General features: G+C 46.1%; 3 protein-coding genes across 11 annotated transcripts; 2 read left to right on the top strand and 1 right to left on the bottom strand.

The window, feature by feature from the left end:
* The first annotated feature begins 16,373 nt into the window (after positions 1–16,373).
* On the top strand, positions 16,374–24,102 carry LOC311146374 (uncharacterized protein). Of its 8 annotated transcripts, none has more exons than XM_084182864.1 (7): positions 16,402–16,445; positions 16,897–17,059; positions 17,834–18,353; positions 18,478–18,553; positions 18,621–18,713; positions 19,324–19,564; positions 23,568–24,102. In XM_084182864.1, exons 3-7 carry the CDS (start codon positions 17,870–17,872, stop codon positions 23,778–23,780), a joined length of 1,107 nt encoding a protein of 368 aa, XP_084038990.1. In that variant the 5' UTR covers positions 16,402–16,445; positions 16,897–17,059; positions 17,834–17,869; the 3' UTR covers positions 23,781–24,102. The 8 variants fall into 8 exon arrangements, with proteins under 8 accessions (XP_084038988.1, XP_084038990.1, XP_084038986.1 ...); XM_084182860.1 differs by having other exon boundaries at positions 16,416–16,590; positions 16,897–16,954; XM_084182863.1 differs by having other exon boundaries at positions 16,416–16,590.
* Positions 24,103–32,072: 7,970 nt separating this feature from the next.
* On the bottom strand, positions 32,073–46,679 carry LOC311147108 (cilia- and flagella-associated protein 410-like). Its single transcript, XM_084183731.1, has 7 exons — positions 46,277–46,679; positions 46,150–46,168; positions 44,907–44,953; positions 41,092–41,321; positions 40,753–40,933; positions 40,583–40,673; positions 32,073–34,622 (listed from the first exon to the last, which is right to left on the bottom strand). Exons 1-7 carry the CDS (start codon positions 46,351–46,353, stop codon positions 34,368–34,370), a joined length of 900 nt encoding a protein of 299 aa, XP_084039857.1. The 5' UTR covers positions 46,354–46,679; the 3' UTR covers positions 32,073–34,367.
* A 10,484-nt stretch (positions 46,680–57,163) lies between these two features.
* Positions 57,164–61,506, top strand: LOC311147135 (large ribosomal subunit protein eL43). Of its 2 annotated transcripts, none has more exons than XM_084183760.1 (4): positions 57,164–57,230; positions 57,993–58,121; positions 58,236–58,318; positions 61,337–61,506. In XM_084183760.1, exons 1-4 carry the CDS (start codon positions 57,228–57,230, stop codon positions 61,398–61,400), a joined length of 279 nt encoding a protein of 92 aa, XP_084039886.1. In that variant the 5' UTR covers positions 57,164–57,227; the 3' UTR covers positions 61,401–61,506. The 2 variants fall into 2 exon arrangements, with proteins under 2 accessions (XP_084039886.1, XP_084039887.1); XM_084183761.1 differs by having other exon boundaries at positions 57,199–57,291.
* Positions 61,507–70,205: the final 8,699 nt, after the last annotated feature.

The raw sequence follows: 70,205 nt of genomic DNA, 5'->3' as shown, positions 1-70,205 counted from the left end.
GCAGTCAGCTAGGTGGTGAGCAGCAGGCAGCTAGGTGGCGAGCAGCAGTCAGCTAGGTGGCGAGCAGCAGTCAGCTAGGTGGCGAGCAGCAGTCAGCTGAGTCAGCTAGGTGGGGAGCAGCAGTCAGCTAGGTGGGGAGCAGCAGTCAGCTAGGTGGGGAGCAGCAGTCAGCTAGGTGGTGAGCAGCAGTGAGCTAGGTGGGGAGCAGCAGTCAGCTAGGTGGTGAGCAGCAGTCAGCTAGGTGGTGAGCAGCAGTCAGCTGAGTCAGCTAGGTGGTGAGAAGCAGCCAGCTAGGTGGTGAGCAGCAGGCAGCTAGGTGGTGAGCAGCAGTCAGCTAGGTGGTGAGCAGCAGTCAGCTAGGTGGTGAGCAGCAGGCAGCTAGGTGGGGAGCAGCAGTCAGCTAGGTGGTGAGCAGCAGTCAGCTAGGTGGTGAGCAGCAGGCAGCTAGGTGGCGAGCAGCAGTCAGCTAGGTGGCGAGCAGCAGTCAGCTAGGTGGCGAGCAGCAGTCAGCTGAGTCAGCTAGGTGGGGAGCAGCAGTCAGCTAGGTGGGGAGCAGCAGTCAGCTAGGTGGGGAGCAGCAGTCAGCTAGGTGGTGAGCAGCAGTGAGCTAGGTGGGGAGCAGCAGTCCGCTAGGTGGTGAGCAGCAGTCCGCTAGGTGGTGAGCAGCAGTCAGCTAGGTGGGGAGCAGCAGTCAGCTAGGTGGGGAGCAGCAGTCAGCTAGGTGGTGAGCAGCAGTCAGCTAGGTGGGGAGCAGCAGTCCGCTAGGTGGTGAGCAGCAGTCCGCTAGTTGGTGAGCAGCAGTCAGCTAGGTGGGGAGCAGCAGTCCGCTAGGTGGTGAGCAGCAGTCCGCTAGGTGGTGAGCAGCAGTCAGCTAGGTGGTGAGCAGCAGTCAGCTAGGTGGCGAGCAGCAGTCAGCTAGGTGGTGAGCAGCAGGCAGCTAGGTGGCGAGCAGCAGTCAGCTAGGTGCTGAGCAGCAGGCAGCTAGGTGGCGAGCAGCAGTCAGCTAGGTGGTGAGCAGCAGGCAGCTAGGTGGCGAGCAGCAGTCAGCTAGGTGGTGAGCAGCAGGCAGCTAGGTGGCGAGCAGCAGTCAGCTAGGTGGTGAGCAGCAGGCAGCTAGGTGATGAGCAGCAGTCAGCTAGGTGGGGAGCAGCAGTCAGCTAGGTGGTGAGCAGCAGTCAGCTAGGTGGTGAGCAGCAGTCAGCTAGGTGTTGAGCAGCAGGCAGCTAGGTGGGGAGCAGCAGTCAGCTAGGTGGTGAGCAGCAGTCAGCTAGGTGGTGAGCAGCAGGCAGCTAGGTGGCGAGCAGCAGTCAGCTAGGTGGCGAGCAGCAGTCAGCTGAGTCAGCTAGGTGGTGAGCAGCAGTCAGCTAGGTGGTGAGCAGCAGGCAACTAGGTGGTGAGCAGCAGTCAGCTAGGTGGTGAGCAGCAGTCAGCTAGGTGGTGAGCAGCAGTCAGCTAGGTGGTGAGCAGCAGTCAGCTGAGTCAGCTAGGTGGTGAGCAGCAGTCAGCTAGGTGGTGAGCAGCAGGCAGCTAGGTGGTGAGCAGCAGTCAGCTAGGTGGTGAGCAGCAGTCAGCTAGGTGGTGAGCAGCAGTCAGCTAGGTGGCGAGCAGCAGTCAGCTAGGTGGCGAGCAGCAGTCAGCTGAGTCAGCTAGGTGGGGAGCAGCAGTCAGCTAGGTGGGGAGCAGCAGTCAGCTAGGTGGTGAGCAGCAGTCAGCTAGGTGGGGAGCAGCAGTCCGCTAGGTGGTGATCAGCAGTCCGCTAGGTGGTGAGCACCAGTCAGCTAGGTGGTGAGCAGCAGTCAGCTAGGTGGTGAGCAGCAGTCAGCTAGGTGGTGAGCAGCAGGCAGCTAGGTGGTGAGCAGCAGTCAGCTAGGTGGTGAGCAGCAGGCAGCTAGGTGGCGAGCAGCAGTCAGCTAGGTGGTGAGCAGCAGGCAGCTAGGTGGTGAGCAGCAGTCAGCTAGGTGGTGAGCAGCAGGCAGCTAGGTGGCGAGCAGCAGTCAGCTAGGTTGTGAGCAGCAGGCAGCTAGGTGATGAGCAACAGTCAGCTAGGTGGGGAGCAGCAGTCAGCTAGGTGGTGAGCAGCAGTCAGCTAGGTGGTGAGCAGCAGTCAGCTAGGTGGTGAGCAGCAGGCAGCTAGGTGGGGAGCAGCAGTCAGCTAGGTGGTGAGCAGCAGTCAGCTAGGTGGTGAGCAGCAGCCAGCTAGGTGGCGAGCAGCAGTCAGCTAGGTGGCGAGCAGCAGTCAGCTGAGTCAGCTAGGTGGTGAGCAGCAGTCAGCTAGGTGGTGAGCAGCAGGCAGCTAGGTGGTGAGCAGCAGTCAGCTAGGTGGTGAGCAGCAGTCAGCTAGGTGGTGAGCAGCAGTCAGCTGAGTCAGCTAGGTGGTTAGCAGCAGTCAGCTGAGTCAGCTAGGTGGTGAGCAGCAGGCAGCTAGGTGGTGAGCAGCAGGCAGCTAGGTGGTGAGCAGCAGGCAGCTAGGTGGCGAGCAGCAGTCAGCTGAGTCAGCTAGGTAGTTAGCAGCAGTCAGCTGAGTCAGCTAGGTGGTGAGCAGCAGGCAGCTAGGTGGTGAGCAGCAGGCAGCTAGGTGGTGAGCAGCAGGCAGCTAGGTGGTGAGCAGCAGTCAGCTAGGTGGTGAGCAGCAGTCAGCTAGGTGGGGAGCAGCAGGCAGCTAGGTGGTGAGCAGCAGTCAGCTGAGTCAGCTAGGTGGGGAGCAGCAGTCAGCTAGGTGGGGAGCAGCAGTCAGCTAGGTGGTGAGCAGCAGTCAGCTAGGTGGTGAGCAGCAGTCAGCTAGGTGGTGAGCAGCAGGCAGCTAGGTGGCGAGCAGCAGTCAGCTAGGTGGTGAGCAGCAGGCAGCTAGGTGGCGAGCAGCAGTCAGCTAGGTGGCGAGCAGCAGTCAGCTAGGTGGCGAGCAGCAGTCAGCTAGGTGGTGAGCAGCAGGCAGCTAGGTGGCGAGCAGCAGTCAGCTAGGTGGTGAGCAGCAGGCAGCTAGGTGATGAGCAGCAGTCAGCTAGTTGGGGAGCAGCAGTCAGCTAGGTGGTGAGCAGCAGTCAGCTAGGTGGTGAGCAGCAGTCAGCTAGGTGGTGAGCAGCAGGCAGCTAGGTGGGGAGCAGCAGTCAGCTAGGTGGTGAGCAGCAGTCAGCTAGGTGGTGAGCAGCAGGCAGCTAGGTGGCGAGCAGCAGTCAGCTAGGTGGCGAGCAGCAGTCAGCTGAGTCAGCTAGGTGGTGAGCAGCAGTCAGCTAGGTGGTGAGCAGCAGACAGCTAGGTGGTGAGCAGCAGTCAGCTAGGTGGTGAGCAGCAGTCAGCTAGGTGGTGAGCAGCAGTCAGCTAGGTGGTGAGCAGCAGTCAGCTGAGTCAGCTAGGTGGTGAGCAGCAGTCAGCTAGGTGGTGAGCAGAAGACAGCTAGGTGGTGAGCAGCAGTCAGCTAGGTGGTGAGCAGCAGTCAGCTAGGTGGTGAGCAGCAGTCAGCTAGGTGGCGAGCAGCAGTCAGCTAGGTGGCGAGCAGCAGTCAGCTGAGTCAGCTAGGTGGGGAGCAGCAGTCAGCTAGGTGGGGAGCAGCAGTCAGCTAGGTGGGGAGCAGCAGTCAGCTAGGTGGTGAGCAGCAGTCAGCTAGGTGGGGAGCAGCAGTCCGCTAGGTGGTGAGCAGCAGTCCGCTAGGTGGTGAGCAGCAGTCAGCTAGGTGGGGAGCAGCAGTCAGCTAGTTGGGGAGCAGCAGTCAGCTAGGTGGTGAGCAGCAGTCAGCTAGGTGGGGAGCAGCAGTTCGCTAGGTGGTGAGCAGCAGTCCGCTAGGTGGTGAGCAGCAGTCAGCTAGGTGGGGAGCAGCAGTCCGCTAGGTGGTGAGCAGCAGTCCGCTAGGTGGTGAGCAGCAGTCAGCTAGGTGGTGAGCAGCAGTCAGCTATGTGGCGAGCAGCAGTCAGCTAGGTGGCGAGCAGCAGTCAGCTGAGTCAGCTAGGTGGGGAGCAGCAGTCAGCTAGGTGGGGAGCAGCAGTCAGCTAGGTGGTGAGCAGCAGTCAGCTAGGTGGGGAGCAGCAGTCAGCTAGGTGGCGAGCAGCAGTCAGCTAGGTGGGGAGCAGCAGGCAGCTAGGTGGGGAGCAGCAGGCAGCTAGGTGGTTAGCAGCAGTCAGCTGAGTCAGCTAGGTGGTGAGCAGCAGTCAGCTAGGTGGTGAGCAGCAGTCAGCTAGGTGGCGAGCAGCAGGATACCATATGTGAATTGATTGCCCCCCATTTATCCTCAGAGTTCGTACTGCTTGGTGACCTAAATTGGGATATGCTTAACACCCCGGCCATCCTACAATCCAAACTAGATGCCCCCAATCTCACACAAATTATCAAGGAACCTACCAGGTACAACCCTAAATCCATTAACATGGGCACCCTCATAGATATCATTCTGACTAACTTACCCTCTAAATACACCTCCGCTGTCTTCAACCAGGATCTCAGCGATCACTGCCTCATTGCCTGCGTCCGTAATGGGTCCGCGGTCAAACGACCACCCCTCATTACTGTCAAACGCTCCCTAAAACACTTCAGTGAGCAGGCCTTTCTAATTGACCTGGCCTAGGTATCCTGGATGGATATTATAATAATAATAATATAATATGCCATTTCGCAGACGCTTTTATCCAAAGCGACTTACAGTCATGTGTGCATAAATTTTTATGTATGGGTGGTCCCGGGGATCGAACCCACTACCCTGGCGTTACAAGCGCCATGCTCTACCAATTGAGCTACAGAGGACCACATATTGATCTCATTCCGTCAGTAGAGGATGCCTGGTTGTTCTTTAAAAGCGCTTTCCTCTCCATCTTAAATAAACATGCCCCATTCAAAAAATTCAGAACTAAGAACAGATATAGCCCCTGGTTCACCCCTGACTTGACTGCCCTTGACCAGCACAAAAACATCCTGTGGCGTACTGCATTAGCATCGAACAGCCCCCGCGATATGCAACTTTTCAGGGAAGTCAGGAACCAATATACACAATCAGTTAGGAAAGCGAAGGCTAACTTTTTCAAACAGAAATTTGCATCCTGTAGCACTAACTCCAAAATGTTTTGGGACACTTTAAAGTCCATGGAGAATAAGAGCACCTCCTCCCAACTGCCCACTGCACTGAGGCTAGGAAACACTGTCACTACTGATAAATCTACGATAATCGAACATTTCAACAAGCATTTTGCTACGGCTGGCCATGCTTTCCACCTGGCTATCCCTACCCCAGCCACCAGCTCTGCACCCTCCGCTGCAACTTGCCCATGCCCCCCCTCCCCACCCCCCGCTTCTCCTTCATCCAAATTTAGATAGCTGATGTTCTGAAAGAGCTGCAAAATCTGGACCCCTACAAATCAGCTGGGCTAGACAATTTGGACCCTTTCTTTCTAAAATTAGCCGCCGAAATTGTCACAACCCCTATCACCAGCCTGTTCAACCTCTCTTTCGTATCGTCTGAGATCCCCAGAGATTGGAAAGCTGCCGCGGTCATCCCCCTCTTCAAAGGGGGTGACACTCTAGATCCAAACTGTTACAGACCTATATCCATCCTGCCCTGCCTTTCGAAAGTATTTGAAAGACAAGTTAACAAGCAGATCACCGACCATTTCGAATCCCACCGTACCTTCTCCGCTATGCAATCTGGTTTCCGAGCTGGTCATGGGTGCACCTCAGCCACGATCAAGGTCCTAAACAATATAATAACCGCGATCGATAAAAGACAGTACTGTGCAGCCGTCTTCATCGACTTGGCCAAGGCTTTTGACTCTGTCAATCACCGCATTCTTATTGGCAGACTAAATAGCCTTGGTTTCTCAAATGACTGCCTTGCCTGGTTCACCAACTACTTCTCAGATAGAGTTCAATGTGTCAAATCGGAGGGCCTGTTGTCTGGACCTCTGGCAGTCTCTATGGGGGTGCCACAGGGTTCAATTCTCGGGCCGACTCTATTCTCTGTGTATATCAATGATGTCGCTCTTGCTGCTGGTGACTCTCAGATCCACCTCTACGCAGACGACAACATTTTGTATACATCTTGCCCTTCATTGGACACTGTGTTAACAAACCTCCAAACAAGCTTCAATGCCATACAACACTCCTTCAGTGGCCTCCAACCGCTCTTAAACGCTAGTAAAACAAAATGCATGCTCTTCAATCGAATGCTGCTGGCACCCGCCCACCCGACTAGAATCACCACTCTCGACGGGTCTGACCTAGAGTATGTGGACAACTACAAATACCTAGGTGTCTGGTTAGACTGTAAACTCTCCTTCCAGACTCACATTAAGAATCTTCAATCCAAAGTTAAATCTAGAATCGGCTTCCTATTTCGCAACAAAGCCTCCTTCACTCATGCTGCCAAACATGCCCTCGTAAAACTGACTATCCTACCGATCCTTGACTTCGGCGATGTCATTTACAAAATAGCTTCCAACACTCTACTCAGCAAATTGGATGTAGTCTATCACAGTGCCATCCGTTTTGTCACCAAAGCCCGATATACTACCCACCATTGTGACCTGTACGCTCTCGTTGGCTGGCCCTCACTACATATTTGTCGCCAAACCTACTGGCTCCAGGTCATCTATAAATCCCTTCTAGGCAAATCCCTGCCTTATCTTAGCTCATTGGTCACCATAGCAACACCCACCCGTAGTATGCGCTCCAGCAGGTATATCTCACTGGTCATCCCCAAAGCCAACACCTCCTTTGGCCGCCATTCCTTCCAGTTCTCTGCTGCAAATGACTGGAACGAACTGCAAAAATCTCTGAAGCTGGAGATACTTATCTCCCTCACTATCTTTAAGCATCAGTTGTCAGAGCAGCTTACCGATCACTGCACCTGTACACAGCCCATCTGTAATTAGCCCACCCAACTACCTCATCCCCATATTGTTATTTATTTTGCTCATTTGCACCCCAGTATCTCTATTTACACATCATCTTCTGCACATCTATCATTCCAGTGTTAATACTAAATTATAATTGTAATTATTTTGCACTATGGCCTATTTATTGCCTTACCTCCATAACTTACTACATTTGCACACACTGTACAGTGGGGGAAAAAAGTATTTAGTCAGCCACCAATTGTGCAAGTTCTCCCACTTAAAAAGATGAGAGAGGCCTGTAATTTTCATCATAGGTACACGTCAACTATGACAGACAAAATTAGAAAGAAAATCCAGAAAATCACATTGTAGGATTTTTAATGAATTTATTTGCAAATTATGGTGGAAAATAAGTATTTGGTCAATAACAAAAGTTTCTCAATACTTTGTTATATACCCTTTGTTGGCAATGACACAGGTCAAACGTTTTCTGTAAGTCTTCACAAGGTTTTCACACACTGTTGCTGGTATTTTGGCCCATTCCTCCATGCAGATCTCCTCTAGAGCAGTGATGTTTTGGTGCTGTCGCTGGGCAACACGGACTTTCAACTCCCTCCAAAGATTTTCTATGGGGTTGAGATCTGGAGACTGGCTAGGGCACTCCAGGACCTTGAAATGCTTCTTACGAAGCCACTCCTTCGTTGCCCGGGCGGTGTGTTTGGGATCATTGTCATGCTGAAAGACCCAGCCACGTTTCATCTTCAATGCCCTTGCTGATGGAAGGAGGTTTTCACTCAAAATCTCACGATACATGGCCCCATTCATTCTTTCCTTTACACGGATCAGTCGTCCTGGTCCCTTTGCAGAAAAACAGCCCCAAAGCATGATGTTTCCACCCCCATGCCATACAGTAGGTATGGTGTTTTTGGATGCAACTCAGCATTCTTTGTCCTCCAAACACGACGAGTTGAGTTTTTACCAAAAAGTTCTGTTTTGGTTTCATCTGACCATATGACATTCTCCCAATCCTCTTCTGGATCATCCAAATGCACTCTAGCAAACTTCAGACGGGCCTGGACATGTACTGGCTTAAGCAGGGGGACACGTCTGGCACTGCAGGATTTGAGTTCCTGGCGGCGTAGTGTGTTACTGATGGTAGGCTTTGTTACTTTGGTCCCAGCTCTTTGCAGGTCATTCACTAGGTCCCCCCGTGTGGTTCTGGGATTTTTGCTCACCGTTCTTGTGATCATTTTGACCCCACAGGGTGAGATCTTGCGTGGAGCCCCAGATCGAGGGAGATTATCAGTGGTCTTGTATGTCTTCCATTTCCTAATAATTGCTCCCACAGTTGATTTCTTCAAACCAAGCTGCTTACCTATTGCAGATTCAGTCTTCCCAGCCTGGTGCAGGTCTACAATTTTGTTTCTGGTGTCCTTTGACAGCTCTTTGGTCTTGGCCATAGTGGAGTTTGGAGTGTGATTGTTTGAGGTTGTGGACAGGTGTCTTTTATACTGATAACAAGTTCAAACAGGTGCCATTAATACAGGTAACGAGTGGAGGACAGAGGACAGGTCTGTGAGAGCCAGAAATCTTGCTTGTTTGTAGGTGACCAAATACTTATTTTCCACCATAATTTGCAAATAAATTCATAACAAATCCTACAATGTGATTTTCTGGAAAAAAAAATCTCAATTTGTCTGTCATAGTTGACGTGTACCTATGATGAAAATTACAGGCCTCTCTCATCTTTTTAAGTGGGAGAACTTGCACAATTGGTGGCTGACTAAATACTTTTTCCCCCCACTGTATATAGATTTTCTATTGTGTTATTGACTGTACGTTTTGTTTTACCCGATATGTAACTCTGTGTTGTTGTTTTAATCGCACTGCTTTGCTTTATCTTGGCCAGGTCGCAGTTGTAAATGAGAACTTGTTCTCAACTGGCTTACCTGGTTAAATAAAGGTGAAATAAAATAAAATAAAATGCTTCCACAAAAACTCCAGATCTAACTGGGTGATCAATAAATCATGGGATTTATGTCAGTTGCTAAATCTTAGCAGGAGAATGATTCCTTTTCTAATGTTATCTAGCTATGGCTCCATACAGAAGAATCAAGCTAGCTAGCTTAGTAGCCGGCTAACTTATAAAATAGCAAAATAACATTGGATTTCGTCAAACTACAACGTTTGAGTTACAAACTCTTAATAACAGTGACTTGGACAATAGCTTCCAAAAACATATTACAAAGATGAAAAAAAAGCTTGCTACCGTTTTAACTCACCCACCGCCATGACAGCTGGCGCTAATAGAACATGCCCAAGCAGATTGTGCTTCGCTGAACCAATAAGATCTAAGCCGGGGGGGGGGGGGTTCTACCAAGCTATATAGAATTGTTTTAAGAAGGTCATACCAAGGACCATTTTGCTATTTGATTTGGAATTTTAAGACACATTGAAAAAACATTATAGAAAAATTATTTGATACAAAAAGATGTTTGGCCTTACTGCTATTAGACCATACAAATAAATAATAACATATTATTTATAACGAATAACAGATTCTCTACATGGAACAACAACAAAAACATCAAAAATAAGTTTGTTCTGAAGTGTCTGTCCTAAATCTGAGAGATATAAGAAAGATCAGGAAATATATTTTGTACTTAACCCCTTATTTTTTTCACTAAACAGTCTCCACATACTGTGTACTTCCATTAATTTTTTCCGACTGGTACCGGGGGACCTTCAGATGATGTCACGGTTCACTACGACAGAACCCAGAAGCAGACCAGGACTGGTACCGGGGGACCTTCAGACGAGGCCTGTGGACGTCCTAGAGCAAAACAACTGACATGTACAGTACCAGTCAAAAGTTTGGACACACCTACTCATCCCAAACCATCTCAATTGGGTTGAGGTCGGGGGATTGTGGAGGCCAGGTCATCTGATGCAGCACTCCATCACTCTCCTTCTTGGTCAAATAGCCCTTACACAGCCTGGAGGGGTGTTGGGTCATTGTCCTGTTGAAAAACCAGATGGGATGGCATATCGCTGCAGAATGCTGTGGTAACCATGCTGGTTAAGTGTGCCTTGAAGCACAGCACCCACACACCATGACACCTCCTCCTCCATGCTTTACGGTGGGAACTACACATGCGGAGATCATCCGTTCACCCACACTTGAACTCTGTGAAGCATTTATTTGGGCTGCAATTTCTGAGGCTGGTAACTCTAATGAACTTATCCTCTGCAGCAGAGTTAACTCTGGGTCTTCCTTTCCTGTGGCGGTCCTCATGAGAGCCAGTTTCATCATAGCGCTTGATGGTTTTTCCGACTGCACTTGAAGAAACTTTCAAAGTTCTTGAAATGTTCCGTATTGACTGACCTTCATGTCTTAAAGTAATGATGGACTGTAATTTCTCTTTGCTTATTTGAGCTGTTCTTGCCATAATATGGACTTGGTATTTTACCAAATAGGGCTATCTTTCTGCAGGGAGGTTAACAGGTTGTGCCAGGTTATACCAAAGATTATTGGTTATACCAAAGATTATGTATATAGTGGCAAGATACATGTCTCTCCATTCTAACAATGGGAGTCGTTGTCCACAATGCAGCATGGCGGGCTGTCTAGCTCCTGCCTATCCTTTCTTTGGATTGGTGGATACATCTCATTATTGTAATCCTTTTTTTGAATATTCGATGATGGTTGTTGACGTATTCAATGGATAGAGATGCTATGCTACTAGCCTCATGTCATGAATATGCATAGCCATCTCGAGACAACTCTGATATAAAGTGTTTTTTCTCAAAGTTGACCAGGATGTAACATGTCCTAATTACACTCATAACTTAAGCATTACCAAACTTCTATTAGATCAAATAAACCTCACGTAGCAAGTAAGACATTCATTTTTTATTGACCAAATTCCACACTCTCTCATTGACCTCCATGAAAAACTCCTTACTTGGTGGGCGAAACAATGAAAAAACACCACCTGCTGGAGGGAGACAGAACAACAACAAAACACCACCTGCTGGAGGGAGACAGAACAACAACAAAACACCACCTGCTGGAGGGAGACAGAACAACAACAAAACACCACCTGCTGGAGGGAGACAGAACAACAACAAAACACCACCTGCTGGAGGTAGACAGAACAACAACAAAACACCACCTGCTGGAGGGAGACAGAACAACAACAAAACACCACCTCCTGGAGGGAGACAGAACAACAACAAAACACCACCTGCTGGAGGGGGACAGAACAACAACAAAACACCACCTGCTGGAGGGGGACAGATTTTCCGCCGAGTTGGATCTCGCTCTCTTCTTCTTTAGGATTTGGTGGGCGGAGTGCATCCAACTTTTAGGTGCGTACACCGCCACCTACTGTACTGGTGTGTGAGGCCATTCACGGCCTACCTACATTAAATTATTGATAAGGTAATACAAATTGGGGAAAAGGAAAATTGCCCTGCCAACTATTAGCCCTTTCTAAAAAAAAAATTAAAAACGCTCAACACCCCCTGCAGTAAATCTTCACAATCCCAAGTACTTTTCTGCCGCTGCCACCACAACCTCTATTTTCTGTGACTTCCGAGCCATTTCTGCAGTACAATTGGATTTGTCCAACTTATCACCTCTAAAATGTAAATAAAACACTATAAAGAATTTATATAATGTCTCATTACATACCTATTTGAAGGTTTGTGTTGAATTTGAATAGGGTTTTTAGGGCGGCGCTAAATTTATCTTCACAATTAAACTGTGGGTGTCACGGTTTTTGAGAGTCATGTGGCTCGCAGTGATTACTCTGAAAATTAACAGTTGATTTAATTAACTATTGATGAACTCACAAGTAATTAACTTTACACTCACCATTACACACACCATTGATCATTTCTTGTTTTTAATCTGCGAGAGAAGCGCTCCACCTAGTGGAAAGAGGCTGTACGGCACAGAATGAGTTGAATGATGCGTGCCGTACGTTACGTCGTGACATGTCACGCTTTAACGTACAGCGTCAGCGGGGTCAGTTTTTTCAACTTTTCTCCAATACTATTGCTCCATTACCATGTCAATCAACGCTGAATCGAAACTTAGTTCACACCCCGGATTGTGATGCCAACACAATCGCTACAGTCCCATTAGTTTTCATTGCAGCCTCGTTTGAATGCCGCGGTTGCCCACATATGTACGGAACGGAGTTAGCTTCCGTTAACACATTAGTAAGCCCGCTACAGTCGTGCAGTAAGCAGTTTCACCGACGGGCCCTGGTGGCAATAAATCAGTAATACCAAAAGCTTACCTTGACTTGGAAGTTGTGTTGGATAGTCATCGCCAGCTAGCTAAGATCGCATCCCTCTGTTTGAGCAGGGTGTTTCAGTAGGCTAAACTAGCTAGCTGCATTTGCTAGCTAAGTAAGTGAAACTGAAAGTGAAAAAAAGGACGAAATCTCTCTCTCTCTCTCTCTCTTGCTTCACCTTCATTTTGGAAGAAATTAATTTGTTCAAAACTGTTCAACTATTGTCTTTCTCTCTCTCTGAGTCAACTACTCACTACATTTTATGCACTGCAGTGCGAGCTAGCTGTAGCTTATGCTTTCAGTACTAGATTCATTCTCTGATCCTTTGATTGGGTGGACAACATGTCAGTTCATGCTGCAAGAGCTCTGATAGGCTGGAGGACGGCCTCCGGAAGTTGTCATAATTACTGTGTAAGTCTTTGTATTGGTCAATGTACCCAGGGGAGGACGGAAGCTAGCTGTCCTCCGGCTACACGATGGTGCTACCCTACAGAGTGCTGTTGAGGCTACTGTACACCTTCTTTGCAAAATAGTGTGTTTTAATCAATTATTTGGTGACGTGATTATATTTAGTATAGTTTTATCTAAAAAGGATAACTTTTTAAATGATTAAAACATGTTATTTTTATGAAATTCACTGAGGAGGATGGTCCTCCCCTTCCTCCTCTGAGGAGCCTCCACTGATCAAAACTCAGCAGGACAGACAATGGCTTCTCCATTTCCCTACGCCCTCCACCGGATCAATGCAAATAGTCTGGGTAGCCATGATTAACTTTTCAGGAGTCTTATGGCTTGGGTGTAGAAGCTGTTAAGAAGCCTTTTGGACCTAGACTTGGCGCTCCGGTACCGCTTGCCGTGTGGTAGCAGAGAGAACAGTCTATGACTTGGGTGGCTGGAGTCTTTGACAATTTTGAGGGCCTTCCTCTGACACCGCCTGGTATAGAGGTCCTGGATGGCAGGAAGCTTGGCCCCAGTGATGTACTGGGCCGTACGCACTACCCTCTGTAGTGCCTTGCGGTCGGAGGCCGAGCAGTTGCCATACCAGGCTGTGATGCAACCAGTCAGGATGCTCTCGATGGTGCAGCTGTAGAACTTTTTGAGGATAATATGCCATTTAGCAGACGCTTTTATCCAAAGCGACTTACAGTCATGCGTGCATACATTATTTATTTTTTGTGTATGGGATCTGAGGACCCATGCCAAATCTTTTCAGTCTCCTGAGGGGGAATAGGCTTTGTCGTGCCCTCTTCACAACTGTCTTGGTGTGTTTGGACCATGATAGTTTGTTGGTGATGTGGACACCAAGGAACTTGAAGCTCTCAACCTGTTCCACTACAGCCCCGTCGATGAGAATGGGGACGTGCTCAGTCCTCTTTTTTTTTCCTGTAGTCCACAATCATCTCCTTTGTCTTGGTCACGTTGAGGGAGAGGTTGTTATCCTGGCACCACACGGCCAGGTCTCTGACCTCCTCCCTATAGGCTGTCTCATCGTTGTCGGTGATCAGGCCTACCACTGTTGTGTCGTCGGCAAACTTAATGATGGTGTTGGAGTCGTGCTTGGCCACGCAGTCATGGGTGAACAGGGAGTACAGGAGGGGACTGAGCACGCACCCCTGAGGGGCCCCTGTGTTGAGGATCAGCGTGGCAGATGTGTTGTTATCTACCCTTACCACCTGGGGGCGGCCCGTCAGGAAGTCCAGGATCCAGTTGCAGAGGGAGGTGTTTAGTCCCAGGGTCCTTAGCTTAGTGATGAGCTTTGAGGGCACTATGTTGTTGAACGCTGAGCTGTAGTCAAATCAAATCAAATCAAATTTTATTTGTCACATACACGTGTTTAGCAGATGTTATAGCGGGTGTAGCGAAATGCTTGTGCTTCTAGCTCCGACAGTGCAGTAATATCTAACAAGTAATATCTAACAATTTCACAACATATACCTAATACACACAAAACTAGTAAGGAATGGATTTTAAGAAAATATACATACTGTATATGGACAAGAAATGACAGAGCGGCATGGACTAAGATACAGTAGAATATTATAGAATAGAATGCAGTATATACATATGAGATGAGTAGTCCAAGATATGTAAACATTATTAAAGTGACTAGTGTTCCATTTCTTAAAGTGGCCAGTGATTTCAATAGGCAGCAGCAGCCTCTAATGTGCTAGTGATGGCTATTTAACAGTCTGATGGCCTTGAGATAGAAGCTGTTTTTCAGTCTCTCGGTCCCAGCTTTGATGCACCTGTACTGACCTCGCCTTCTGGATGATAGCGGGGTGAACAGGCAGTGGCTCGGGTGGCTGATGTCCTTGATGATCTTTTTGGCCTTCCTGTGACATCAATGAATTGCATTCTCACCTAGGTGTTCCTCTGCCACCACAATGAATTCACCCTCACTCTTGTCAAATTCAATTTCCTTCTCTAGCTCTTCCAAAAGTTCTGTGCGATCCTCCATTCCACATTCCATGTCTCTCCTTTTCTCCTTCTCAGAAGTCTTCTTCACCAGATCTTCCAGAAGGCTTCTGCAATCCCATAATCCCCCACTCCCATATTTATTCATTATATGTTCTTTTTATTTTAACCCCTTTTTCGTGATATCCAATTGGTAGTTACAGTCTTGTCCCATCGCCTGCGCCCGGCCCGCCACAAGGAGTCGCTAGAGTGCGATGGGACAAGGACATTCCAGCCGGCCAAACCTCCCCTAACCCAGAAGACTCTGGGCCAATTGTGCGCCGCCTCATGGGTCTCCCGGTCGCGGCGGGCTGTAACACCGCCTGGGATCGAACCCGGGTCTGTGGTGACGCCTCCAGCGGTCAGGATGATATATCATAATATGTTCTAATTTCTTCCTTTTTTTCCCTTGTCTTTCGTGACCCCGTGACCCTGTGACCCCACCAGCAACCACCGCCCTGGTGATCATTCACACTTAACTACCTGGATATCATTCACCGTTTAGGTCCACTTTTATCCATTAATTAGCTAAATGTTCCTTCTCATTCCGAACAAGTCATATGACATTACTTGCATGAACTTCCATCTCTCTTCCTCTACCTCTCTGACTATACCTGACATCTAGTCACAGACATTTTTGCAGGAACACCACAATGCTGGCACAGTACAGTCACAAATAGAACAATGAGACAGATATTTCACCGGATGTATAAATGTGAAGCATCCGCTGGGCGTTTCCGAGAGGAAGCCCACTCTGGCCGGCATTGGGAGAAGATGGAAGGGGATGGATTTTGAATGACATTCCGCACATTTTCTCATCGATTAAACATTTGACCTCAATACAGTTTTCCCAAAACTAGAATATGTTATGAACAGAGTGGACTAAGTTTTGTAGACTTTACTCTTCGCAAAAGTTTTTAAAAATCACATTGTTTAGAAGGAGTGCAAAGAAGTTATTGCACACGCGCACTTCACATAGTAGGCGTTCCTTAACGGAAATATGCAGATCTATGCTAGAACGCGCCAATAGGATCTCGTGCTTGGCTCCGCCCACCTCCTTGCTTGTTCTGTCCACTATGACTCATTTGTTTCCATTGGAAACGAGAGGCTGTGGTCTATCTTGGTTTAGTTATAACAATCTTTGGTAGTTTATTTGGTGCTGGTGATGGGCACTCCCGAGTGGCGCAGTGGTCTAAGGCACTGCATCGCAGTGCTAACTGTGCCACTAGAGATCCTGGTTCGAATACAGGCTAGGGGAGGGAATGGCCAGCAGGGATGTGGCGCAGTGGTTGGTAGAGCATGGCGTTTGCAACGCCAGGGTTGTGGGTTCGATTCCCACGGGGGGCCAGTATGAAAATATTAAAAAATTATGTCACTGTAAATCGCTCTGGATAAGGGCGTCTGCTAAATGACAAAAAAAAAAAATTTGACTCCCAAACGGTTCTTCGTTCAAAATGATTAAAAATCGACATAGAACCATGAAAACATCTCCGATGTAAAGGCCAAAAGGTAAACGACCATTATGTCAGATCGTGAAGTGCGCGCCAAATTATTACATGGCCTGCAAAAAAAATTACGTTTTTATTATGCACTGAAAAAGATCAGAGTGGACCAGATTGACACGCTCTCGCCACTGTTTATTGTTTCTGCAGTGAGGATTCACCCACTTTAGATAACTATGTTGTAATTTATCTGCAGGAAGAAAAAAAAAAATGTAGCTCAAAAAGCAGTAGTTTGCAAATCAAGGAGTCGAATGAACGGCTCTTTCACCAATGCTATTCGGTTCTTGATGTTCACCAAAAAGTTCCGTTCAAAAAAAGAACCGTTCGTTGGCGAACAACCCACACGCGCTGAAGTTTGAAGGGAGCTTTGGGTGAGTTGTTGTGGCCAAGGCCAAACCGACATCTGCCGTCCGTTACTTTCATACATCTAGCTACAGTAGTTAGCAAGCTAAAAAGGCAGGAGACAACGACCATGATTCTTTCAAAACGGATACACTATGAACATTTCGAGACTCAGTAAGTAACGTTAGCCGGCTACGGTACTGTTTTGAAGCCGCTAGCTAACATAAACACAACGGGAAAAGTTAGCTAACAAACGACGTAGCTAGCTACTGTATAGCTTTGAGGTTTATAGTTGCATTGTACCCGGCCCAGGCAGAGAATTAGGTGTGGCTCGGGCATTTGTTGTAGCTAGCTGGTCAGATTTGAGTACAGTCATTTGCCTTAGCTAACTAGCAGCATGTTAGCTACAACAGACAGAAGTAACGTTAGTGGGGCTAGCTAGCTAGCTAGGCAGCTAACTGCTGGTCCTTTTATTCACAGGTCTCAGTATTCGACAGACCAAGGAAGTCAAGGAGATGAGACAGGTGGTTACATCAGGGTAGGCAGCTAAAGGCACATCATTAAAGTGACACTCCAGTCTCCTTTTCACCTCATTTAACACCCGATTTACTTAACAAAAGGCACATCTGAATAGGTGGTCCAGGTAAGTCATGACAGCTCAAGTATCAAATTGAATTTGTCAAATGCGACGAATACAACAGGTGTAGACATTACAGTAAAATGCTTACTTACAAGCCCTTAACCAACAATGCAGTTAAGAAAATAAAAAAAGTGTTAAGTAAAAAATAAAGCAAATAATTAAAGAGCAGCTGTAAAATAAAATAACAGTAGGGAGGTTATATACAGTGGGTACCGGTACAGAGTCAATGTGCAGGGGCACCGGTTAGTCGAGGTAATTGAGGTAATATGTACATGTGGGTACAGTACCTCTTCATTGATCCTCAACACCTTGAAAGCCTTACTGCTTGAAGTTTGCACATGTCTAAAAAACACTATTTTACTCAACAAATTTGTTTTACCCTTTAGTGTGTGTACTTTACAGTATTTATACCTGGGATGTCACTTTTCAACAGGAAAAGTTCAAAAATAGGTAATATTTCATAGAAATCTGGAAACACTGGACAGTTACCTTAAGAACACCACCCTTCCAATCTGCTAGTTACCCACTGATATATATAAAGGGGTACACCTGCAAGACAGTGGTAAATAAGGGTCTGTTTGAAAGGGGCTCATAGAAACATTGCCTTATATTTTATACAGGTAATATACCACATATTCTGTCTGAAATGGGTACTAGCTATCTAGCTACTTCTCCTTCAGACCTTGTTGTTCTGGTCCAGAGCAAGGGGGTGTGATCTCCCTGTGTTGCAGGTGAATCTGCAGGGTTTGTGTGTGTAATGCTCTCCCTGTGTTGCAGGTGAATCTGCAGTATTGTGTGAGGTGGGGAAGCTCCATGGGTCCATCCAGACTGAGTCGCTCAGCCTCCAACAAGGCCTCTGAAGCCTGGGCCCCCAGTGATCCTGCTGCCCAGCCGGGGATGAGGAGTAGTGGGCGGCAAGGGAAGGGTGAGGGGGCAGGGCCGGGATGGGACTCTTCTGACTCCAGCATCGTGATCTCAGACGAGGCCACGGATCATGACCTGATTGACCATTACCATGGAAACCGCAGTGTCTCAGGATGTGGGTCATCACCGCTAGAGCTGTCAGTCAGCCAGGGGAAGGCTGTGATTGGTGGAAAGGTGACAGGGCAGACGGAAAGGGGCGTAGAGTCAGACGCTGAATCCTGCTGCTCAGTGGACAGCATTGCCTCTGGCCCCTCCTTCATGGTTCAGGCCACTCCACTAACTCCTCCCCCTGGTCTGTGTTTGACCTGTCAGAGACTTCACAGAGAAGCCAAGAGGAGAGGACACACTCCGCTGGACACACTAACAGACGACGGTGAACACACACACACACACACACCCTGTCAGAGAAGTGTTGCCTAGCAAAACAAACCTACTGACTCACTGAGCAGGTGCAGATCTCTGATTCTAACAGCCCTTCTCTCTGATTGGTCTATCAGATCCCACTTCCTTGTCATGTGACCAATGGGTTCTCATGAAGAAGTGGACACCTAGAAGACCACAGAACGTTAAAGGGTAAGAGAGAGAGATATAATAGTGTGTGTGTGTGTATGTGTGTAACCCACAGTACTGTTGTTGTCAGGAGGCTGTGGATCCATCTGGGCCGGATCAGACACAGAGAGCAGACTGGAGGAGAACAGCCAGCCTGCTCCAGACCACACATCTTCCTACAGAGGTAACATACTCACACACTGGGGTAACACACACACACACACTCACTCACACACTGAGGTAACACACACACTCACTCACACACTGGGGTAACACACACACACTCACTCACACACTGAGGTAACACACACACACACACTCACACACTGAGGTAACACACACACACACACTCACACACTGAGGTAACACACACACACACACTCACACACTGAGGTAACACACACACACTCACTCACACACTGAGGTAACACACACACACACACTCACACACTGAGGTAACACACTCACTCACACACTGAGGTAACACACACACACACACTCACACACTGAGGTAACACACACACACACACTCACACACTGAGGTAACACACACACTCACACACTGAGGTAACACACACACACACACTCACACACTGAGGTAACACACTCACTCACACACTGAGGTAACACACACACACACACTCACACACTGAGGTAACACACACACACACACTCACACACTGAGGTAACACACACACTCACACACTGAGGTAACACACACACACACACTCACACACTGAGGTAACACACACACACTCACTCACACACTGAAGTAACAAACACATTGTGTGTAGGAACCTGAGGAGATATGAGAGGCAGGCTGTGAGCAGAGGGAGGAAGAGAAAGAAGAGGTCCAGAGGTCGTCGTCAGAGGGCGGGAACATGCGTCCAAAGCAACAGTCTCAATCGCAGTGGTCTCAATCGCAGTGGTCTCCATAGCAGTGGTCTCCATAGCAGTGGTCTCCATAGCAGCGGTCTCCATAGCAGCGGTCTCCATAGCAGCGGTCTCCATAGCAGCGGTCCTGATGGAGAGGTGGTAGGTAGCCCAGATTTGCGTTATTCCACAAAGTTCTGTCTTGCGCTGCTGTGAAAAAATCAAATGTATAGGCCTTTTTAACGCTGGCTTTTTCTAAATTAAATTATAATATCCATGTGACATTGTTGCATACAGGGATATACAATGACATTTCAAATTATTAAGTTAATAAAACCACAAACTTTTCAATGTAGTTATGAGGTGCACCCCATAAAAAGACCGGTAGCCTTCACCAAGTAGCTTGTTGTTTACAGTGAGGGAAAAAAGTATTTGAGCCCCTGCTGATTTTGTACAGAAAAACGCATGTAAAAAATGTTATAAATTGATTTGCATTTTAATGAGGGAAGTAAGTATTTGACGCCTCTGCAAAACATGACTTAGTACTTGGTGGCAAAACCCTTGTTGGCAATCACAGAGGTCAGACGTTTCTTGTAGTTGACCACCAGGTTTGCACACATCTCAGGAGGGATTTTGTCCCACTCCTCTTTGCAGATCTTCTCATTAAGGTTTTGAGGCTGACGTTTGGCAACTCAAACCTTCAGCGCCACAGATTTTCTATGGGATTAAGGTCTGGAGACTGGCTAGGCCACTCCAGGACCTTAATGTGCTTCTTCTTGAGCCACTCCTTTGTTGCCTTGGTCATGTGTTTTGGGTCATTGTCATAGTGGAATACCCATCCACGACCCATTTTCAATGCCCTGGCTGAGGGAAGGAGGTTCTCACCCAAGATTTGACGGTACATGGCCCCGTCCATCGTCCCTTTGATGCAGTGAAGTTGTCCTGTCCCCTCAGCAGAAAAACACACCCAAAGCATAATGTTTCCACCTCCATGTTTGACGGTGGGGATGGTGTTCTTGGGGTCATAGGCAGCATTCCTCCTCCTCCAAACACGGCGAGTTGAGTTGATGCCAAAGAGCTCGATTTTGGTCTCATCTGACCACAACACATTTTCACCCAGTTCTCCTCTGAATCAGTCAGATGTTCATTGGCAAACTTCAGACGGGCTTGCATACAGTGGGGGAAAAAAGTATTTAGTCAGCCACCAATTGTGCAAGTTCTCCCACTTAAAAAGATGAGAGAGGCCTGTAATTTTCATCATAGGTACACGTCAACTATGACAGACAAAATGAGAAAAATAATCCAGAAAATCACATTGTAGGATTTTTAATGAATTTATTTGCAAATTATGGTGGAAAATAAGTATTTGGTCAATAACAAAAGTTTCTCAATACTTTGTTATATACCCTTTGTTGGCAATGACACAGGTCAAACGTTTTCTGTAAGTCTTCACAAGGTTTTCACACACTGTTGCTGGTATTTTGGCCCATTCCTCCATGCAGATCTCCTCTAGAGCAGTGATGTTTTGGGGCTGTCGCTGGGCAACACGGACTTTCAACTCCCTCCAAAGATTTTCTATTGGGTTGAGATCTGGAGACTGGCTAGGCCACTCCAGGACCTTGAAATGCTTCTTACGAAGCCACTCCTTCGTTGCCTGGGCGGTGTGTTTGGGATCATTGTCATGCTGAAAGACCCAGCCACGTTTCATCTTCAATGCCCTTGCTGATGGAAGGAGGTTTTCACTCAAAATCTCACGATACATGGCCCCATTCATTCTTTCCTTTACACGGATCAGTCGTCCTGGTCCCTTTGCAGAAAAACAGCCCCAAAGCATGATGTTTCCACCCCCAGGCTTCACAGTAGGTATGGTGTTCTTTGGATGCAACTCAGCATTCTTTGTCCTCCAAACACGACGAGTTGAGTTTTTACCAAAAAGTTCTATTTTGGTTTCATCTGACCATATGACATTCTCCCAATCCTCTTCTGGATCATCCAAATGCACTCTAGCAAACTTCAGACGGGCCTGGACATGTACTGGCTTAAGCAGGGGGACACGTCTGGCACTGCAGGATTTGAGTCCCTGGCGGCGTAGTGTGTTACTGATGGTAGGCTTTGTTACTTTGGTCCCAGCTCTCTGCAGGTCATTCACTAGGTCCCCCTGTGTGGTTCTGGGATTTTTGCTCACCGTTCTCATGATCATTGCAACTCCACGAGGTGAGATCTTGCATGGAGCCCCAGGCCAAGGGAGATTGACAGTTCTTTTGTGTTTCTTCCATTTGCGAATAATCGCACCAACTGTTGTCACCTTCTCACCAAGCTGCTTGGCGATGGTCTTGTAGCCCATTCCAGCCTTGTGTAGGTCTACAATCTTGTCCCTGACATCCTTGGAGAGCTCTTTGGTCTTGGCCATGGTGGAGAGTTTGGAATCTGATTGATTGATTGCTTCTTTGGACAGGTGTCTTTTATACAGATAACAGGCTGAGATTAGGAGCACTACCTTTAAGAGTGTGCTCCTAATCTCAGCTCTTTACCTGTATAAAAGACACCTGGGAGCCAGAAGTCTTTCTGATTGAGAGGGGGTCAAATACTTATTTCCCTCATTAAAATGCAAATCAATTTATAACATTTTTGACATACGTTTTTCTGAATTTTTTTGTTGTTATTCTGTCTCTCACTGTTCAAATAAACCTACTATTAAAATTATAGACTGATCATTTCTTTGTCAGTGGGCAAACTTACAAAATCAGCAGGGGATCAAATACTTTTTTCCCCTCACTGTATGTTGGCCAATCAAAGCAGCAAAGAGGCTCTAGTGGAGTGACCGTTCACTAAGGCAACGCAAGATGGAATTAAATGAAGTTATCGAAATGAGAAGTAGGCTACAACGAGCGCCAACAGGTAGGCTGCTGTGTTACCTGAATGGTTTTGTGGAGAAAGCACAATGTGGCCTCAATTAGCCTAGCTAGCTATATAGCTGACTAGCCTAGCTAGCTTCTCTAGGCTATATAGCTGACTAGCCTAGCTAGCTTCTCTAGTCTCTAGGCTATATAGCTGACTAGCTAGCTTCTCTAGGCTATATAGCTGACTAGCCTAGATAGCTTCTCTACTCTAGGCTATATAGCTGACTAGCCTAGCTAGCTTCTCTAGGCTATATAGCTGACTAGCCTAGCTAGCTTCTCTAGTCTCTAGGCTATATAGCTGACTAGCCTAGCTAGCTTCTCTAGGCTATATAGCTGACTAGCCTAGCTAGCTTCTCTAGGCTATATGGCTGACTAGCCTAGATAGCTTCTCTAGTCTCTAGGCTATATAGCTGACTAGCCTAGCTAGCTTCTCTAGGCTATATAGCTGACTAGCCTAGCTAGCTTCTCTAGGCTATATGGCTGACTAGCCTAGATAGCTTCTCTAGTCTCTAGGCTATATAGCTGACTAGCCTAGCTAGCTTCTCTAGGCTATATGGCTGACTAGCCTAGCTAGCTTCTCTAGTCTCTAGGCTATATAGCTGACTAGCCTAGCTTCTCTACTCTAGGCTATATAGCTGACTAGCCTAGATAGCTTCTCTAGTCTCTAGGCTATATGGCTGACTAGTCTAGCTTCTCTACTCTAGGCTATATAGCTGACTAGTCTAGCTAGCTTCTCTAGGCTATATGGCTGACTAGTCTAGCTAGCTTCTCTAGTCTCTAGGCTATATGGCTGACTAGTCTAGCTAGCTTCTCTAGGCTATATGGCTGACTAGTCTAGCTAGCTTCTCTAGTCTCTAGGCTATATAGCTGACTAGCCTAGCTAGCTTCTCTAGGCTATATAGCTGACTAGCTAGCTTCTCTAGTCTCTAAGATATATAGCTGACTAGCTAGCTTCTCTAGTCTCTAGGCTATATAGCTGACTAGCTAGCTTCTCTACTCTAGGCTACTCCAGCCCATTGTGGCTGCTACAAGGTAGTCTTGGCTGTAGCCGAGTAGCTTCTCTCTGCCTCCATCTACTCGCTCCCATCTCACCGTCACCTCCGCAGCAGTAGAGCACCAGCCTTTCCTCGCGCAGCAGTGCTCAGGTTAAAAATGTATTCTGGATATCTGACTCAAATTCATGATACTATTCGGATAGTGAAATGATTTCAAACCCCCATCCCTAGTGGTTAGAGTTAAATCTCTGTTGTGTATGTTGTGACCAGCAGGAGAACGGTGATGACAGCGGGCTGGCGCGTACACGCAGGGTCCTCACCTTCCAGGTGTCCCCCTCCTCTGTTACCATGGAAACCCTGGCCCAGGAGGAGGCCACGCCCCCACAGGAGGAGGAGCCCAGGAAGAGGAGCGGCGGCTTCAGAACCCTGCTGGCTCAGCTCCACGGCAACCGCAGCCGCGTCGTCAGGGAAACACACACATGACTGATGACATCACTGTCAGATTCCAAATATGTTCTTTATTGTCATCTTTGTCAATTCTCTACCTGCCTCTACTCGTTTTGTTCTCGTTCAACCCAACTAAACAACTTAAAGCATTGGCTGGAGGGAGTTATCGTCATATCTCTTACATTAGAGGGGAAGTGAATGGAGTTACTATCATTATTATACTCTTACACTCGTTGAATCTAGTTTTGAATGTAAATAATAATCAGCCTCATTGTCATGTTTCTGTTGAAGTTAGTTTCTTATCTGTATCAGATCTTCCCTGTTTGTTTCACACTGAAGAATAAATTGTATTTAATTTAATCTCTTCTGTCCAAAGATTACATCTCTACCACCAGACACAGCTGGCCCCATATTCATAAACCTACTGATCTAGGACCAGATCATAATGAATGGACAGGGCCCTCTCTACCGAGCTGGCCCCGTATTCATAAACCTGCTGATCTAGGACCAGATCATAATGAATGGACAGGGCCCTCTCTACCGAGCTGGCCCCATATTCATAAACCTGCTGATCTAGGACCAGATCATAATGAATGGACAGGGCCCTCTCTACCGAGCTGGCCCCATATTCATAAACCTGCTGATCTAGGACCAGATCATAATGAATGGACAGGGCCCTCTACCGAGCTGGCCCCATATTCATAAACCTGCTGATCTAGGACCAGATCATAATGAATGGACAGGGGGTCCTGATCCTAGATCAGCACTTCAATTCTGAGATGCTCATCGACATTCAGATGAAGTCGCCAGTGGCACACCGGGCTAGTGCCAACTGAAAGCTACTGGCCCGATTGGAAAATAATACAGGCCCCGGTCAAGATCTGACTTAGGTTTTATATAGGCCTATCCAATGGCATTGTGCCTTGACATTCAAATGATTTGTGCATTCTGAAATAATGTGAACATTGCCTGAATAAATAGATTGGATGCTCCCGATACAAACGCACTAATGACGTCTGTCCATGTGGTAGCTAGTCAGTCTCTCTATTTGAGATGTTGAAGAGTTGTCGAGGGGTTATTGTATCATGTTTTAAAATGAGAAAGCGACCAAAAACTGGGTTCACTTTGTAATGGAACGCTTTGTATGGATTAACCAGGTTGAAGACGACAACATTTCGATGTTGTCTCGCTCGTAGCTGCACATGCAACAGACCCTTCAATTGAAAACGTCGGGAAGCAAACCAAAGCGGCTACATCTCATGGAAACTGATCAGCAATTAAATCACAGAATAATTATATTGGAGCAGTAGAACTTCTAAATCGGCTACCATAATGTCAAGGGCTTTTCAAGCACCAAAGAGCCTAGAGGAAATGTCAGATTTTCAAGGTTGGCTATTCAACGATGACTGAATTGCACATCACAAATATTCAACCAAGACTTTGAACTTTTTTATTTGGTTTGCAAACCCATTCTTGGCTTTGCATTTACTGGTAGACATAACTTGGAACATCTTTCCTACCGCTGTCGGTCTTTGGTGAGCTGCTCCACATAACAACCAAATAATATACCTACCTAGGGCGGCAGGTAGCTTAGTGGTTAAGAGCGTTGTGCCAGTACCCGAAAGGTCGCTGGTTCTAATCCCAGAGGCGACTAGGTGAAAAATCTGCCGTTGTGCCCTTGAGCAAGGCACTTAACCCTAATTGCTCCTGTAAGTCGCTCTGGATAAGAGCTTCTGCTAAATAACTAAAATGTAAAACATTCTATTAGTCACGTCCCAAATACAACAGGTGTAGACTTACATTTTTAGTCATTTAGCAGACGCTCTTATCCAGAGCGACTTACAGTTAGTGAGTGCATACATAATTTTTATTTTATATATATATTTTTTCATACTGGCCCCCCGTGGGAAACGAACCCACAACCCTGGCGTTGCAAACGCCATGCTCTACCAACTGAGCTACATCCCTGCCGGCCATTCCCTCCCATACCCTGGATGACGCTGGGCCAATTGTGCGCCGCCCCATGGGTCTCCCAGTCGCGGCCAGCTATGACAGAGCCTGGATTCGAACCAGGATCTCTAGTGGCACAGCGATGCAGTGCCTTAGACCACTGCGCCACTCGGGAGACCTAATCGTTAAATGCTCATTTACTAGCCCTTTCCCAACAATGCAGAGTTCAAAAGTAAGAAAATAAATGCTAAAAATAAAAGGAAATATTAACACAACGATGCTACACTGAACACAAATATAAACGCAACGTGCAACAATTTCAAAGATTTTACTGAGTTGCAGTTCATATAAGGAATTCAGTCAATTGAAATAAATTCATTAGGCCCTAATCTATGGATTTCACATGACTGGGAATACAGATATGCATCTGTTGGTCACAGATACCTTTTTTAAAAAAGGTAGGGGCGTGGATCAGAAAACCAGTCAGTATCTGGTGTGACCAACATTTGCCTCAAGCAATGCGACATCTCCTTTGCATAGAGTTGATCAGGCTGTTGATTGTGGCGTGTGGAATGTTGTCCTACTCCTCTTCAATGGCTGTGCGAAGTTGCTGGATATTGGGGGGAACTGGAACACGCTGTCGTACACGTAAATCCAGAGCATCCCAAACATGCTGGGTGGTCCTCTGTAGCTCAATTGGTAGAGCATGGCGCTTGTAACGCCAGGGTAGTGGGTTCGATCCCCGGGACCACCCATACGTAAAAATGTATGCACACATGACTGTAATGGGTGACATGTCTGGTGAGTATGCAGGCCATGGAAGAACTGGGACATTTTCAGCTTCCAGGAATTGTGTACATATCCTTGCGACATGTTCTGTGCATTATCATGCTGAAACATGAGGTGATGGCGGCGGATGAATGGCACGACAATGGGCCTCAGGATCTCGTCACGGTATCTTACATTTACATTTTACATTTTAGTCATTTAGCAGACGCTCTTATCCAGAGCGACTTACAGTTAGTGAGTGCATACATCATTTTTTTTTTATACTGGCCCCCCATGGGAATCGAACCCACAACCCTGGCGTTGCAAACGCCATGCTCTACCAACTGAGCTACATCCCTGCCAACCATTCCCTCCCTTACCCTGGACGACGCTGGGCCAATTGTGCGCCGCCCCATGCGTCTCCCGGTCGCGGTTGGCTACGACAGAGCCTGGATTCGAACCAGGATCTCTAGTGGCACAGCTAGCACTGCGACGCAGTGCCTTAGACCACTGCGCCACTCGGGAGTATCTCTGTGCATTCAAATTTAAATCGATAAAATGCAATTGTGTTCGTTGTCCGTAGCTTATGCATGCCCATACCATATCCCCACCGCCACCATGGGGCACTCTGTTCACAACATTGACATCAGCCCCGTTGCCCCTCTTCTCAACAGTAGGGCTCCCATTCTTCTCCCGATAGTTGAAGATGCCATGCCCAGTTGAAAATTACCCTGATAATTGCCTCGAAAGTGAACCTAAATTATACTGGAACTAATTCCACATATATAATAACAGATTAAATAAATGAAGTAGGCTAAAATATGGGGGAGCATTGATGAACGAGGTGAAGCGAACAATGCATAATTATAATAATCACCCATTGTGAATGAAGAACAGGGCGGACCATTCTATTGTATTGATTTATTCTAATTATAACCACAAACTGTTATGTCCTCTATCAGTCTACTCTGGCCTACTGGGAACTTAAAGTACACCGTGAGAGCGTGCGTATCTTACAGTGGCAAGAAGACGGTGGCGACCCGTCATTCAGAGCCCCACCTTTTAGCAAAAAATAAAAAATATGGGTAGGGGGTGCCTGTTTTGCAAACAATGTAAAAAAAAATATTTACAAAATCATTGAGTTAATAAAGCTGCATACAAACTTGGTCTCTTTTTTGCTTTCTTGAGTAAGGCAGCTCCAAAATGCAGGTGTTTCAGCCTAGCTCAGTGCTTTCTGTGGTGGTGGGGCAGCCAGCGGAAAATACGGAGCGTAAGGTTGGTAATGTTCTCTAGTTGCGCCGTGATTGGGTAATGTTCTCTAGTTGCACCGTGATTGGCTCAGTGTTCTGTCACTCATGGGGACACTACATCACCGCCAAATCTAAGGGTAGAGCTCGAAAATTCAAGCCCCTTGGGTGCTGCCATAGAGTTACATTAGAAGTGCCCATCCAAGAAGGCTCAAGGTCATTGGCCACAGATAAAATGACGTAAAATCACATATCTACAGTAGCTTTGATTGGACTGATCATGTCAACGTCATACTTTCAAAATCTTAGCTAGCAGTCATCATGAATCAAGTCGACTATCTACTGGCAAATCCTTTTTAATCCTTGTCATATGAAGAGAAATTATAGATAAAACGTATTGGTGCTCATCGGCCATTGGACATAAACATTACACAACAAGTTGGAAATCGCAAATTCATCAATGAATGGTTTGGAAGGAATCAGTGGCTAACTGCAAGCATTGCAAAGCAGTCACTAGCCTGCTGTTCAGTGGAGTGGATGTGTGGTCCCAAGTCTGGGTTTAAGGGTTTCTTTTCCAAGCTTAACAGGATAAACATTCAACATTGGCCATCCTGTCAATCCAGCATGACTTCTGCCGCACTCAAAACAACTGGAAACTCGGAACTGGGAAATCTGACTTCAGTGAGTTCAAGAAAACCAGCTCAGATTGGGAAAATACATTTTGAACAGTCACCCAACTCGGAATTGCAAGTCGGAAACTCTGGCCTCTTTCTAGAGCGCCGACCTGAAGATCACTGACGTCATCATGATTCAACCTTGTTTTTTTCCCCGAGTTCCCAGTTGTTTTGAAAGCACCATAAATCCAGAGAATGCCAGACTGATGACAAAGTTTGATGACAAAATTTGCCCACGAAGGACCGCTGCGCCACCTTCCTGTTCAAGTGAGCACATCAGAACAAAAATGTATTGTATGCTGCTGCATAAATGATGTAATATGCCAGGGAGATATGTATACTGTAGCTAAGAAAGTAATACTAAGTTAGTAGCCCATGTGCCTCCCCTAATAATTTGGTCAATTTTCCCCTCGTAATTTAGCCTACTGTTCTGACTTGGTGGTGCACATGTACAGTGGGGAAAATAAGTATTTAGTCAGCCACCAATTGTGCAAGTTCTCCCACTTAAAAAGATGAGAGAGGCCTGTAATTTTCATCATAGGTACACGTCAACTATGAAAGACAAAATGAGGGGGAAAAATCCAGAAAATCACATTGTAGGATTTTTAATGAATTTATTTGCAAATTATGGTGGAAAATAAGTATTTGGTCAATAACAAAAGTTTCTCAATACTTTGTTATATACCCTTTGTTGGCAATGACACAGGTCAAACGTTTTCTGTAAGTCTTCACAAGGTTTTCACACACTGTTTCTGGTATTTTGGCCCATTCCTCCATGCAGATCTCCTCTAGAGCAGTGATGTTTTGGGGCTGTCGCTGGGCAACACAGACTTTCAACTCCCTCCAAAGATTTTCTATGGGGTTGAGATCTGGAGACTGGCTAGGCCATTCCAGGACCTTGAAATGCTTCTTACAAAGCCACTCCTTCGTTGCCCGGGCGGTGTGTTTGGGATCATTGTCATGCTGAAAGACCCAGCCACGTTTCATCTTCAATGCCCTTGCTGATGGAAGGAGGTTTTCACTCAAAATCTCACGATACATGGCCCCATTCATTCTTTCCTTTACACGGATCAGTCGTCCTGGTCCCTTTGCAGAAAAACAGCCCCAAAGCATGATGTTTCCACCCCCATGCTTCACAGTAGGTATGGTGTTCTTTGGATGCAACTCAGCATTCTTTGTCCTCCAAACACGACGAGTTGAGTTTTACCAAAAAGTTCTATTTTGGTTTCATCTGACCATATGACATTCTCCCAATCCTCTTCTGGATCATGCAAATGCACTCTAGCAAACTTCAGACGGGCCTGGACATGTACTGGCTTAAGCAGGGGGACACGTCTGGCACTGCAGGATTTGAGTCCCTGGCGGCGTAGTGTGTTACTGATGGTAGGCTTTGTTACTTTGGTCCCAGCTCTCTGCAGGTCATTCACTAGGTCCCCCCGTGTGGTTCTGGGATTTTTGCTCACCGTTCTTGTGATCATTTTGACCCCACGGGGTGAGATCTTGCGTGGAGCCCCAGATCGAGGGAGATTATCAGTGGTCTTGTATGTCTTCCATTTCCTAATAATTGCTCCCACAGTTGATTTCTTCAAACCAAGCTGCTTACCTATTGCAGATTCAGTCTTCCCAGCCTGGTGCAGGTCTACAATTTTGTTTCTGGTGTCCTTTGACAGCTCTTTGGTCTTGGCCATAGTGGAGTTTGGAGTATGACTGTTTGCGGTTGTGGACAGGTGTCTTTTATACTGATAACAAGTTCAAACAGGTGCCATTAATACAGGTAACGAGTGGAGGGCAGAGGAGACTCTTAAAGAAGAAGTTACAGGTCTGTGAGAGCCAGAAATCTTGCTTGTTTGTAGGTGACCAAATACTTATTTTCCACCATAATTTGCAAATAAATTCATTAAAAATCCTACAATGTGATTTTCTGGAGGAAAAAAATGCTCATTTTGTCTGTCATAGTTGACGTGTACCTATGATGAAAATTACAGGCCTCTCATCTTTTTAAGTGGGAGAACTTGGACCATTGGTGGCTGACTAAATACTCCCCCACTGTAGTCTATAGCCTGTTTTAGAGAAATGTAATCATCTAATATTGAAAGAGCTTTCATTGTCTGCTTATATGCCCCCTTTATTTATCCTACGGTTCTGACTTGATGTACAGGGAGAACACTGTAAGAACGGCCCATGTTCTGAATTCTGTCGCTGTACCTTTCAAAAGGGCTGAACAAATAGTTATATTGACTACGTCCGTCCTAGCTCGCTCATTAATGTCTTAATCTAAATTACGGATTGCCTCTTATCCGCTCGTCGTCTCCTTATGCCATAGTTTGTACATCTCAATTGTCAGTAGAAACCACATTTGATTAAGCAAGTCAGCCATATCAGCTATGTTTTTTAAAGGCAGTAAATGAGGCTGAATGAACTGTTTCGCTGCCAGACAAGGCTCCACTGATAGCCAGGTGTAGCGGTGGTAAGGTGTTGGGACTCTGCTGTTGGGACTCTGCTGTTGGGACTCTGCTGTTGGGACAGCTTTATGGAGGCCCTAACAGTTTGTGGTCACCGTTTGTCACCGTTATAGTGCAATTAATGTATTGTTTAGAGTTGTGTTGTGGCTTTGCTGGCATGCATATAAATGTAAACTCAGCAAAAAAAAGAAACGTCCTCTCACTGTCAACTGCGTTTATTTTCAGCAAACTTAACATGTGTAAATATTTGTATGAACATAAGATACATAAACTGAACAAGTTCCACAGACGTGAAATTTTATAATGTGTCCCTGAACAAAGGGGGGGTCAAAATCAAAAGTAACAGTCAGTATCTGGTGTGGCCACCAGCTGCATTAAGTACTGCAGTGCATCTCCTCCTCATGGACTGCACCAGATTTGCCAGTTCTTGCTGTGAGATGTTACCCCACTCTTCCACCAAGGCACCTGCAAGTTCCCTGACATTTCTGGGGGGAATGGCCCTAGCCCTCACCCTCTGTTCCAACAGGTCCCAGACGAGCTCAATGGGATTGATATCCGGGCTCTTCGCTGAACATGGCAGATCACTGACATTCCTGTCTTGCAGGAAATTACGCACAGAACGAGCAGTATGGCTGGTGGCATTGTCATGCTGGAGGGTCATGTCAGGATGAGCCTGCAGGAAGGGTACCGCATGAGGGAGGATGTCTTCCCTGTAACGCACAGCGTTGAGATTGCCTGCAATGACAACAAGCTCAGTCCGATGATGCTGTGACACACCGCCCCAGACCATGACGGACCCTCCACCTCCAAATCGATCCCGCTCCAGAGTACAGGCCTCTGTGTAACGCTCATTCCTTCAACGATAAACGCGAATCCGACCATCACCCCTGGTGAGACAAAACCGCGACTCGTCAGTGAAGAGCACTTTTTGCCAGTCCTGTCTGGTCCAGCGACGGTGGGTTTGTGCCCATAGGCGACGTTGTTGCCAGTGATGTCTGGTGAGGACCTGCCTTACAACAGGTCTACAAGCCCTCAGTCCAGCCTCTCTCAGCCTATTGTGGACAGTCAGCACTGATGGGGGGATTGTGCGTTCCTGGTGTAACTCGGGCAGTTGTTGTTGCCATCCTGTACCTGTCCCGCAGGTGTGATGTTTGGACGTACCGATCCTGTGCAGGTGTTGTTACACGTGGTCTACCACTGCGAGGACGATCAACTGTCCGTCCTGTCTCCCTGTAGCGCTGTCTTAGGTGTCTCACAGTACGGACATTGCAATTTATTGCCCTGGCCACATCTGCAGTCCTCATGCCTCCTTGCAGCATGCCTAAGGCACGTTCACGCAGTTGAGCAGGGACCCTGGGCATCTTTCTTTTGGTGTTTTTCAGTCAGTAGAAAGGCCTCTTTAGTGTCCTAAGTTTTCATAACTGTGACCTTAATTGCCTACCGTCTGTAAGCTGTTAGTGTCTTAACGACCGTTCCACAGGTGCATGTTCATTAATTGTTTATGGTTCATTTAACAAGCATGGGAAACAGTGTTTAAACCCTTTACAATGAAGATCTGTGAAGTTATTTGGATTTTTACAAATTATCTTTCAAAGACAGGGTCCTGAAAAAGGGACATTTCTGATGTACTGAGACCGGTTGAAAGTACTGCCAAATTCTCTAAAACGATGTTGATGGCGGCTTATGGTAGAAAAATGAACATTAAATTCTCTGGCAACAGCTCTGGTGGACATTCCTGCAGTCAGCATGCCAAATGCACGCTCCCTCAAAACTTGAGACATCTGTAGCATTGTGTTGTGGGACAAAACTGCACATTTTAGTGGCCTTTTATTGTCCCCAGCACAAGGTGCACCTGTGTAATGATCATGCTTTTTAATCAGTTTCTTGATATGCCACACCTGTCAGGTAGATGGATTATCTTGGCAAAGGAGAAATGCTCACTAGCAGGGATGTAAACAAATTTATGCACAACATTTGAGAGAAATAATTTTATTGCATATGGACATTTTTTATTTCAGCTCATGAAACATGGGACTAACACTTTACATGTTGCGTTTATATATATATTTTTGTTCAGTGTATGTAAACTGTTGTATGTATTATGTCAACTCTTCAATAAATAAATAAAAATACATTTACATCATTTCAGTGTTTCTCTTTATTTACAAAAAGCAGTTAGCAAAAACACTAATTCACTCTGATTAAGAAAAGGCAGACAGAATACAAGCTGGTAGAGAAATAGATAGCAACGTGCTAGCAGAGAATAGATAGCAACGTGCTAGCAGAGAATAGATAGCAACGTGCTAGCAGACAATAGATAGCAACGTGCTAGCAGAGAATAGATAGCAACATGCTAGCAGAGAAATAGATAGCAACGTGCTAGCAGAGAAATAGATAGCAACGTGCTAGCAGAGAATAGATAGCAACGTGCTAGCAGAGAAATAGATAGCAACGTGCTAGCAGAGAATAGATAGCAACGTGCTAGCAGAGAATAGATAGCAACGTGCTAGCAGAGAATAGATAGCAACGTGCTAGCAGAGAATAGATAGCAACGTGCTAGCAGAGAATAGATAGCAACGTGCTAGCAGAGAATAGATAGCAACGTGCTAGCAGAGAATAGATAGCAACGTGCTAGCAGAGAATAGATAGCAACGTGCTAGCAGAGAATAGATAGCAACGTGCTAGCAGAGAATAGATAGCAACGTGCTAGCAGAGAATAGATAGCAACGTGCTAGCAGAGAATAGATAGCAACGTGCTAGCAGAGAAATAGATAGCAACGTGCTAGCAGAGAAATAGATAGCAACGTGCTAGCAGAGAATGATAGCAACATGCTAGCAGAGAATAGATAGCAACGTGCTAGCAGAGAATAGATAGCAACGTGCTAGCAGAGAATAGATAGCAACGTGCTAGCAGAGAATAGATAGCAACGTGCTAGCAGAGAATAGATAGCAACGTGCTAGCAGAGAAATAGATAGCAACGTGCTAGCAGAGAAATAGATAGCAACGTGCTAGCAGAGAAATAGATAGCAACGTGCTAGCAGAGAATAGATAGCAACGTGCTAGCAGAGAATAGATAGCAACGTGCTAGCAGAGAAATAGATAGCAACGTGCTAGCAGAGAAATAGATAGCAACGTGCTAGCAGAGAATAGATAGCAACATGCTAGCAGAGAATAGATAGCAACAAAGATTAGCTGCAACTTCTCCCTTCAGGCTCCTTGGGCTGTCCCAACAATACTGAAGCGTGTGTGTACTAAGGTTGGGTGTGTGTGTGTGTGTGTGTGTGTGTGTGTGTGTGTGGTGAGCCCGGAGTAGGGTGAAGACCCTAGACGCTGACCTTCGGTCTGTTTTGCATTTCCCCCAGTAATGGTTAGGGTTGGGATTGGGGAAGGGGAAGCTGGATCTGTCCCTAGGGGGAGCATGTCTCCCTCTGGTCGCTGACCACAAACGTGACTTGTGTGTCTACCTCAGTGTTGTGTGATTGTGTGTTAGTGTTAAGTCGATAGGTGTGTGTGTGTGTGTGTCAGCCCTCGACGTCGGGCGTTCTCTCCCTGCAGATTGTCAGTGTGTGTGTGTCGATGGTTCTATCTCCCTGCAGTGTGTGTGTGTCAGTGGTTGTCTCTCCCTGTAGTGTGTGTGTAAGCTCAGGTTGTGTGTGTGTAAGCTTGAGGTGTGTGTGTGCTCGGAGCTGTCTGTTTTGGGTTGCCGTGTGAACGATGCGTAGCTCCTCCTCCTCCAGATCTTCCAACAGCATCAGCACTGCCTCCAGAGTGTGGGACTGGAAACACACACGAAGCCACAGACCAATCACCACACAGTATGGATGGATGGAAGACCCAATCACCACATAGTATGGATGGAAGACCCAATCACCACATAGTATGAATGGAAGACCCAATCACCACACAGTATGGATGGAAGACCCAATCACCACACAGTATGGATGGAAGACCCAATCACCACACAGTATGGATGGAAGACCCAATCACCACATAGTATGAATGGAAGACCCAATCACCACATAGTATGGATGGAAGACCCAATCACCACACAGTATGGATGGAAGACCCAATCACCACACAGTATGGATGGAAGACCCAATCACCACATAGTATGGATGGAAGACCCAATCACCACACAGTTAGTGTCTGGATGGTAGAGGAGTGTCTGGATGGTAGAGGAGTGTCTGGATGGTAGAGCAGTGTCTGGATGGTAGAGGAGTGTCTGGATGGTAGAGGAGTGTCTGGATGGTAGAGCAGTGTCTGGATGGTAGAGCAGTGTCTGGATGGTAGAGGAGTGTCTGGATGGTAGAGGAGTGTCTGGATGGTAGAGGAGTGTAGTAGAGGAGTGTCTGGATGGTAGAGCAGTGTCTGGATAGTAGAGGAGTGTCTGGATGGTAGAGCAGTGTCTGGATAGTAGAGGAGTGTCTGGATGGTAGAGGAGTGTCTGGATAGTAGAGTCTGGATGGTAGAGGAGTGTCTGGATGGTAGAGCAGTGTCTGGATGGTAGAGGAGTGTCTGGATAGTAGAGGAGTGTAGTAGAGGAGTGTCTGGATGGTAGAGGAGTGTCTGGATGGTAGAGCAGTGTCTGGATAGTAGAGGAGTGTAGTAGAGGAGTGTCTGGATGGTAGAGGAGTGTCTGGATGGTAGAGCAGTGTCTGGATAGTAGAGGAGTGTAGTAGAGGAGTGTCTGGATGGTAGAGGAGTGTCTGGATGGTAGAGGAGTGTCTGGATGGTAGAGGAGTGTCTGGATGGTAGAGGAGTGTCTGGATGGTAGAGGAGTGTCTGGATGGTAGAGGAGTGTCTGGATAGTAGAGGAGTGTCTGGATGGTAGAGGAGTGTCTGGATGGTAGAGGAGTGTCTGGATAGTAGAGGAGTGTAGTAGAGGAGTGTCTGGATGGTAGAGGAGTGTCTGGATGGTAGAGGAGTGTCTGGATAGTAGAGGAGTGTAGTAGAGGAGTGTCTGGATGGTAGAGGAGTGTCTGGATGGTAGAGCAGTGTCTGGATGGTAGAGGAGTGTCTGGATAGTAGAGGAGTGTCTGGATGGTAGAGGAGTGTCTGGATGGTAGAGGAGTGTCTGGATGGTAGAGCAGTGTCTGGATGGTAGAGCAGTGTCTGGATAGTAGAGGAGTGTCTGGATGGTAGAGGAGTGTCTGGATAGTAGAGGAGTGTAGTAGAGGAGTGTCTGGATGGTAGAGGAGTGTCTGGATGGTAGAGGAGTGTCTGGATGGTAGAGGAGTGTAGTAGAGGAGTGTCTGGATAGTAGAGGAGTGTCTGGATAGTAGAGGAGTGTCTGGATGGTAGAGGAGTGTCTGGATAGTAGAGGAGTGTCTGGATAGTAGAGGAGTGTCTGGACGGTAGTGGAGTGTCTTGATGGTAGAGGAGTGTCTGGATGGTAGAGGAGTGTCTGGATGGTAGAGGAGTGTAGTAGAGGAGTGTCTGGATGGTAGAGGAGTGTCTGGATGGTAGAGGAGTGTCTGGATGGTAGAGGAGTGTCTGGATGGTAGAGGAGTGTCTGGATGGTAGAGGAGTGTAGTAGAGGAGTGTCTGGATAGTAGAGGAGTGTCTGGATAGTAGAGGAGTGTCTGGATGGTAGAGGAGTGTCTGGATAGTAGAGCAGTGTCTGGATGGTAGAGGAGTGTCTGGATGGTAGAGGAGTGGCTGGATGGTAGAGGAGTGTCTGGATGGTAGAGGAGTGTAGTAGAGGAGTGTCTGGATTGTAGAGGAGTGTCTGGATGGTAGAGGAGTGTCTGGATGGTAGAGGAGTGTCTGGATAGTAGAGGAGTGTCTGGATAGTAGAGGAGTGTCTGGATGGTAGAGGAGTGTAGTAGAGGAGTGTCTGGATGGTAGAGGAGTGTCTGGATAGTAGAGGAGTGTCTGGATAGTAGAGGAGTGTCTGGACGGTAGTGGAGTGTCTTGATGGTAGAGGAGTGTCTGGATGGTAGAGGAGTGTCTGGATGGTAGAGGAGTGTAGTAGAGGAGTGTCTGGATGGTAGAGGAGTGTCTGGATGGTAGAGGAGTGTCTGGATGGTAGAGGAGTGTCTGGATGGTAGAGGAGTGTCTGGATGGTAGAGGAGTGTCTGGATGGTAGAGGAGTGTCTGGATGGTAGAGGAGTGTCTGGATGGTAGAGGAGTGTAGTAGAGGAGTGTCTGGATGGTAGAGGAGTGTCTGGATAGTAGAGGAGTGTCTGGATAGTAGAGGAGTGTCTGGACGGTAGTGGAGTGTCTTGATGGTAGAGGAGTGTCTGGATGGTAGAGGAGTGTCTGGATGGTAGAGGAGTGTAGTAGAGGAGTGTCTGGATGGTAGAGGAGTGTCTGGATGGTAGAGGAGTGTCTGGATGGTAGAGGAGTGTCTGGATGGTAGAGGAGTGTCTGGATGGTAGAGGAGTGTCTGGATGGTAGAGGAGTGTAGTAGAGGAGTGTCTGGATAGTAGAGGAGTGTCTGGATGGTAGAGGAGTGTCTGGATGGTAGAGGAGTGTCTGGATAATAGAGCAGTGTCTGGATGGTAGAGGAGTGTCTGGATGGTAGAGGAGTGGCTGGATGGTAGAGGAGTGGCTGGATAGTAGAGGAGTGTTTGGATGGTAGAGGAGTGTCTGGATAGTAGAGGAGTGTCTGGATGGTAGAGGAGTGTCTGGATGGTAGAGGAGTGTCTGGATGGTAGAGGAGTGTAGTAGAGGAGTGTCTGGATGGTAGAGGAGTGTAGTAGAGGAGTGTCTGGATGGTAGAGGAGTGTCTGGATGGTAGAGGAGTGTAGTAGAGGAGTGTCTGGATGGTAGAGGAGTGTCTGGATAGTAGAGGAGTGTCTGGATGGTAGAGGAGTGTCTGGATAGTAGAGGAGTGTCTGGATGGTAGAGGAGTGTAGTAGAGGAGTGTCTGGATGGTAGAGGAGTGTCTGGATGGTAGAGGAGTGTCTGGATGGTAGAGGAGTGTCTGGTTGGTAGAGGAGTGTCTGGATGGTAGAGGAGTGTAGTAGAGGAGTGTCTGGATGGTAGAGGAGTGTCTGGATAGTAGAGGAGTGTCTGGTTAGTAGAGGAGTGTCTGGATGGTAGAGGAGTGTCTGGATGGTAGAGGAGTGTCTGGATGGTAGAGGAGTGTAGTAGAGGAGTGTCTGGATGGTAGAGGAGTGTCTGGATGGTAGAGGAGTGTCTGGATGGTAGAGGAGTGTCTGGATGGTAGAGGAGTGTCTGGATGGTAGAGGAGTGTCTGGATGGTAGAGGAGTGTCTGGATGGTAGAGGAGTGTCTGGATGGTAGAGGAGTGTCTGGATGGTAGAGGAGTGTCTGGATGGTAGAGGAGTGTCTGGATGGTAGAGGAGTGTCTGGATAGTAGAGGAGTGTCTGGATAGTAGAGGCGTGTCTGGATGGTAGAGGAGTGTATGGATGGTAGAGGAGTGTAGTAGAGGAGTATCTGGATAGTAGAGGAGTGTCTGGATAGTAGAGGAGTGTCTGGATTGTAGAGGAGTGTCTGGATTGTAGAGGAGTGTCTGGATTGTAGAGGAGTGTCTGGATGGTAGAGGAGTGTCTGGATGGTAGAGGAGTGTCTGGATGGTAGAGGAGTGTCTGGATAGTAGAGGAGTGTCTGGATGGTAGAGGAGTGTAGTAGAGGAGTGTCTGGATGGTAGAGGAGTGTCTGGATAGTAGAGGAGTGTCTGGACGGTAGTGGAGTGTCTGGATGGTAGAGGAGTGTCTGGATGGTAGAGGAGTGTCTGGATGGTAGAGGAGTGTAGTAGAGGAGTGTCTGGATAGTTGGTAGAGGAGTGTCTGGATGGTAGAGGAGTGTCTGGATGGTAGAGGAGTGTCTGGATGGTAGAGGAGTGTCTGGATGGTAGAGGAGTGTCTGGATGGTAGAGGAGTGTCTGGATGGTAGAGGAGTGTAGTAGAGGAGTGTCTGGATGGTAGAGGAGTGTCTGGATAGTAGAGGAGTGTCTGGATGGTAGAGGAGTGTCTGGATGGTAGAGGAGTGTAGTAGAGGAGTGTCTGGATAGTAGAGGAGTGTATGGATGGTAGAGGAGTGTCTGGATGGTAGAGGAGTGTCTGGATGGTAGAGGAGTGTCTGGATGGTAGAGGAGTGTCTGGATGGTAGAGGAGTGTCTGGATAGTAGAGGAGTGTCTGGATGGTAGAGGAGTGTCTGGATGGTAGAGGAGTGTCTGGATAGTAGAGGAGTGTAGTAGAGGAGTGTCTGGAAGGTAGAGGAGTGTAGTAGAGGAGTGTCTGGATGGTAGAGGAGTGTCTGGATAGTAGAGGAGTGTCTGGACGGTAGTGGAGTGTCTGGATGGTAGAGGAGTGTCTGGATGGTAGAGGAGTGTCTGGATGGTAGAGGAGTGTAGTAGAGGAGTGTCTGGATAGTTGGTAGAGGAGTGTCTGGATGGTAGAGGAGTGTCTGGATGGTAGAGGAGTGTCTGGATGGTAGAGGAGTGTCTGGATGGTAGAGGAGTGTCTGGATGGTAGAGGAGTGTCTGGATGGTAGAGGAGTGTAGTAGAGGAGTGTCTGGATGGTAGAGGAGTGTCTGGATAGTAGAGGAGTGTCTGGATGGTAGAGGAGTGTCTGGATGGTAGAGGAGTGTAGTAGAGGAGTGTCTGGATAGTAGAGGAGTGTATGGATGGTAGAGGAGTGTCTGGATGGTAGAGGAGTGTCTGGATGGTAGAGGAGTGTCTGGATGGTAGAGGAGTGTCTGGATGGTAGAGGAGTGTCTGGATAGTAGAGGAGTGTCTGGATGGTAGAGGAGTGTCTGGATGGTAGAGGAGTGTCTGGATAGTAGAGGAGTGTAGTAGAGGAGTGTCTGGAAGGTAGAGGAGTGTAGTAGAGGAGTGTCTGGATGGTAGAGGAGTGTCTGGATAGTAGAGGAGTGTTTGGATGGTAGAGGAGTGTCTGGATAGTAGAGGAGTGTCTGGATGGTAGAGGAGTGTCTGGATGGTAGAGGAGTGTCTGGATGGTAGAGGAGTGTAGTAGAGGAGTGTCTGGATGGTAGAGGAGTGTAGTAGAGGAGTGTCTGGATGGTAGAGGAGTGTCTGGATGGTAGAGGAGTGTAGTAGAGGAGTGTCTGGATGGTAGAGGAGTGTCTGGATAGTAGAGGAGTGTCTGGATGGTAGAGGAGTGTCTGGATAGTAGAGGAGTGTCTGGATGGTAGAGGAGTGTAGTAGAGGAGTGTCTGGATGGTAGAGGAGTGTCTGGATGGTAGAGGAGTGTCTGGATGGTAGAGGAGTGTCTGGTTGGTAGAGGAGTGTCTGGATGGTAGAGGAGTGTAGTAGAGGAGTGTCTGGATGGTAGAGGAGTGTCTGGATAGTAGAGGAGTGTCTGGATAGTAGAGGAGTGTCTGGATGGTAGAGGAGTGTCTGGATGGTAGAGGAGTGTCTGGATAGTAGAGGAGTGTCTGGATGGTAGAGGAGTGTCTGGATAGTAGAGGAGTGTCTGGATGGTAGAGGAGTGTCTGGATGGTAGAGGAGTGTCTGGTTGGTAGAGGAGTGTCTGGATAGTAGAGGAGTGTCTGGATGGTAGAGGAGTGTCTGGATGGTAGAGGAGTGTCTGGATGGTAGAGGAGTGTCTGGATGGTAGAGGAGTGTCTGGATGGTAGAGGAGTGTCTGGATGGTAGAGGAGTGTCTGGTTGGTAGAGGAGTGTCTGGATGGTAGAGGAGTGTCTGGTTGGTAGAGGAGTGTCTGGATAGTAGAGGAGTGTCTGGATGGTAGAGGAGTGTCTGGATGGTAGAGGAGTGTCTGGATAGTAGAGGAGTGTCTGTTACCTTCCTAGCTGCAGGTCGAGGTGATTGGGAGGAGAGGGAGGGGAACTTGTCCCTAGGAATAGGCTTCATCCCCAACTGCTCCCGGATCTTACTGTAGATGGTTAGGAGACAGGGTTAGGGTTAATGGGGTGTGTGTGTGTGTTTGTACGTTTAAAGGGAGCGGGTCTTACTTGGTCTCCTCCATACTGTAGTTGAGGGGGTCGTTCTCTGACTCCGCCTCTGTCTGTCCATTGGTGGAGCTGATGTTCTCTGGCTGGCCACTGGTCGAGAACTGGTTCTGGGCGGCGGCAGGGGGTGTGGTTATCTCCTCTCCCTCCTTTCGAGCGAGAGCAAGCTCCTCCTCTGTCACCACTGGACACACACACACACACACACACACGTCACTTCACACACAGTAGCAACGGCCCAAAACACCAAATGGAGCCCTATGGTTATGCTGTAGGATATAAGTCCTAGCAGCATCCTTCCCCAAAACACAAACATCATTGTCCCAGCTGAAGATCACTGACCCTGGTTGTCCAGTTTGTGTAGGTGTGGCAGGCTTCGCAGCACGTTGAGACGGTATTGGCTGGGGTCTGTTCCGCAGCAGGGGTTCTCAGCCAACCAGAGCACTCGTAGGCGTGTGAGGGGGCGGAGATGGGAGAGCTCTGAGAGAGAAGGGATGAGGTTCCGTCTGAGGTACAACTCACTCAGACACACACACCCCGACAGAGATGACAGGGACAAGATGGAGTTCACACTGGAGAGAGAGAGGACCTGGTTAATGCAGGTCAAAGTTGATTTATCATATGCACAGCATACAACGTAGTGTACACAGTACAACTAAACCTGCTCTCCTCTCAAACAGCGCACAGTGTGTGTGTGTAGGGCCGTGGCGGTCATGACATTCTGTCAGCCGGTGATTGGTCAAGCAAATAACTGGTGGTCTCATGGTAATTGACCGTTAATTAGTCTAAATGAGAAGAGCAGAATAGCATCCTCTGAGTTGTCCTTATGTTAGGTCCTGATCTGGCTATGCCTTATGGCTGTGGGCTACACTAGTTCATTTAGCAGACAAGATTAGCTTAGAATTCCGTGGCTTTATTTTATATTATTTTATAGTATGAAGAATACAATTGAACAAAGCTGAATAAAATAGAAAGGATATTTTCTCCAAATGATTTGAGGAAGTGCGCACATGCGGCTATTCTGTGTTGAGCGGTTAACAAAGAAACAGGTCCTCCTATATGCTTAATTTAGTTATTTATGTAACTTTAGTTGTTCTATATGTTTCGATTTTTAATACATTATATGGCTGCATGATGCGACTAATGATGATTTGAAAAAAGTTGCATGAAAGGCATGAGCTCTGCTAAGTTTTTTGCGCAGGCTGCACACACTTCATCAGTCTCTCATTCACAATTTGACAAGCACTTGATAATGCCTCCAATTTCCCGGCGGCATCCCCTTTGTGTGGCCGTAATGCCCCCTAAAAATATCCATGCCTTTTGCGGCCAGTGGCTGTTGTGCCCTTGGGCTGAATATAATAATTATAATTCCCTTCTCCCGGCTGCATGCCGAAGCACCTCTCACTCACATGGCTCTCCATCACGTGATCGGGTCTTTCTCACACGCTACAAGTGAACACAGACACAACTGCGTGCGTCCTTATCCAATTCCGAGGCAGATATTGAAGATATTGGAAGAACTGTCCACATTTACTTTTCGTCAGCCAACAAGCTGAGTCGGCCTAACGAACAGCAAAAGCACTAGCCAATGTCAATCTACTATCCCCATAGTACAAAAGTCGACCTGTTCTATTCTGTGAGAGAAATAAATATTCCAAACATAGTCTGGGACAGTTGTGGGATGCAATAGAGCCCAAATTAATACAACCACTAGCATCAAAAAAACATTTTTTACGCAATGTGGCTGACCCAACAAATCAGAACGTTTAGTTTAAAATGTTTATAAACTATTAGGCAATTTCTTCACATTATAAGCTCAGCAATGCGCACACGGCAGTAGGCTATAAGCGGGAATGTTCCATTAGCGGGAAAAACACCATTATCAAAAGTGACCGCAAATGCAATTATGCATGTAATGCTTTTATTATAAATGTGCATTTTTATGGTGAAAATTATCTTCCCCAAACTTTAAACTCACGCGCTGTGTATGTATGCCAGTTAGGCTCTAAACCCCTTGTAAAGCAGATTAATGTGCTTCATTTTAAGAAGTTATTTGGCCACTTTAGTTGTAAAACAAACCTTATCAAAACATATAGGACTATGGGCTAGGCTACATGAGGTGTGCGACTATGATTCTAAAAAGTTGGCAAAAAAAGGCTTTGTTTCTTGCCTTAAGCTGGGTATCATTCACAAGTGATAATATATAATTCACAAGCGACAGGCTAATATTGTCACCCATCAGACTATTCTTGATTTAATCTTTACATATACTAAATAATACATGTGTGACATTTGTTTTGATTTAGAATGGACCATTATCATGCACCTGTCTCGAAACAGGGGCAGGGGAAAGAAATACATGAAAGAAATACATCTATGCACTTAAATAGCGAATGGAGGACGCTTTTCCCATGATTCATTTTCATGCCAGCCGGGTAGGCTATACTCCTGTTGTAAAGAGAAGCAATGTGCTTAATATTAGGAAAGTTGAGAAATAAATATAGTATGCCTAGCCAATAGAAAGCTGATGGGATCCTCCTCTTTTTAATAGAGGCCATCACTCTGTTTCCTCCCGCTACTCCATAGCCTATAGAAAGCTGATGGGATCCTCCTCTTTTTAAGAGGCCATCACTCTGTTTCCTCCCGCTACTCCATAGCCAATAGAAAGCTGATGGGATCCTCCTCTTTTTAATAGAGGCCATCACTCTGTTTCCTCCCGCTACTCCATAGCCTATAGAAAGCTGATGGGATCCTCCTCTTTTTAATAGAGGCCATCACTCTGTTTCCTCCCGCTACTCCATAGCCTCCAATTCTACAGCTGCACCATCGATCGAGAGCATCCTGACTGGTTGCATCACCGCCTGGTATGGCAACTGCTTGGCCTCTGACCGCAAGGCACTACAGAGGATAGTGCGTACGGCCCAGTACATCACTGGGGCAAAGCTCCCTGCCATCCAGGACCTCTATACCAGGCGGTGTCAGAGGAAGGCCCTCAAAATTGTCAAAGACTCCAGTCACCCTAGTCATAGACTGTTCTCTCTGCTACCGCACGGCAAGCGGTACCGGAGTGCCAAGTCTAGGTCCAAAAGACTTCTCAACAGCTTCTACCCCCAAGCCATAAGACTCCTGAACAGCTAATCATGGCTACCCGGACTATTTGCACTGCCCCCCCACCCCATCCTTTTTACGCTGCTGCTACTCTGTTAAGTATTTATGCATAGTCACTTTAACTCTACCCACATGTACATATTGCCTCAACTGCCTCAACTGGCCGGTGCCCCCGCACATTGACTATGCAACGGTACCCCCCTGTATATATAGCCTCCCTACTGTCACTTTATTCTATTGTATATATAGCCTCCCTACTGTCACTTTATTTTTTACTTCTGCTCTTTTTTTTTTTCTCAACACTTTTTTGTTGTTGTTTTATTCTTACTTTTTTGTTTAAAATAAATGCACTGTTGGTTAAGGGCTGTAAGTAAGCATTTCACTGTAATGTCTGCACCTGTTGTATTCGGCGCATGTGACCAATAAAATTTGATTTGATTTGATTTGATTTGATTATAGAAAGCTGATGGGATCCTCCTCTTTTTAATAGAGGCCATCACTCTGTTTCCTCCCGCTACTCCATAGCCTATAGAAATATTGCACACCATGAGCTCATGGGCTCTCATGAAGTGTTTGAGTAGATTTTCGATTACATTTGCATTGATGTCAGTGATTAGAGGGACAATAGAGTGCTGAGTACCAGGCAGTTAGCAAGTTTGGTAGGCTACTAATGACCAGCAGCAGCATCAGTAATAATAATAATAATATGCCATTTAGCAGACGCTTTTATCCAAAGCGACTTACAGTCATGCGTGCATACATTTTTGTGTATGGGTGGTCCCGGGGATCGAACCCACTACCTTGGCGTTACAAGCGCCGTGCTCTACCAGCTGAGCTACAGAGAAGCCTAATTACCGTGACTAAACGGTCACATGGAAAAACTATTTTTTTACATTTTAGTCATTTAGCAGATGCTCTTATCCAGAGCGACTTACAGTTAGTGAGTGCACACATTTTTCATACTGTCATCATGACTCATGACCGCTGGTGTGGCGGTAATACGGTCACCATAACAGCCCTGTGTGTGTGTGGGTGTGTAGATAGCGAACCTGAGAGTCAGGACCTCAATGTGGGGTATCTGGGTAAAGATGGAGATCTAGAGAGAGAGAGAGAGAGGAGGGAGGAGAGAGAGAAGGGAGGGAGAAGGGAGGAAGAGAAGAGAAGGGAGGAAGGGAGGGACGTAGGGAAGAGAAGGGAGGGCAGAGAAGAGAAGGGAGGGAGGAAGGGAAGAGGAGGGAGGGAGGGAGGGAGGGAGGGAGGGAAGAGGAGGGAGGGAGGGAAGAGAAGGGAGGGAGGAAGGGAAGAGAAGGGAGGGAGGAAGGGAAGAGAAGGGAGGGAAGAGAAGGGAGGGAAGAGAAGGGAGGGAGGGAGGGAAGAGAAGGGAGGGAGGGAGGGAAGAGAAGGGAGGGAGGGAGGGAAGGAAGGGAGGGAGGGAGGGAAGAGAAGGAAGGGAGGGAGGGAGGGAAGAGAAGGAAGGGAGGGAGGGAAGAGAAGGAAGGGAGGGAGGGAAAAGAAGGGAGGGAGGGAGGGAAAAGAAGGGAGGGAGGGAGGGAAAAGAAGGGAGGGAGGGAGGGAAAAGAAGGGAGGGAGGGAGGGAGGGAAGAGGAGGGAGGGAGGGAGGGAAGAGAAGGGAGGGAGGGAAGAGAAGGGAGGGAGGGAGGGAAGAGAAGGGAGGGAGGGAGGGAGGGAGGGAAGAGAAGGGAGGGAGGGAGGGAGGGAAGAGAAGGGAGGGAGGGAAGAGAAGGGAGGGAGGGAGGGAGGGAAGAGAAGGGAGGGAGGGAGGGAGGGAAGAGAAGGGAGGGAGGGAGGGAGGGAAGAGAAGGGAGGGAGGGAGGGAGGGAAGAGAAGGGAGGGAGGGAAGAGAAGGGAGGGAGGGAGGAAGGGAGGGAGGGAGGGAGGGAGGGAAGAGAAGGGAGGGAGGGAGGGAGGGAGGGAGGGAGGGAAGAGAAGGGAGGGAGGGAGGGAGGGAAGAGAAGGGAGGGAGGGAGGGAGGGAAGAGAAGGGAGGGAGGGAGGGAGGGAAGAGAAGGGAGGGAGGGAGGGAGGGAGGGAAGAGAAGGGAGGGAGGGAGGGAAGAGAAGGGAGGGAGGGAGGGAAGAGAAGGGAGGGAGGGAAGAGAAGGGAGGGAGGGAGGGAGGGAAGAGAAGAGAGGGAAGAGAACTTTAGAGTTGAGACAAAGCTAATGAGTTAGCTAGCTAGCTAACCACTTAAACTGGGAATTTTTTATTATTTTCTGTCAACCCAGAACAGCAAAAAACAAACATAGAAATTGAGAATACACAATCATACTCACGTCTGTCAAGTTGCAGCCCCTGAAAGAGAAAACATTGGACACATTAGAGAAATGGGGACTGTCAGCTAGCTAGCATCCAATAGTTGCATATCGGCTAGTTAGCTAACCCATCTGTCCTCCCACCTACCAGCAGTTGAGTTTCTTGACACTGTCCAGATCCGAGGCCTTGGCTTTGGCCAGGACCAACTTCCGTGTTAGCTTCATACTGCAGACGTGTTGTGGGTGATTTGTACTAGTCTCTAATATCCAATTATCGATCAAAACTAAAGTATCGTGGCAATGCAGCTCCCATCAGATCATGTATAGCTACATAGCTAGCTTAGCACACCTGCAGGACCAGCAACGCCTATGTTTATGTACCCTGGGCGGGCTCCCGTGGCGTCTGTAGTTACCGAGTTACCCGCTGTTACCATCCGGTTAACCATTTCCATGCACACTCACACAACAGATGGATAGGTGTCAATTATAACAGACACTTTGGAGGAGATGGGAAACGCCGTTGAACTCGTCAATGCGTCGTCAGTGGCCGCGCGGTGCATTCTGGGCGATTCTCGGACAAGCTCAAAAACCCAACAGTAGTATGAATTCCGTCAACAAGAAGTACAACATTACAAATATTTTCCGAGATGTGAGATAATTAATTTGTTTTTCTGTAAAATCGTATAGCTTTGGAATCGTGACATTACGTGTTTTCGAGGAAAATAGGCAGGTTTCTCGACTAATGACGCGTTCACGTGCTAGTCGGAACTAGGCGACTCGGACATTTCTGATTTGCTAATGGTTGTAGTTATACTTGTGCCGCGTTCAACCAGTTAGCATGTCGGGAAAAATGTGAGTTTCCTGGTTCTGACCAGCACGTCAACGCGGCATCATACCCTGACTTTGAGAAGGAATTGCATAACGATTAGCTTAGCAACCGCGTGACGCCGCATGACAACATGAACGCAAATAGTCGACAGTCTGCTGGGTGGTGCATTATAATATGTTTAGAAACTCTGTGGTTATTAGTGATGGGTCATGCGCACAAGCATCGGCTCTGAGAGCCGGCTCTTTGTAGTGAATCAGAAGAGCCGGCTCGCATCGAGTGAGAGCCGGCTCCCAGTTTTTTGCCCATTCGCTGCTTAGGTTTCACTTTCACAGAGGTCTGTTATGATTGGCCAGCATGGCGACCAGCATGCGGCATTCACGTGAGAATTAAGGATGTGTAAACAGAGAGGGGGCGGGGCAGACACACCACTTGACTCCACTGCAAGTGAAGAGAGAGACAGAGCGGACTGAGGAGCGTGTGTGCGTCTTGCATTGTCGTGTCGTTTAACTATGAGTGACACTAGAAAGCGAAGCAGCATCTGGCTGCAGTTTAAAGATATTGGGAACAAGAAAGCAGAGTGCCTTCACTGCAAAACGAAGGTCACTATAAGAGCAGGTTCCACCACAAACCTGCATAGACATACAAGAACTGTCCATCCTACAGTGCAGTTAGAGGAGAGAGGGCAAGCCAGCTCACCATCTACTGATCCTGGTGTGTCTCATACCAGAACAACAGCTGCTGTAACGTCTACTGCCATCCCCATGCGTGCAAGTATAACCTCTCCTACTGCAACTCAAAGCAAAATAAGTCAGTTTTTACCTAAACTGATGACCCCAGCCAAACAGCACAGTAATAAGAAGATACCTAAACATGATACTCGATCCCCATCCCCCTCATCCATTGTGAGGACAAATGATGATAATGAAAGATGAAAACTTGCCAAAGCCCTAAATCCCACATACACTCTACCCAGTAGAAAACACTTTCCCACAATGATCCCAAAACTATATGACACAGAACGTGCATTATGGCAAGAAAGGGTGACAAAAGCTCCATCAGTTTGCCTGACAACTGACTGCTGGACCTCCAGAACAACCTGCTCTTTCATGTCTGTCACTTGCCACTTTATTGAAGATTACAAGATGACATCTTGCCTTCTGGACTGCTTCGAGTTCACCGACAGACACACTGCAGAAAACTTGGCAGTGGAGCTACTAAGAGTGGCAAAAGAGTGGCAAGTAGAGGACAAAGTGGTGTGCTGTGTGAGTGATAATGCTGCAAACATCACCAAAGCCATAAAAGTTTTGAAGTGGACCCATCACCCATGTCTGGCGCATACACTAAACCTGGTGGTTAGAGATGCTCTGAAGGTGATCAAAACAACCGTGGATAAGGTGAAGGCTGTTGTGGAGTTTTTCCACAAAAGCACAGTAGCAGCACAGAAGCTAAAGTCCACACAGCGCCAAATGGGGATTCCTGAACTGAGGCCCAAACAAGAGTGTGCCACCAGGTGGAACTCAACATTTGATATGTTGAAACGAATGCTTGAAATAAAAGATGCCATCATCTCCACCCTGGCCCTCATCAACGCATCTATTGAGCCATTAAGCCAAGAGGAATGGGAGCTGGTGAAAGAGGTCTGCGCCGTCCTGCAACCATTCCAGGAGGTGACTGTGGAGATAAGTGCAGACAGGTACCTAGAACCATTGAAGCATTGTTTTCTCTACTACTATTCAGTCACTATTATACATTGCAAACACAACACATACAGTATAATGCATCACGTATAATATGCCACATACTTTTAAAAAACTAAATTCTAAAAGTTGCTGTTTTCTCTCCTTCAGCTATGTCACAGCCTCGAAAATGCTCCTGCTTTGCAAAGGTCTGCAGCTGGTGACAGCCGAGAACCAATGGACAGTAACTGTGCAGAAAGTGAAGGAATTAGTTGCAGCTCTTTGTTCAGCCATGGACCGCAAATTTCTGCGGATGGAGTACAACACTGTCCTTTCAGAAACTACCTTATTGGATCCAAGGTTTAAAAAACTTGCCTTCAGTGATCGTAGAGCTGTTGATGAAGCTCTTCAGAGGATTAGTGCAGCAGCAGCAGCAAAATGCACCCCCAGCAGCCAGCCAGCTCCACCATTACAGGGCCAAGTGGAGGAGGAGCAGCAAACCTCTGCTGTTTGGAGGCTTTTTGATGACAGAGCTACAGGAGATGCTTCAAGGAGAAATCCGACAGCTGATGCTATAATGGAGGTGAGGAGCTACCTTGAGGAGCCCCTCATCCAGAGAGCAGAAGACCCACTGAGCTGGTGGCAGGCCAAGGCCTCAGTCTTTCCACTCCTGGTGAAGGTGATGGAGGGGAGACTATGTATTGTTGCCACATCAGTTCCTTCTGAGAGAATCTTCTCCAAAACAGGGCAGATACTCACGGAGAGGCGAAATCGTATCAGGCCTATCAGCCCATCCAAGCTGAGGCATCTGATCTTCCTGAATGCCAACCTGCCCTGAGGACTAATGCTGTTTGCTGGAGTTTGGTTCTGGTTTTGATTCTGTTCTGTGGATTTGTTTGAAGTTTATTGTTAATTTGTGCAATAAAAAAGTTTAATTGAAATAAACAAATGTAAGAGTGGTTTTGTCACAGAATAAATGCACAGAATTAGGCATTATAAGGTCTCTCATAAAAACACTGAAAGCAAAAGGGTTTTCAACACATAAACCATGATTTTTTTTCAAAGTTAAGGTAAAATATAGGCTACAAAAGATCCTAAATAAAGAGCCGTTCGGGAGTCGAAAGAGCCGGCTCTTCTTTGGGAGCCGAGTCAAAAGAGCCGGCTCTCAGAAAAGAGCCGAACTTCCCATCATTAGTGGTTATACCAAAGATAGGGCTGTCGTTTCAAATGGGAACAAATGAGTCATAGTGGGCAGAACAATCAAGGAGGTGGACAGAGCCAATCAAGGAGGTGGACAGAGCCAATCAAGGAGGTGGACAGAGCCAATCAAAGGAGGTGGACAGAGCCAATCAAAGGAGGTGGACAGAGCCAATCAAAGGAGGTGGACAGAGCCAATCAAGGAGGTGGACAGAGCCAATCAAAGGAGGTGGACAGAGCCAAGCACGGGATCCTATTGGCGTGTTCTAGCAATTATTTGCATATTTCCGTTAGGGAACGCCTACTCTGAAGTGCGCGTGTGCAATAACTACGTTTGCCTTTGCACTCCTTCTAAACAACGCAATTTTTAAAAACTTTGGCAAAGGGTAAAGTCTACAAAACTTAGTCCACTCTGTTTGTAACAGATTTTAGTTTTGGGAACAGAACACTGTATGGAGATGAAATGTTTCATCAATGAGAAAATTAGCAGAATGTCGGCCAAAATCTATCTTCTCCTACTGCCGGCCACTGGGCTTCCTCTCATCACCATATTTGGTAGTGAGTGGAAACGCGAAGCAGATGCTTCACATTTATACATCCGGTGAAATATCTGAGTCATTGTTCTATCTGTGGTTCCGGGTTGCGAACCTCAACCTCTAGGAGGGAGGTGTTGCGAGCGTCGGAAAGCTAGACTCGATAACCTTTTCTAAATAGAGATAAATAGTAACGACGTCTTTTCGTAGGCACTAACTCTGCCATGCTTCTTTGGACAAAGCATATGGAGAAAATGAATGGCGTTTTTAGAGGGTTTTTGGATAAACACAGGCTTAGGAGATCTTATACGTTTTGTTCAATGAGATAATCTTCATTAGCTAATGTCACTTTTTGTGAATTTTGAAGAATTTATGTAATTTAAAAAAAAAACAAAGCACATAAAGGCTTGATAATTCATAAAGGTCATGTTAGCTGACTAATATTATCTCAGAGAACAAAACATAAAGGCTTCATAATTCATAAAGATTATGTGTCCCCCAGGGCTCAGTTCTAGGCCCTCTCCTATTCTCGCTATACACCAAGTCACTTGGCTCTGTCATATCCTCACATGGCCTCTCCTATCATTGCTACGCAGACGACACACAACTAATCTTCTCCTTTCCCCCTTCTGATAACCAGGTGGCGAATCGCATCTCTGCATGTCTGGCAGACATATCAGTATGGATGACGGATCACCACCTCAAGCTGAACCTTGGCAAGACGGAGCTGCTCTTCCTCCCGGGGAAGGACTGCCTGTTCCATGATCTCGCCATCACGGTTGACAACTCCGTTGTGTCCTCTTCCCAGAGTGCGAAGAGCCTTGGCGTGACCCTGGACAATACCCTGTCGTTCTCCGCTAACATCAAGGCGGTGACCCGATCCTGTAGGTTCATGCTCTACAACATTCGGAGAGTACGACCCTGCCTTACACAGGAAGCGGCACAGGTCCTAATCCAGGCACTTGTCATCTCCCGTCTGGATTACTGCAACTCGCTGTTGGCTGGGCTCCCTGCCTGTGCCATTAAACCCCTACAACTCATCCAGAATGCTGCAGCCCGTCTGGTGTTCAACCTTCCCAAGTTCTCTCACGTCACCCCGCTCCTCCGCACACTCCACTGGCTTCCAGTTGAAGCTCGCATCTGCTACAAGACCATGGTGCTTGCCTACGGAGCTGTGAGGGGAACGGCACCTCCGTACCTTCAGGCTCTGATCAGTCCCTACACCCAAACGAGGGCATTGCGTTCATCCACCTCTGGCCTGCTGGCTCCCCTACCTCTGCGGAAGCACAGTTCCCGCTCAGCCCAGTCAAAACTGTTCGCTGCTCTGGCACCCCAATGGTGGAACAAGCTCCCTCACGACGCCAGGACAGCGGAGTCACTCACCACCTTCCGGAGACATTTGAAACCCCACCTCTTTAAGGAATACCTGGGATAGGATAAAGTAATCCGATTAATGTAATCTAGTCTTCAGGTTAGGGTGTAGGAGCAGATTAATGTCATCTAGTCTTCAGGAGGTTAGGGTGTAGGAGCAGATTAATGTAATCTAGTCTTCAGGAGGTTAGGGTGTAGGGGCAGATTAATGTAATCTAGTCTTCAGGAGGTTAGGGTGTAGGAGCAGATTAATGTCATCTAGTCTTCAGGAGGTTAGGGTGTAGGAGCAGATTAATGTCATCTAGTCTTCAGGAGGTTAGGGTGTAGGAGCAGATTAATGTAATCTAGTCTTCAGGAGGTTAGGGTGTAGGGGCAGATTAATGTCATCTAGTCTTCAGGAGGTTAGGGTGTAGGAGCAGATTAATGTAATCTAGTCTTCAGGAGGTTAGGGTGTAGGGGCAGATTAATGTCATCTAGTCTTCAGGAGGTTAGGGTGTAGGAGCAGATTAATGTAATCTAGTCTTCAGGAGGTTAGGGTGTAGGGGCAGATTAATGTCATCTAGTCTTCAGGAGGTTAGGGTGTAGGAGCAGATTAATGTCATCTAGTCTTCAGGAGGTTAGGGTGTAGGAGCAGATTAATGTAATCTAGTCTTCAGGAGGTTAGGGTGTAGGAGCAGATTAATGTAATCTAGTCTTCAGGAGGTTAGGGTGTAGGGGCAGATTAATGTAATCTAGTCTTCAGGAGGTTAGGGTGTAGGGGCAGATTAATGTAATCTATTCTTCAGGAGGTTAGGGTGTAGGGCAGATTAATGTAATCTAGTCTTCAGGAGGTTAGGGTGTAGGGGCAGATTAATGTCATCTAGTCTTCAGGAGGTTAGGGTGTAGGGCAGATTAATGTAATCTAGTCTTCAGGAGGTTAGGGTGTAGGGGCAGATTAATGTAATATAGTCTTCAGGAGGTTAGGGTGTAGGGCAGATTGTCATCTAGTCTCCATGAGGTTAGGGTGTAGGGCAGATTAATGTAATCTAGTCTTCAGGAGGTTAGGGTGTAGGGCAGATTAATGTCATCTAGTCTTCAGGAGGTTAGGGTGTAGGAGCAGATTAATGTAATCTAGTCTTCAGGAGGTTAGGGTGTAGGGCAGATTAATGTAATCTAGTCTTCAGGAGGTTAGGGTGTAGGAGCAGATTAATGTAATCTAGTCTTCAGGAGGTTAGGGTGTAGGAGCAGATTAATGTCATCTAGTCTTCAGGAGGTTAGGGTGTAGGAGCAGATTAATGTAATCTAGTCTTCAGGAGGTTAGGGTGTAGGAGCAGATTAATGTAATCTAGTCTTCAGGAGGTTAGGGTGTAGGAGCAGATTAATGTAATCTAGTCTTCAGGAGGTTAGGGTGTAGGAGCAGATTAATGTAATCTAGTCTTCAGGAGGTTAGGGTGTAGGAGCAGATTAATGTAATCTAGTCTTCAGGAGGTTAGGGTGTAGGGGCAGATTAATGTAATCTAGTCTTCAGGAGGTTAGGGTGTAGGGGCAGATTAATGTCATCTAGTCTTCAGGAGGTTAGGGTGTAGGGGCAGATTAATGTCATCTAGTCTTCAGGAGGTTAGGGTGTAGGAGCAGATTAATGTAATCTAGTCTTCAGGAGGTTAGGGTGTAGGGGCAGATTAATGTAATCTAGTCTTCAGGAGGTTAGGGTGTAGGAGCAGATTAATGTCATCTAGTCTTCAGGAGGTTAGGGTGTAGGGCAGATTAATGTCATCTAGTCTTCAGGAGGTTAGGGTGTAGTGGCAGATTAATGTCATCTAGTCTTCAGGAGGTTAGGGTGTAGGAGCAGATTAATGTCATCTAGTCTTCAGGAGGTTAGGGTGTAGGGGCAGATTAATGTCATCTAGTCTTCAGGAGGTTAGGGTGTAGGGGCAGATTAATGTCATCTAGTCTTCAGGAGGTTAGGGTGTAGTGGCAGATTAATGTCATCTAGTCTTCAGGAGGTTAGGGTGTAGGAGCAGATTAATGTCATCTAGTCTTCAGGAGGTTAGGGTGTAGGGGCAGATTAATGTAATCTAGTCTTCAGAAGGTTAGGGTGTAGGGGCAGATTAATGTCATCTAGTCTTCAGGAGGTTAGGGTGTAGGGGCAGATTAATGTCATCTAGTCTTCAGGAGGTTAGGGTGTAGGGGCAGATTAATGTAATCTAGTCTTCAGGAGGTTAGGGTGTAGGGGCAGATTAATGTAATCTAGTCTTCAGGAGGTTAGGGTGTAGGAGCAGATTAATGTCATCTAGTCTTCAGGAGGTTAGGGTGTAGGGGCAGATTAATGTAATCTAGTCTTCAGGAGGTTAGGGTGTAGGGGCAGATTAATGTAATCTAGTCTTCAGGAAAGGGCAGATTAATGTAATCTAGTCTTCAGGAAAGGGCAGATTAATGTAATCTAGTCTTCAGGAGGTTAGGGTGAAGGAGCAGATTAATGTCATCTAGTCTTCAGGAAAGGGCAGATTAATGTAATCTAGTCTTCAGGAAAGGGCAGATTAATGTAATCTAGTCTTCAGGAGGTTAGGGTGAAGGAGCAGATTAATGTCATCTAGTCTTCAGGAAAGGGCAGATTAATGTAATCTAGTCTTCAGGAGGTTAGGGTGAAGGAGCAGATTAATGTCATCTAGTCTTCAGGAGGTTAGGGTGTAGGAGCAGATTAATGTAATCTAGTCTTCAGGACGTTAGGGTGTAGGGGCAGATTAATGTAATCTAGTCTTCAGGAGGTTAGGGTGTAGGAGCAGATTAATGTCATCTAGTCTTCAGGAGGTTAGGGTGTAGGAGCAGATTAATGTAATCTAGTCTTCAGGAGGTTAGGGTGAAGGAGCAGATTAATGTAATCTAGTCTGCAGGAGGTTAGGGTGAAGGAGCAGATTAATGTCATCTAGTCTTCAGGAAAGGGCAGATTAATGTAATCTAGTCTTCAGGAAAGGGCAGATTAATGTAATCTAGTCTTCAGGAGGTTAGGGTGAAGGAGCAGATTAATGTCATCTAGTCTTCAGGAGGTTAGGGTGTAGGAGCAGATTAATGTAATCTAGTCTTCAGGAGGTTAGGGTGTAGGGGCAGATTAATGTAATCTAGTCTTCAGGAGGTTAGGGTGTAGGAGCAGATTAATGTCATCTAGTCTTCAGGAGGTTAGGGTGTAGGAGCAGATTAATGTAATCTAGTCTTCAGGAGGTTAGGGTGAAGGAGCAGATTAATGTAATCTAGTCTTCAGGAGGTTAGGGTGTTGGAGCAGATTTAATGTAATCTAGTCTTCAGGAGGTTAGGGTGTAGGAGCAGATTAATGTCATCTAGTCTTCAGGAGGTTAGGGTGTAGGGGCAGATTAATGTAATCTAGTCTTCAGGAGGTTAGGGTGTAGGGGCAGATTAATGTAATCTAGTCTTCAGGAGGTTAGGGTGTAGGAGCAGATTAATGTAATCTAGTCTTCAGGAGGTTAGGGTGTAGGGGCAGATTAATGTAATCTAGTCTTCAGGAGGTTAGGGTGTAGGAGCAGATTAATGTAATCTAGTCTTCAGGAGGTTAGGGTGAAGGGGCAGATTAATGTCATCTAATCTTTTTACATTTTTTTCTAATTTTCCTTTTATGATTTTTTTTTAGTCATTTAGCAGACGCTCTTATCCAGAGCGACTTACTGTTAAGTGAGTGCATACAATATTTTATTTTTTATTTTTCATACTGGCCCCCCGTGGGAATCGAACCCACAACCCTGGCATTGCAAACACCATGCTCTACCAACTGAGCTACATCCCTGCCGGCCATTCCCTCCCCTACCCTGGACGACGCTGGGCCAATTGTGCGCCGCCCCATGGGTCTCCCGGTCGCGGCCGGCTACGACCAGGATCTCTAGTGGCACAGCTAGCACTGCGATGCAGTGCCTTAGACCACTGCGCCACTCGGGAGACCTTCATTAGACACTGTGTTAACAAACCTCCAAACGAGCTTCAATGCCATACAACACTCCTTCCGTAGCCTCCAACTGCTCTTAAACGCTATTAAAACTAAATGCATGCTCTTCAATTGAACGCTGCTTATGCCCGCCCGACTAGAATCACTACTCTCGGCGGGTCTGACTTAGAATATGTGGACAACTACAAATACCTAGGTGTCTGGTTAGACCGTAAACTCTCCTTCCAGACTCACATTAAGCATCTCCAATCCAAAGTTAAATCTAGAATCGGCTTCCTATTTCGCAACAAAGCCTCCTTCACTCATGCTGCCAAACATGCCCTCGTAAAACTGACTATCCTACCGATCCTTGACTTCGGCGATGTTATTTACAAAATAGCCTCCAACACTCTACTCAGCAAATTGGATGTAGTCTATCACAGTGCCATCCATTTTGTCACCAAAGCCCCATATACTACCCACCATTGTGACCTGTACGCTCTCGTTGGCTGGTCCTCACTACATATTCGTCGCCAAACCCACTGGCTCCAGGCCATCTATAAATCACTGCTAGGCAAATCCCCGCCTTATCTTAGCTCATTGGTCACCATAGCAACACCCACCTGTAGTATGCGCTCCAGCAGGTATATCTCACTGGTCATCCCCAAAGCCAACACCTCCTTTGGCCGCCATCTGTAATTAGCCCATCCAACTACCTCATCCCCATATTGTTATTTATTTTGCTCATTTGCACCCCAGTATCTCTATTTGCACATCATCTTCTGCACATCTATCATTCCAGTGTTAATACTAATTGTAACTATTTTGCACTATAGCCTATTTATTGCCTTACCTCCATAACTTACTACATTTGCACACACTGTATATATATTTTCTGTTGTATTTTTGACTGTACGTTTTGTTTACCCCATATGTAACTCTGTGTTGTTGTTTTTATCGCACTGCTTTGCTTTATCTTGGCCAGGTCGCAGTTGTAAATGAGAACTTGTTCTCAACTGGCTTACCTGGTTAAATAAAGGGGAAAAAATAATAAAAATAATAATGAGTAGGTGTGTCCAAACTTTTTTGACTGGTAGGGTACTGTATACAAACATACATACATACATACATACATGCATACATATACATATATATATATATATATATACACACACATATATATACAGCTTTTATGACATTACAAACATTCCAATCCTGTGTGTAGCATGGGGATAATGTCCATGGACAGTTTGGTTATTTTATTCATTTATTTTCATTTGGTTGAAGATAAACTGTATCTGGCTGTTTTTGTCTAATTATAGGAAAACAAACAACATTTACTAGATCTATATCCCTCTAGTGATTTATCACTTGTAGACCCAAAACTAAATATGAACATATTTGAAGGTTTTATTTTGTAACCACTTTTCCCTCTCAGCTGGGCTGAAAAGGCCCCGAGCAGCGCCGACATCCCACAATGCAACACCGAGCAGCGCCGACATCCCACAATGCAACACATTCCACAGGGGTAAACTGCGCCTGCGTCTTTTTGTCTTCCTCTTTGGACCAACGTCTCCTCAGCTACAATGGTGAGCCGAAGATGTTCTCGTCCTAATCCACACCAATCTAAATAATCCAAGGCGAATAATGGTATAACAATTAATCTGATGCCCTGTATATATAATTCGCCATTAGATCCACAAGTTATTACATATATTTTAGTGAACAAAATACCTAAATGAATTATTTTTAGTGTTTGCATACCTGGGAGTCGTAGCAATGGCCGCCTAGTACGTGCATGGCTTTCGGCTAAGCGGCAGAGTGTACTGTTAGCAAGCTACAGCGGAGCTGTGTGTTTTGTAGTATTGTCTGCAGCAGTCACCAGACCCAAAGCATGGTCGTGTCAATAACTAGGTTAGCGAGCTAGTTATCTGTAAAGGCTAGTTGCTTGCAAGCAGTCCCAGTCCGTCGAGGCGGCGTGGCTAAATGCTAGCTAACTAATGTTCAGAGAAATGCCGGTAACAGTGAGTCTGTAACGTTATTCTGGAGTGTGGTTGTCAGACGTTGGCTATTCATCTTCAAGAAATCAAATGCACCGCTAGTTGAGTGCATGGGTTTTTGTGTACGACTTGGCTAATAGCTAACTTTTATGGTTCTGCAATGTTGCTTAGGAAAATACTGTCATTGCCTTGGCCAGTAAAGTTCGCCGAATGTTTTAGCATTGCCTCTGTTTAGATATCTGTAGCTGTGTTTGGGAGGGCTATTTCCTATCACAGTAACGTTAGTGGGGGTTTACTAACTTGAGGGAGTGTTGTGTATGGATAAGTGTATTTAATGATTGTCTTCCTCAGGCTAAGCGCACCAAGAAGGTGGGGATCGTGGGTAAATATGGCACGCGTTACGGCGCGTCGCTCAGGAAGATGGTGAAGAAGATTGAGATCAGCCAGCACGCAAAGTACACCTGCTCCTTCTGTGGCAAGGTACAGTCCTGCACAACTGTTACTGACGTGTTAATAACAGCACGGAACGGATGTTAATAACTAACAGCACGGAACGGATGTTAATAACAGTACTTGTTTGTTTTTAATCGTCAGACTAAGATGAAGAGGAGGGCTGTTGGTATCTGGCACTGTGGGTCCTGCATGAAGACTGTTGCTGGAGGTGCCTGGACATACAAGTAAGTAGCTCCGTGTGAGGGTCTGGACTGTGGGTGGGTGTGCGTTCTCCATCCCCTGGTTGACTCTCCCTCTCAGATATGAGATGTTTGCTTGGTGAATTTTTTTTCTCCCCTCAAGCCTTCCAGACTGTAACTAGCCGGTAACATTTTCATTTTAGTCATTTAGCAGACGCTCTTATCCAGAGCGACTTCCAGTTAGTGCGTTCATCTTCTAATGGCTAGGTGAGAACCACGTCAGTCATAGCAAGTCCAGTCAGTAAGGGGGAACTGTCAGGTGCTGCGGGTGTTAACTCACAAACGGCTTTCTGGGGAGGGGGGGGGGGTTCTTTAAGATGGTGTGTAAAGAGGTAGGGTTTCAGGTGCTTTCGGAAGATGGGCAGGGACTCTGCTGTCCTAGCTTCAGGGGGACGCTGGTTCCACCATTGGGGTGCCAGGACAGAGAAGAGCTTGGACTGGGCTGAGCGGGAGCTGCCCTCAGGTAGGGATGGGAGGGCCAAGAGACCAGAGGTGGCAGAACGGAGTGCTCGGGTTGGGGTGTAGAGTTTGACCATAGCCTGAAGGTAGGGAGGGGCAGTTCCTCTTGCTGCTCCGTATACTCTCCTGTCCTGAGGGGGAATCGGAAGGCTACGTGTCAATAGGTCAGTGGCTTCCTCTCCGTCGTCTGCGCCGATCTGGAAACATTGTTACAGCAGGGCTGGAACTAAAGCATGCACCGTCAATAGTCCATCCTTGGTCTAACGCTGCTTTCACATGTCCCTCTCTCTTGGAGATGGTCAGAGAACAATCACATCAGCTGGAATGGTGGTGGGGCAGCGTCTGTTCAGAGGGTTGGAATGTTGCATTTTCTGAGACTGTTCTAATAATAATAATAATAATAATATGCCATTTAGCAGACGCTTTTATCCAAAGCGACTTAGTCATGCGTGCATACATTTTTTTGTGTATGGGTGGTCCCGGGGATCGAACCCACTACCTTGGCGTTACAAGCGCCGTGCTCTACCAGCTGAGCTACAGCTACCTGATGAATTCCTCTGAACGTTTGGTAACGTTTCAACCTTCTACGCTGAACAAAAATATAAACACAAAATGTGAAGTGTTGGTTTCATGTTTCATGAGCTGAAATAAAATATCCCAGAAATGTTCCATACGCACAAAAAGCTTATTTCGCTCAAATTTTGTGCACACATTTGTTAACATCCCTGTTAGTGAGCATTTGTTCATTGCCAAGATAATCCATCCACCTGACGGGCACGCTGAAGAAGTGTGCTCTTCATGGATGAATCCCGGATTCAACTGTACCGGGCAGGTGGCAGACAGCGTGTATGGCCACTTGTGGGTGAGTGGTTTGCGGATGTCTACGTTGTGAACAGAGTGCCCTGTGGTGGTGGGATTATGGTATGGGCAGGCATAAACTACCGACAACTAACACAATTGCATTTCATCGATGGCAATTTGAATGCACAGAGACACCGTGACGAGATCCTGAGGCCCATTGTCGTGCCATTCATCGGCCACCATCACCTCATGTTTCAGCATGATAATGCACGGCCCCATGTCGCAAGGATTTGTACACAATTCCTGAAAGCTGAAAATGTCTGTTCTTCCATGGCCTGCATACTCACCAGACATGTCACCCATTAAGCATGTTTGGAATGCTCTGGATTGACGTGTACCACAGCATGTTCCAGCAACTTCGCACAGCCATTTAGTCAGTTAAGAACAAATTCTTATTTACAATAACGACTAAACCCGGACGACGTTGGGCCAATTGTGCGCCGCCCTATGGGGCTCCCGAGTGGCGCAGCGGTCTAAGGCACTGCAGCTCACTGCTTGAGGCGTCACTACAGACCCCCTGGTTCGATTCCAGGCTGTATCACAACCGGCCGTGATTGGGAGTCCCATAGGGCGGACGTAAGGACCATCCCACCTGCGAAAGACTATGATCATAAATGCTAATTTTGATCCAATGTCTGGATTTCTTTTGCCCCAGCTCATGAAACATGGGACCAACACTTTACATGTTGCGCTTTTATATTTTTGCTTAGTGTAAATTGTTCCCCTCTGTTTTCTAAATCATTGTTCCCCTCTGTTCTAAATCATCGTTCCCCTCTGTGTTCTAAATCATTGTTCCCCTCTGTTCTAAATCATCGTTCCCCTCTGTGTTCTAAATCATCGTTCCCCTCTGTGTTCTAAATCATCGTTCCCCTCTGTGTTCTAAATCATCGTTCCCCTCTGTGTTCTAAATCATCGTTCCCCTCTGTGTTCTAAATCATCGTTCCCCTCTGTGTTCTAAATCATCGTTCCCCTCTGTGTTCTAAATCATCGTTCCCCTCTGTGTTCTAAATCATCGTTCCCCTCTGTGTTCTAAATCATCGTTCCCCTCTGTGTTCTAAATCATCGTTCCCCTCTGTGTTCTAAATCATCGTTCCCCTCTGTGTTCTAAATCATCGTTCCCCTCTGTGTTCTAAATCATCGTTCCCCTCTGTGTTCTAAATCATCGTTCCCCTCTGTGTTCTAAATCATCGTTCCCCTCTGTGTTCTAAATAATCGTTCCCCTCTGTGTTCTAAATCATCGTTCCCCTCTGTGTTCTAAATCATCGTTCCCCTCTGTGTTCTAAATCATCGTTCCCCTCTGTGTTCTAAATCATCGTTCCCCTCTGTGTTCTAAATCATCGTTCCCCTCTGTGTTCTAAATCATCGTTCCCCTCTGTGTTCTAAATCATCGTTCCCCTCTGTGTTCTAAATCATCGTTCCCCTCTGTGTTCTAAATCATCGTTCCCCTCTGTGTTCTAAATCATCGTTCCCCTCTGTGTTCTAAATCATCGTTCCCCTCTGTGTTCTAAATCATTGTTCCCCTCTGTGTTCTAAATCATCGTTCCCCTCTGTGTTCTAAATCATCGTTCCCCTCTGTGTTCTAAATCATCGTTCCCCTCTGTGTTCTAAATCATCGTTCCCCTCTGTGTTCTAAATCATCGTTCCCCTCTGTGTTCTAAATCATCGTTCCCCTCTGTGTTCCAGCACGACGTCTGCAGTCACAGTGAAGTCGGCCATCAGGAGACTGAAGGAGCTGAAAGACCAGTAGAAGGTTACTGGAGGATCAGACCGTCACCTGTTGGGAACCGTTTCTATCCGAGCTAGACGCTGCCTCATGTCAAACATCCACCACAATAAAAAGCAGTCAAGAGGAACGCCTGAGTCTGTTACTTTTACTATAGTTGTGTTGCTGATTTATTTCTACATTTTAGTCATTTAGCAGACGCTCTTATCCAGTCACTACAGTAGTGAGTCATTTAGCAGACGCTCTTATCCAGAGTCACTACAGTAGTGAGTCATTTAGCAGACGCTCTTATCCAGAGCCACTACAGTAGTGAGTCATTTAGCAGACACTCTTATCCAGAGAGACTACAGTAGTGAGTCATTTAGCAGACGCTCTTATCCAGAGTCACTACAGTAGTGAGTCATTTAGCAGACTCTCTTATCCAGAGAGACTACAGTAGTGAGTCATTTAGCAGACGCTCTTATTCAGAGAGACTACAGTAGTGAGTCATTTAGCAGACGCTCTTATCCAGAGCCACTACAGTAGAGTCATTTAGCAGACACTCTTATCCAGAGCCACTACAGTAGTGAGTCATTTAGCAGACGCTCTTATCCAGAGCCACTACAGTAGTGAGTCATTTAGCAGACACTCTTATCCAGAGCCACTACAGTAGTGAGTCATTTAGCAGACACTCTTATCCAGAGCCACTACAGTAGTGAGTCATTTAGCAGACGCTCTTATCCAGAGTCACTACAGTAGTGAGTCATTTAGCAGACTCTCTTATCCAGAGCCACTACAGTAGTGAGTCATTTAGCAGACACTCTTATCCAGAGCCACTACAGTAGTGAGTCATTTAGCAGACACTCTTATCCAGAGCCACTACAGTAGTGAGTCATTTAGCAGACGCTCTTATCCAGAGAGACTACAGTAAGTGCATTCATCTTAAGGTGGCTAGGTGAGAGAACCACATCAGTCGTAAGTACATTTTCCCTCAAAGTAGTTATCCACAAAGTCGTCGGGGTTTATTTAAGATACAGCAATGGTTTCAGAATATTTTGGAGGTGGTCAGGGAGGGACTCTGCTGTCGTGACGTTAGGGGGAAGCTTGTTCCAGCCAATGATTTTATATACAGTGGCGGCTGCTGAGGGGAGGATGGCTCATAATAATGGTTGGTATGGAGCTCATGGAATGGCATCTCAAACATGGAAACAATATGTTTGTATTTGATACCATTCCACTGATTCTGCTCTGGCCATTGTTGTCCTCAAGGTGCCACCAACCTCCTGTTGACTTATTCCACATTTTGTTATAGCATGAATTGAAAATGGATTTAAAAAAAAAAAAAACGTTTTCTAACCCACCTACACACAATATCCCATAATGACAAAAGTGAACGTGTTTTTAGACATTTTGCCTAATTTGTTCAAATGAAATAGATACCTCATTTACATAAGTATTCACACCCGTGAGTCAGCACATGTAAGAACCACCTTTGGCACCGATTACAGCAGTGAGTCTTTCTGGGTAAGTCTAAGAGCTTTGCACACCTGGTTTGTACAATATCTGCACATTTCATGTTTTTTTTTTTGTGTTAAATTCTTCATGCGATGTCAAGTTGGTTGATCATTGCTAGACAGCCATTTAAGTATTTCCATAGATTTTCAAGCTAATTTTAAGTTGACTAACTAGGCCACGTAAACATTAAATGTCTTCTTGGTAAGCAACTCCAGTGTATATTTGGCCTTGTGTTTTAGGTTATTGTCCTGCTGAAAGGTGAATTTGTCTCCAGTGTCTGTTGGAAAGCAGACTGAACCAGGTTTTCCTCTAGGATTTTGCCTCTGCTTAGCTCTATTCCGTTTCTTTTTATAAAAATATGAACTCCCTAGTTCTTTCCGATGACAAGATGCAGCCACCACCATGCTTGGAATATGAAGTGGTACTCTGTTGTGTTGGATTTGCCCCAAACATAACGCTTTGTATTCAGGACAAAAATAAGATGTATTTTCCACATTTTTTGCAGTTTTACTTTACTGCCTTATTGCAAACAGAATGCATGTTTTTGGAATATTTTTATTCTGTACAGTGTTCATTTAGGTTAGAATTGTGGAGTAACTACAATGTTGATCAATCAGTTTTCTATCACAGCCATTAAACTGTTTTAAAGTCACCATTGCCCTCATGGTGAAATCCCTGAGCGATGTCCTTCCTCCAGCAACTAAGTTAGGAAGGACGCCTGTATCTTTGTAGTTAGGAAGGACGCCTGTATCTTTGTAGTTAGCAAGGACGCCTGTATCTTTGTAGTTAGCAAGGACGCCTGTATCTTTGTAGTTAGCAAGGACGCCTGTATCTTTGTAGTTAGGAAGGACGCCTGTATCTTTGTAGTTAGGAAGGACGCCTGTATCTTTGTAGTTAGCAAGGACGCCTGTATCTTTGTAGTTAGCAAGGACGCCTGTATCTTTGTAGTTAGGAAGGACGCCTGTATCTTTGTAGTTAGGAAGGACGCCTGTATCTTTGTAGTTAGCAAGGACGCCTGTATCTTTGTAGTTAGGAAGGACGCCTGTATCTTTGTAGTTAGGAAGGACGCCTGTATCTTTGTAGTTAGGAAGGACGCCTGTATCTTTGTAGTTAGGAAGGACGCCTGTATCTTTGTAGTTAGGAAGGACGCCTGTATCTTTGTAGTTAGGAAGGACGCCTGTATCTTTGTAGTTAGGAAGGACGCCTGTATCTTTGTAGTTAGCAAGGACGCCTGTATCTTTGTAGTGACTGGGTGTATTGATCATCCAATGTGTAATTAATAACTTCACCTCAAAGGGATATTCATTATCGGCTTGTTTTATTTCTACCAATAGTTGCCCTTTGTGAGGCATTGGAAAACATTTACATTATATTTTTGTCATTTAGCAGGAGCAATTAGGGTTAAGTACCTTGCTCAAGCGCACATCGACAGATTTTTCACCTAGTCGGCTCGGGGATTAGAACCAGCGACCTTTATCTTACTGGCACAATGCTCTTAACCACTAAGCTACCTCCCTGGTCTTTGGTTGAATCTACGTTTGAAATTCACTGCTCGACTGAGGGACCTTACAATGATTTGTATGTGACTTGTTAAGCAAATGTTTACTCCTGAACGTATTTAGGCTTATCACAAGTTGAATACCTATTGACTCAAGACATTTCAGCTTTTCATTTTTTAATTAATTTGTACAAATGTCTAAACATAATTCCACGTTGACATTATGGGGTGTTGTGTGTAGGCCAGTGACACAATCTCAATTGAATGAATTTCAAATTCGGGATGTAACAACAAAATGTGGAAAAAGTAGTGGTGTGAAGCTCAGTGGGTAGAGCATGGCGCTTGCAACGCCAGGGTTGTGGGTTCGTTTCCCACGGGGGGCCAGTATGAAAATGTATGCACTCACTAACTGTAAATCGCTCTGGATAAGAGCGTCTGCTAAATGACTAAAATGTAAATGTGAAACTTTCTGAAGGCTTTGTATACACTAGATTACTGATAGGGGGCGCTGTGTTGAAGCCACCGTGCCTTAATCTTGGCACTCACCAGTGGGGAAAAAATATTTTGGAAGCTATAGAAATGCATTTGTCTACATTCGTTTTTGACATTTATTCTATTACAGACATCTTAATGTATACTTTTAAATTATTATGTGAATATAATGTAAAAAAAAAAAAAGAACTAACATTTTCCTTCAAGTATAATTTTTGGAGATTACTAATATTACTGTCAACAACAGATCCGCAAGGTAGATGGATTATTTTAAATATGTTATTGGACCATAAACATATATGGCTCATTAACCTTTACGGACCAAATAATGATGATCCACACTTTGACAATATATATAATAAATGATCAACCCTGCAATCAATTCAAGACTCTATTATTATGGTGGGAGATTATAATACTGTTTTAAATACCTCAATGGACCGTAAAGGAAATCACACTACAAACAATCACCCTCATGCTCTTAAGGAAATCATGAATGTCATGGATACATTAGAACTAGTAGATATATGGAGGCTTAAATATCCTGATCTAGTGAGATATACATGGCGGAGACTCAATCAAGCTAGTCGTCTTGACTTCTTTCTTATGTCATTCTCGTTGGCACCAAGTGTTGTTAGGGGGCCGAATGCGGTGGGACCATCATTTAATTGCCATATACATTACTCTTACTGAATTTCCACGTGGGCGAGGATATTGGAAATTTAATCAAAGCCTATTGGATGATAACTTGTTTTTAACTAGGACAGAGGAATTTATAACTGATTTTTTCCGACATAACAATAATAATATAGGTACAGCAAATCCCCTTATTGTATGGGACACCGTTAAATGTGCCTTTAGAGGCCATGCAATTCAATACTCATCTCGAAAACAAAAGCAATTTAGGTCAAAAGAGTCCACACTAACAAAGGAAATAGAAGGTCTAACAGAACAGATAGATGGCAATAAAAACTGTAACATAGAGGCTCAGAATAAGTTAGAGGAAAAACTAAAAGAAATGGAAAAACTTATTCAAGAAAGATCAAGTGTAATATATTATCAAAATAAAGCAAACTGGATGGAATATGGGGAAAAATGCACCAAATTATTTTTAAATCTTCAACATAGAAATGCTACCAAAAAGAATTTACTGAAACTGGTTACAAATGACGGAGTCACCCATGATTCACCAAATTATATTTTGAAGGAGGAACCAAAGTACTTTAAGCATATGTTTTTGTTTCAGTCGCCTCCATCTCCTCTAACTGAAGCTAACTCAAGCACTCCTCCAGCATCTTTTCATTTGGTCTGCATCTCTCAAATGTTCTTCTTTGTGATCTAAACACCTCAAACTTCGATTCGTCTGTCCATAACACTTTTTTCCAATCTTCCTCTGTCCACTGTCTGTGTTCTTTTGCCCATCTTAATCTTTTCTTTTTATTGGCCAGTCTGAGATATGGCTTTTTCTTTGCAACTCTGCCTAGAAGGTCAGCATCCCGGAGTCGCCTCTTCACTGTTGACGTTGAGACTGGTGTTTTGTGGGTACTATTTAATGAAGCTGCCAGTTGAGGACCTGTGAGGCGCCTGTTTCTCAAACTAGACATTCTAATGTATTTGTCCTCTTGCTCAGTTGTGCACCGGGGCCTCCCACTCCTCTTTCTATTCTGGTTAGAGACAGTTTGCGCTGTTCTGTGAAGGGTGTAGTACACAGCGTTGTACGAGATCTTCAGTTTCTTGGCAATTTCTCGCATGGAATAGCCTTCATTTCTCAGAACAAGAATAGACTGAGGAGTTTCAGAAGAAAGTTATTTGTTTCTGGCCATTTTGAGCCTGTAATCGAACCCACAATTGCTGATGCTCCAGATACTCAACTAGTCTCAAGAAGGCCAGTTTCATTGCTTCTTTAATCAGCACAACAGTTTTCAGCTGTGCTAACATAATTGCAAAATGGTTTTCTAATGATCAATTTGCCTTTTAAAAATGATAAACTTGGATTAGCAAACACAACATGCCATTGGAACACAGGACTGACGGTTGCTGATAATGGGCCTCTGTACGCCTATGTAGATATTCCATAAAAAATCAGCCGTTTCCAGATACAGTGGGGAAAAAAAGTATTTAGTCAGCCACTAATTGTGCAAGTTCTCCCACTTAAAAAGATGAGAGAGTCCTGTAATTTTCATCATAGGTACATGTCAACTATGACAGACAAAATGAGAAAAAAAAATCAAGAAAATCACATTGTAGGATTTTTAATGAATTTATTTGCAAATTATGGTGGAAAATAAGTATTTGGTCAATAACAAAAGTTTCTCAATACTTTGTTATATACGCTTTGTTGGCAATGACACAGGTCAAACGTTTTCTGTAAGTCTTCACAAGGTTTTCACACACTGTTGCTGGTATTTTGGCCCATTCCTCCATGCAGATCTCCTCTAGAGCAGTGATGTTTTGGGGCTGTCGCTGGGCAACACAGACTTTCAACTCCCTCCAAAGATTTTCTATGGTGTTGAGATCTGGAGACTGGCTAGGCCACTCCAGGACCTTGAAATGCTTCTTACGAAGCCACTCCTTCGTTGCCCCGGCGGTGTGTTTGGGATCATTGTCATGCTGAAAGACCCAGCCACGTTTCATCTTCAATGCCCTTGCTGATGAAAGGAGGTTTTCACTCAAAATCTCACGATACATGGCCCCATTCATTCTTTCCTTTACACGGATCAGTCGTCCTGGTCCCTTTGCAGAAAAACAGCCCCAAAGCATGATGTTTCCACCCCCATGCTTCACAGTAGGTATGGTGTTCTTTGGATGCAACTCAGCATTCTTTGTCCTCCAAACACGACGAGTTGAGTTTTTACCAAAAAGTTATATTTTGGTTTCATCTGACCATATGACATTCTCCCAATCCTCTTCTGGATCATCCAAATGCACTCTAGCAAACTTCAGACGGGCCTGGACATGTACTGGCTTAAGCAGGGGGACACGTCTGGCACTGCAGGATTTGAGTCCCTGGCGGCGTAGTGTGTTACTGATGGTAGGCTTTGTTACTTTGGTCCCAGCTCTCTGCAGGTCATTCACTAGGTCCCCTTCCGTGTGGTTCTGGGATTTTTGCTCACCGTTCTTGTGATCATTTTGACCCCACAGGGTGAGATCTTGCGTGGAGCCCCAGATCGAGGGAGATTATCAGTGGTCTTGTATGTCTTCCATTTCCTAATAATTGCTCCCACAGTTGATTTCTTCAAACCAAGCTGCTTACCTATTGCAGATTCAGTCTTCCCAGCCTGGTGCAGGTCTACAATTTTGTTTCTGGTGTCCTTAGACAGCTCTTTGGTCTTGGCCATAGTGGAGTTTGGAGTGTGACTGTTTGAGGTTGTGAACAGGTGTCTTTTATACTGATAACAAGTTCAAACAGGTGCCATTAATACAGGTAACGAGTGGAGGACAGAGGAGCCTCTTAAAGAAGAAGTTACAGGTCTGTGAGAGCCAGAAATATTGCTTGTTTGTAGGTGACCGAATACTTATTTTCCACCATAATTTGCAAATAAATTCATTAAAAATCCTACAATGTGATTTTCTGGATTTTTTTTCTCAATTTGTCTGTCATAGTTGACGTGTACCTATGATGAAAATTACAGGCCTCGCTCATCTTTTTAAGTGGGAGAACTTGCACAATTGGTGGCTGACTAAATACTTTTTTCCCCCACTGTACAATAGCCATTTACAACATTAACAATGTCTACACTGTATTTCTGATCAATTTGATGTTATTTTAATGGGCAAAAAATTGCTTTTCTTTCGAAAACAAAGACATTTCTAAGTGACCCCAAACTTTTGAACGGTAGTGTATATATACAGTGGGGAAAAAAAGTATTTAGTCAGCCACCAATTGTGCAAGTTCTCCCACTTAAAAAGATGAGAGAGGCCTGTAATTTTCATCATAGGTACACGTCAACTATGACAGACAAAATTAGAAAAAAAATCCAGAAAATCACATTTCTGGATTTTTTTATTCTCAATTTGTTTGTCATAGTTGACGTGTACCGATGATGAAAATTACAGGCCTCTCTCATCTTTTTAAGTGGGAGAACTTGCACAATTGATAGGCTACAGCGCCGGAGAAGATGGCTGCCGTTTTACAGCCCTCTAACCAATTGTACTATTATGTGTGTTTTTCCGCGTAATTTGTAATTTATTTTGTACATAATGTTTCTGCCATCGTCTCTTATAACCAAAGAGAGCTTCTGGATATCAGGACAGCGATTACTCACCTCGCATTGGACGAAGATTTTTTCTTCAACGAGGCGTTCGCGAAGGATTTCCTACGGACACCCGACAAGGCCCAGATCCCCGTCATTCGCGTGAGGAAGAGACGGAGATATCGTGGACGCAGATCCGGGTGCCTTGTAAGGATCCGACGGCGAGCGAGTAAACTGCCTCTCCCATCAATCCTATTAGCCAACGTTCAATCTTTTGAGAATAAAATTGACGATTTAAGATTACGGTTATCCTACCAACGGGACATTAAAAACTGTAATATCTTATGTTTCACGGAGTCGTGGCTGAACGACAACAATGATAACATTCAGCTAGCAGGCTATACGCTACATCGACAGGACAGAACGGCAGACTCCGGTAAGACAAGGGGCGGCGGTCTCTGTATATTTGTAAACAACAGCTGGTGCACAAAATCAAATACTAAGGAAGTCTCGAGGTTTTGCTCGCCTGAGGTAGAGTATCTTATGATAAGCTGTAGACCACACTATTTACCAAGAGAGTTTTCATCTATATTTTTCATAGCTGTCTATTTACCACCACAAACCAATGCTGGCATTAAGATTGCACTGAATGAGTTGTACAAGGCCATTAATCAACAGGAAAACGCTCATCCAGATGCAGCGCTCCTAGTAGCCGGGGACTTTAATGCAGGGAAACTTAAATCCGTTCTACCTAATTTCTACCAGCATGTTAAATGTGCAACCAGAGGGAAAAAAACTCTAGACCACCTTTACTCCACACACAGAGACGCATACAAAGCTCTCCCTCGCCCTCCATTTGGCAAATCTGACCATAACTCTATCCTCCTGATTCCTGCTTATAAGCAAAAACTGAAGCAGGAAGCACCAGTGATTCGGTTAATAAAAAAGTGGTCAGATGACGCAGATGCTAAGCTACAGGACTGTTTTGCTAGCACAGACTGGAACATGTTCCGGGATTCTTCAGACAGCATTGAGGAGTACACCACATCAGTCACTGGCTTCATCAATAAGTGCATCGATGATGTCGTCCCCACAGTGACCGTACGTACATACCCCAACCAGAAGCCATGGATTACAGGAAACATCCGCACT

Source organism: Coregonus lavaretus (genome assembly GCF_964263955.1).
Source record: "Coregonus lavaretus genome assembly, chromosome: 19".
In the NCBI taxonomy this organism is placed as follows: domain Eukaryota; kingdom Metazoa; phylum Chordata; class Actinopteri; order Salmoniformes; family Salmonidae; genus Coregonus; species Coregonus lavaretus.
Note: the sequence above shows the minus strand (reverse complement) of the source record. Positions and strands in the feature narration are given on the sequence as shown.

Coding starts and splice junctions, on each gene's coding strand:
- LOC311147108 (XM_084183731.1), bottom strand. CDS start 46,353: ATGAAGCTAACACGGAAGTTGGTCCTGGCCAAAGCCAAGGCCTCGGAT. Junction 41,322..44,906: donor ATTGAGGTCCTGACTCTCAG/GTTCGCTATCTA, acceptor CTCTCTCTCCAG/TGTGAACTCCATCTTGTCCC. Junction 40,674..40,752: donor TACAGTATGGAGGAGACCAA/GTAAGACCCGCT, acceptor AACCATCTACAG/TAAGATCCGGGAGCAGTTGG.
- LOC311147135 (XM_084183760.1), top strand. Junction 58,122..58,235: donor CCTGCTCCTTCTGTGGCAAG/GTACAGTCCTGC, acceptor TTTAATCGTCAG/ACTAAGATGAAGAGGAGGGC. Junction 58,319..61,336: donor GGAGGTGCCTGGACATACAA/GTAAGTAGCTCC, acceptor TCTGTGTTCCAG/CACGACGTCTGCAGTCACAG.
- LOC311146374 (XM_084182860.1), top strand. CDS start 16,547: ATGATTCTTTCAAAACGGATACACTATGAACATTTCGAGACTCA. Junction 16,591..16,896: donor TATGAACATTTCGAGACTCA/GTAAGTAACGTT, acceptor TTTTATTCACAG/GTCTCAGTATTCGACAGACC. Junction 18,354..18,477: donor GGACACACTAACAGACGACG/GTGAACACACAC, acceptor TTGGTCTATCAG/ATCCCACTTCCTTGTCATGT.